This window comes from Glycine soja, chromosome 1, assembly GCF_004193775.1.
Source record: "Glycine soja cultivar W05 chromosome 1, ASM419377v2, whole genome shotgun sequence".
NCBI classification, from domain to species: Eukaryota; Viridiplantae; Streptophyta; class Magnoliopsida; order Fabales; family Fabaceae; genus Glycine; species Glycine soja.
This window is the reverse complement of record NC_041002.1, coordinates 41,896,794-41,968,346: the sequence shown is the minus strand read 5'-3', so window position 1 is coordinate 41,968,346 and position 71,553 is coordinate 41,896,794. Positions and strand designations below refer to the sequence as shown.

At 32.4% G+C, this 71,553-nt stretch overlaps 5 pseudogenes; 1 reads left to right on the top strand and 4 right to left on the bottom strand.

Moving 5' to 3' along the window:
- Nucleotides 1-185: 185 nt before the first annotated feature.
- On the bottom strand, nucleotides 186-1,841 carry LOC114378329 (annotated as a pseudogene).
- Nucleotides 1,842-11,672: 9,831 nt separating this feature from the next.
- LOC114405123 lies at nucleotides 11,673-13,568 on the bottom strand (annotated as a pseudogene).
- A 9,836-nt stretch (nucleotides 13,569-23,404) lies between these two features.
- LOC114405118 lies at nucleotides 23,405-25,077 on the bottom strand (annotated as a pseudogene).
- Nucleotides 25,078-37,043: 11,966 nt separating this feature from the next.
- LOC114378240 lies at nucleotides 37,044-38,541 on the bottom strand (annotated as a pseudogene).
- A 16,725-nt stretch (nucleotides 38,542-55,266) lies between these two features.
- Nucleotides 55,267-56,679, top strand: LOC114378149 (annotated as a pseudogene).
- The last annotated feature ends 14,874 nt before the right edge of the window (nucleotides 56,680-71,553 follow it).

Here is a 71,553-nt window from a genome sequence, read left to right as displayed (position 1 = left end):
GAACTCCATATTGAGATATGGACAAAAGGAGTGTTGATGTTTATGTTGTCATGAACCAACTATCACAAAATAAAATAAAGCACTAAGTGAAGGGACATGAATAATTTAAAATTACATTTTTAATATCATTGTGGTAGTTCCTCTGCCAAATAGATGTAGAAATGTCCCATAGCTCCAGTATGAACTCATTTTTTATATCTAGATTCTAGAGTCAAAATTTCACCATCATGAATCTGATTGAACCCCGGTTGTGGGATAACAAACAGACATTCCAATGAGATAACTTTCTCATTTCCAGCCTCTTTTCCTGTTCCATATTTTGGTGTTGATGTACATAAAGTCCTTCCATCCCTAAATGGTAGGAGAACATAAATTTTAGAGTTGAAGATGCATTGTTATATATGACCTTTTACAATGATATGGAATTAGAAAATTTATTGAATAAAAAGTCATTCACAAAAAGTTTCACAAGATTAATACGTAACTAATAACAAATGGTTTATAAGAATGGCGAAAAATATTGTTCATCACCTGTCCATATAAAGTTGCATTTACAACACCTGAATGCATATGAGCAGTGCCATAAATTAGATAACCTCCTTTTTCCATTGGGATGTTTGCTTTTTGGACATGAGGAGAATCACCACCACCACCAGTTGCTGGAATGGTATACTCTGCCTGCAAGGAATTAAGATTTACTTTTGTCACTCACTCTAATAAGATTGAAAAGTATATTGTTTTATCATAAAGTACTGTCTTGAAAAACTTATCTACCAGACAATCATGAAGTATTTTGGAACCATTTGACCTCACTTTGTCGGTGGAATCAAGTATGTAAACCTTAACTGGTATTTGGTATATGTTCCAATCAACCCAACTAATTTTGTATCTTAAGGAAACCATTCTCCTTGAACCTTGAAAACCCTCTATTTGCTTGCATTGTAAGTTGTCCTGACAACAAAATAGACCTCCTTTATAATTTGTAGTCAATTTTTGGTTATGTATATCCCTTGTGACATTATAAAAGTCCTTCGGGAGATTCATCTGGTCACATCTACATTGAGTGCAAGCTTTCTTATCTTGTGCACCACGTGTATCAATGACCATGATGTTGAGCAACCATTTCTCCTCATATCCATTTTTAATTTTTGTTGGGTTACCTTGTTCTATAGCAAAAGGATCAGGAATTTTTGAGGTTGTTCCTCGTGATTCTACTCCAAATCCCCAATAATGTGGAAGAATGCCACCATTACATGTGCCTTCGTTTCTTTGGAAAAAAGCATCCTCAGGACGACGAAGCTTAGGATTAGGTGACATTGTAATATTTTGGTGGTACTTTATTGCAAACCAATGATGAAGGTAAGTTTCATACGAAGGTATAGAGTTCCCTTCTTGGTCAACTAGTTCCGCATAAAAACTCTTAATTCCAACATGACCTTTTGGAAACTTTATATTCTCAAATGTTTTTGTTGCAATTGATCCGGGTCCCATTTCAAAACTCCCAGTTACAAAAATAGCTGTCTTAATATGATTTTTAGGCTTTTGATATAGTGAATATGATGCACTTGGTAGCAACAATAGTATTGAGAATGAAAGTATCATTGCATTAGAGATAAACTCCATGTTAACCTAAACATAAACAAGTAGTGTCACAAAATTAGTAATGAATTGTCTATGATGTTATTCTTTTAAGGTAAGCTCAATTAGATATAATTCAAACACATGATTAAAAGATTAGGTAGATTGATAAGTAAGTTTGAAAAAAAACTATATTGCTTACCATATGAGAAGAAGACAAAGGATTGATCATGATGAAGATTTGGTCTTTGTTGAAAATTAAAGCAATTGTTTAGATAAATTGGTGTACATACGATGGTCTTGTTTGGTGCTTTTATAATAGAAGATTTTGTAGCAATATAACTGGCATAACTAAATGTAGATTTAATACACACGTAAAATGTTTATTTCCATTTGTCGCTAAAGCATGTGTTTGCAATCTACAGGTAATGGTTTGAACAAAATTTATTAATAAATGTTAGTGACTTTTATGAAACTACAAATCATTAAGCAACTGTTTAGATCTATTTATGGGTACAATAATTGGTGTCAATTGATACTTTATGTAAGAATTAGTTTCTATAATAATTTCAATCCCTCTTCATGGTAAACTTTTGTTTTAGTTTTCTGTTTCGTTTAATTATAAATCCAAAGGGGGGGGGGGGGGAATGCGTATGCCTTACTTATTAACCAACAAATAAAACTCCTTTAAAGCACGTCATTAGTTATCTCAATATATTATGCAATGTCTTTTTAATGCCAAATAAAATTTAAAATACTTTTTGTTTTTATGATATGATTTACAAAATCAACATGTTAGGATTGTCTCTTTTAAAGAATGAAACAAAATAAATGTCCTTCTTCATATGCATACAAGTTTGCTTCCACGTTCAATCAAATATTATTGGTGATTACTTTTCTATTTATTTTTTCAAAAGAAATAGAAAATACACATCTAACATTGAAAAATATTTTATTCATTAAAATTTTCACTAACATATCTACTTGTAAGAATACATAATTTGGAAAATGAGATTCTCACTCTCCCCATTTTCTCTATTAGATATTTTCAATATTTCAACTCTTTTTCTTTTCAATATCTTTATCTCTAAATTGAATTTCAATATTAAATTTTCAATAATTACAAGTATTCTTATATTGCAATTTAAATCCCAAACTTAACCCATATAATTAAATATGTTTATTACAATTTTCTGATTACAATATAACTTATATTAGAAAATATTTACTTGTTTTAAATTTTAATTATACATAAATAAGCATTTATGTTATATAATATTGGAGCTAGATTCCTAATTTTGAATTAAACAATAACCCTAATTTAGTTAATTTGAAATTTCAAAATATGTTTATTAAATAACAATTAAAATTTACTAAAATAATTTATAATATATTTTTACCATGAGCACTTAGATTTTTGTGATAAAAAATTGTGACATCCTTTAACATGAAAATTTTTGTGTGTTATTATTGATATTATTATAATTAATCTCACCGTTTCAAAATAGTAGTCTTTTTAGGTTCATTTTTTCAAAATAGTAATTCTTTTGACTTTATAGAGCTATTTTTTTTATAATACTCTTATATCTAGTTAAGAAGATTAATAAATACTTGCCTTAAAAAAAACACATTTGTCATAAAAATATGTTGGTCGAGGCCTAAAGGATAGAATATATTTGTTATTGGTAGATAGTGAGACAATTAATGTCAATAGTAGTTGAAAAACTAAGGATATTTTTGTCTAAATTTTTATAATTGAATGTTTTCTAATATGTATGCATGAGTTGAAAAGACTATTATTTTAAAATAGAGGGAGTGTATATTATATTATATAAAGTATATTTCTCAAAAATAATTATGTATTTGATGATACAATTCCTAAACTTAATGAAAATATTTTTTCCAACGAATATTATAGTCCCTCCATCCCCTTTTTTAAGAGATTATTTAGATATTTCCTTATTCATTTTCATATGACTCTGTTCTAATTGGTCGTTGCATGAATTATATTTTATCAAAATAACCTTAATTATTTTAGTGCATGTATCATAAATGCTACCAGTTGTCTCTTTCTCTCTCTTATGATTGAAAAAAGAAAGAGTTTAATTTTAAGAATTAAAAGACCACTACTAATATTCTCTCTCCATATACATTAATTATTTAAGGGTTTCTTAAAAATAATGTTACAATTACAGACAAATTTATTGCTTAAAATTAAATTAACCAACTTTCTTAAAATACATAAAATAGTTAATGTTTTATAATTAGTATGATTACCGTGTAATGTAACATTGTGATTTTTCTAATTCATGATAAAGTGATTGAAAATAATTATAAGAGCAAGTTTACTTTAATTTTAAAAAATAATTAATAAATATGTGAAATTTTTGTGTGTAAGATTCAATAGAAAATTTTATTAGAAACAAAATTGAGTTATACACTACCAGTTTAAGAATACACAACAGTGAGAACCATTAAAAAGAAAAAAAAAATGATTAGCCCTTGTTTTACGGACAAAGAAAAAACACAGAAAATGTGGCATTTGCTACATTCAATTTCATTCACTTGATTTTATAATAAATGTGTTACAAGAGGTGTTCTATGCAAATAGATGTAATAAAAATATTATAACTTTATTGCTAAGAGACAAAAATTAGATGGTGCAATAAAAGAGATGCCACCATGCAACATGTGTACAATTGTTGGATGTCGTCATGATAGTCCATGTGCAATGTGGAGCAACTTGCAAGGGAGGTGCATGTATAAATGTTTTAAGCAATGATAGATTTCTTATGTAGAAGTAAACTATATACATACATATACATACATACATATATATATATATATATATATATATATATATATATATATGTATTTAGGCTAATAAATTACTGAAGCAGAACACATCTCCTTACTTATTCTTCTATTATTCTGTTATGTAGGGTGAAGTCCACAGTACCTCTTCTCCTTCATATTTATTCTTCTTTCACTTCTCAAAATACATACACTTCCAATTTCATAATTATAAGTTCAAGGAGTATTCAAAAGCTAAAAACATGTAATTCTTTTCTTCGCTTGATCTATACTATTGGCAAGTTATTCTTAATATTTCTCTTCCATTTCCCTTATCAAATCTGGACATTTTTCTTTCTCCTAACCATTTCTATTTTCTATGTTGTTCATGGGAATAATTTGTTGTTAAACTAATGATGATTTGTTCAAGACCCTGTCCAAAGTGATAAATTTCTTCACCTATCACTCATCTAAACCTCTATCTTTTAGCATCTCTTTGAGGTAAGGGAGCTGACTCTTTGTTTGTCTCCTTTACATTGGTTGCTTAGTATAAATAGGAAAATATTGAGTGTTGCTGTTTTGGTGATAGAAGATATGATCTTAATATGTTTTTGCAAGGAAAAAGAGAAAAAGAAAATGCATACTGGAGTTGGTGAGATCATTATGCGCATAGGGAAAAAAATTAGCGTGAAGTTTGGATCTTATGATACCCGAAATGGAAGCTAAGCTATATAAGTCTATACATGCTTATTGTTTTTACATGTTAAAGTAGAAAGATTATTATAGATATATATTATGCCTATTCTTGCAAACTTATAAAGTACCAACCATGAATCATTTGAGATTTTGATATCATTGTATGAGGAGTAGAATTGTGAGCCATATAGGGGCTGTTTAAGTCCCATTTAATGGGTTCAAAACAAATAATGAAGTTAGAAGGAATAAAATACTTAACTTTCCATAGGTAGATACAAAAAAAGAAATTAAACTAAGAACTCAAGTTTAGATATTATGATAAAGAAAAAGAATTTAAACTGAGAACTTAAGTTTAGATATTAAGGTAATTATTTGAATGAATTATAAACGGTATAAAAATAATAATAAATAAATTGTCTTAAAACCTATTCTTAAAGAGTGTGCAACCATTACACAACATCACTCTACCTTAGGCACTATAAGAAGAAAAAGTAAAAGAAAACTGAATTTTTTTCTCTCTAAATAGAATGATGATAATTACCATTAAATAATAAGTTTCACGATTGGAAAAATAGGAATCGTGCTCAAAATAGATTGGCATATTCTTTAAAGTTTAAAACATTTCCTTTTATGATAGCTCTTTTTTAGTGACTATATAGCAAAAAGGAGAACTTTGTAAGTAAGAATAGTCCTAATAAAATCTAGAGAAAGTGACTGCATATGTTATAGGAAAAAAAAGGAAAAGAAATTATTATTCACAAAGATGTGAATTATGTATTTAAAATATTCTAGAATAGTCTACAATAGGCTTTAAAAAATGGCGAAGTAAATTAATTTAATTATCATTTTTAAGTTTCCTTTTAATGGAATTTTCTAATATTTATTTAATAAATCCATTAGTAGATTATTTGACATTTTAAATTCTTAAGCAACGTAGATAATATAATAATTTTAGGATTTAATATCCTTGATGAATAAGATAATAATTAGTAGCTGTCTCTTAGACAAAAACATATTAGCATATATTGTTCAACATTATTAGTAGTGTCAAAAATGTGAGACAAATAGTTATTGAAAAATCCTAAAGGATTTTCGTTTTTCAAGGCCTTGAGAATAAGGTGATAATTTTGCTTAGTATTCCGTGGAGAGGCCCAACCCATGAGAGGTGGCTGGCATACCTTTGAATATGTCTAATCCACATAAGGGAAATCTAAGCAATGACATTAAATATATTATTGAGTAGCATGTGTGAGTTGTCGAGGAACGCCTACGAAGCATTGGGAAGGCTAGTGGTGGTACCATTGGTATCCTTGAGGATTTACAAATGTGTGAATCCACATCAAGCCGGAGCCGTTACAAACTCCATGTTGTGGTGGTGACCCCCACATACATATTTCCTAACGATGCCCCAATTGCTCTAAGATCATATCTAGTGTCACCCCAATGGTTTTTCTTTGACATGTTTCATTTTGAGGATTCGCCCTGTTGTTGCTGCTGCACCATGCTTAAGAGACACGTCAAACGGATTCGTCCACATGTTGGAGATCTCCATGGAGTTGAGTCTACTTATATGGCATAACTATTATTGTAGAAGTATATGCTTTATAAACTTGTCTATTGTCTTTATTGAATATTAAGCTTTCATATTTTAGATGTATGAATTATTATGTGTAGGTTTTCATAATTTTATGAGCTTACCCACTACTAGAAAATATTATTTTAACATCGATTATTAAGGACTTTGAACATCGGGTATCAACCGATGTTGAAAGTACCAATGTTGAAAGTAATATCGTTAACATCGGTTTTCCAAAACCGATGTTGAGATAAAAATGACAACATTGTTTTTTCATAAAATTGATGTTATATAGTAAGAATTATAAAAATAAAAGTCAAATATCTTCATATTAACATTGGTTTTTTACCAAAACTGGTGTTAACTTATACATATAATATCGGTTTTTGCAAAAATCAATGCTGTATTTGTATATTAACATCGGTTTTCGTAAAAACGATTTTGGTTGTCATCCAACAACATCGGTTTTTACTAAAAATCGATGTTGTTTTCTAATAACCAACATCGGCTTTTGGTAAAAATTGATGTTGTATGTTCAACAATAACATCGATTTTATAGAAACTGATGTTGTGAGTGCATGTTAACATCGGTTTTTGGGAAAACTGATGTTGTTTGTAAACATGAACGTCGATTTTTAGTAAAAATCGTTGTTGTTTTTTAGATTTTTCAATGTGTTTACTATTTTTTAAGTTACCTCAAATTAACCTGCAAATTAAAAAGCAGATCCACAGCAGATAATTTTTAGTCTGTTTTCAAACAATTTTTAGCAGAAATTCCTTAAAAGTTGAATATTTACTATGAATTAAAAAATATTTAATGTGCATATAACATGAATTGTAAAAAATGTAAATAAGTACACTACAATTGCAAAACCACTTACACACTAATTGTTTCATTTTTAACTTTCAAATAGTAGCTTGCCTGTTGGATGCGAAGCGCCTCCAATCTCTTTGGTTTCAATGGTGTAGCATCATTGAAATATTACATGATATAATAAAACATAAGTTAATAATATATAATACCAATTATAACAAAATGAAATACGTTTGAATTAAGCAATTATCGTTTTCCAATTATTCTTGAAACTTCCTAAGATTATAGTTGACATCCGATGCATGACGTAATACCCGCACGCAGCACTTCCTTTTTGTCTATTACACTAAATACATTATGAAATTTAGATATTCAATGTTAATTTCAAATTAGTCTAAACAGTATTAAAATATAACTAGATGCATTGTTTAAATGACTTACTTTAACAACAATCCACCTAGCAGTAGCCTTGGATTTACTTTGTGGAGTATCGTCAAAACCAGATGACAACATTTTCCTTTGTGCTGACATGAGTAGTTGAACGACCATCCTCAGGCTCAGGAGGTAGTGCAAGTACCTGTGATTGCATCTACGATTGAAACTGGGATTGCATCTGGCTAAAGGACAACATTACTTGTCGAGTCACTTTTTCTGTGATCCACTCCTCTAGCTGGTCCCTGATTTTTTGCCTCAACTACTCCATGTCTTTCGGAGACATGGACGAAGACGTGTGGGAGGTCCTTGGAGCCGGTCCAAAGTATTGTTTGATCGTGACATCGGCTCCAGCAGCACGCACACGACCAGGGTGTTCTGGTCGGCCAATGACAATAGTCAGTACATCTTAATGTCCATGGGCGACAATGGAATCCTGTGAAGCCTGCTCCTCCATGGAATCCTATAAGGAACACATTTATTTGTTTACTCAATCAAACAATAAACATAAATAATTGCAATTGACAATTGAAAGTGACTTACAATCTTGTTAGCAATTTCCTTTGCCGCCTCAAACATCATTTGATCAGTTTTCTTGGTGTAAGTCATTTTCCACTTCACATGTCGTCTGATGCAAAATGGCACATTGGTCACGTGTCGTCTGATGGAAGATGGCACATTGGTCACGTGTCGTCTGATGGAAGATGGCACATTTGTTAGCAATTATGTATTTACTAATTTTTATTTCCATATATCATGAAATTCTATTGACAATTGCCTTTATGAAATGCAAAAAATTTACATCTTTTTTCTGAATAAATTAATAAAGTATTTTTAAATCTTTCTATAAACATTGTTAAGTGGACATGCAGTGATAGTCAATTAATACAAATGGACACAAATTGAAAGGAGGGTTGCGGATTGGTGACAGAAAATTCAGCTAAAGAAGAAAATTGGCTAATAAACTTAATTAAGTGCTAATCAAAATATTGTTAACTTAATGACTCCCTGATATTAATTTATGACTTCTTGAAATAATTTAGTACAACTCAATATCTTTAAAACTCTAAAAAAGATTCCTTGATTGTGCATTTTGAAATTGAATTTAAATAATATTATTTTAATCAACGACGTTTAAACTAATTAAATTTTTTAAGGATCTTTGTTATAACTAATGACGACTAACTATCATTATTCTTGCTAATTTCTTGACTTTTATTTTTCACTTTTGTAGTATATTCTTATATTATCAAATCACAAGTCTAGATAAATTTTGATGGAATTTTCAATTGAAACTCCTAAAAAAATAACATTTATTTAATTATTTTTTACGAGAATAAATTTAATTTTCACTTGAAATATGTGTAAATATGTGTGTGTACGTACATAAAATCAACTCCTATTACTAAATTGATTGAGAGGACATGAATTTTCCTTATTATATCAAAATGTTTGTTTGTAGGAAAATTTGATATATTATGTGTTTCTAAATTCAAATATCCTTTTTAAAAATGTTTTGGGATTTTCTAAAGGATCTATTCCTTTTTCTTATCTTGGTGTGCCCCTCTTTTAAGCTCCTGGAAGGGTTCTTTACTCTTCTTTATGGGAAGAGTACGATTGATTAAAACAGTTGTGTAGAGTAGGTTGTTATATAGTTTTCACATTTACTCTTGGCCTATAGCTAGATTGAAGATGCTTGATATGTGGCTTCAAAATTTCATTTGTATTGGTGATATTGACGAGAGAAAATATTCACAGTATCCTAAAAAAAAAAGGTGATCTCCTTTAGAGATGGGTGGCCTTTGAATTAGATCACTAAAGTTAATCAATAAGGTTGCAATTATGAAGCTAATTTGGTCTTTAGCCACTTCAGATGAGCCTTGGGCATTTTGTGCTATTCTAGATTTCTTAAGGTTGGTACTCATGGGGAATACTATATCTTCTCTTCTATTTGGACAAGGATCAAGGATTTTTTTTGGATTGTTATGGAACATTCGGTTTGGTTAGTTGGAGATCTTATTAACATCTACTTCTGGCTAGATAATTGGCTTGATGAACCGACAACGATCACTCTAAATATCCTAGAGTTGACTCGAAACTCATTCCAGCCCATAGTGAAGGGTTTAAATAGGAATAAATGTTGGGTGCTTCCTCAAGAGTTCACACTATCTTTTCCTAGCTAGCGGAAGACATTAAATTTGTTATTATTCCTTTAGAGGAGATCATAGATAAACCCATTTGGATCCCCTCAAATTTAGGAAACATGACTTTTAAAGGAGTGTTTTCTTTCTTCCAAACTAACTTGTAGTCATTATCATGGCATAAGATCTTACGGAGAAAAGGAATCTCGCCATCAAAATCCTTTTTGTTTTGGAGATGGATTCATGATTGTTCACCTACAGATGATAATTTGAACGTAGGGTTTTTTTTCTTTTGCCTCTATTTGTTCTCATTGTGGAGCTAGTGTTGATAATGCAAAACAACTATTTCAGGAATGTCCCTTAGCAATGAAGCTTTAGAACTAGCTTAGTCACTTATTGCAATGTAGCAAGTCTTTTTCTTCCGCTATGGACCTGTATCATACTTGCTGCAATTCAATTAGCTCATAGGTCAAGGATGTGCACATTTCTTTAGTTGTACACATCATTTAGATTATTTGGTATAATAGGAACCAAGCTAGGTTTGAAAGTGGCCCTTTTCAGTATGAGCACATTGTCCATAAAGTTATGTCTACTGCCTTAATCTCAGGCAACTACTCAAATGGGATGGATTAAGTGCAACATTGATGGTGCAACAAATAGTTGTCTGGGGCCTTCAGCTAGTGGGGGAATTTTTCGTAATTCTAGGGGTGCTTTTTTGGGTTGTTTCTCTAACTCTTTGGATATTTCAATTGCCTTTCATGCTGAGTTGCAAGTTGGATTTTTAGCTATTGAAATAGCACAAGGCAAAGGTCCGGATCAATTATGGTTGAAAGGTGACTCATTGTCATTGGCACAAATTTTCAAATCTCATCTCCTGGTGCCGTGGAAGTTTCAAAATAAATGGATTAATTGTTTGTCATATACTAAGTGAATATCTTTCCATAGCTCCCATATTTGTGTGAACGAAATTATTGTACGGATAGATAGCGAATCATGGTTTACATGCACAAGGTATCATATGGTGGGATATAGTCCAAAGCTTTTATTGTCGATACTTCTGTTCGAGATAAGTTGAATATGCCTAATTACAGGTTTTGTTATTTTTTTTTATTTGCATGGATTTGGTTTTATGTCCTCCTATGTTTGTTGTTATTTCCTTTTTTGATGAACAAATTTGGTTTGCGGGCATATGATTGATTGCCCCTATGTTGCCGACATAATTGGAATGATAGGGTTTTATCATGATACTTTTGCAATCCTTTGCTTTAAAAAAATCCTCTTTTAAATTGATTTTTGAATATGATAATAAAATTATGTATTTATATTCTTTATATATTGTCATTGTCATCATCTTTATTATGCTCCTAATGACCTATAATGTTGAGCTTTTCTAGTTAAAAAGTAAGAGAAAATGTTCAAGCATATAACCAAATGTATGACAAAATTATAATTATAAGTATAAAAGGACAACTAATTAAAAAATATATGTTATTTAGAAATACCTAAAGAATTAGTTTGTGGGTTCAATTTGAAATGTGTTCATAAAAAAAGCATGTTTAGAGAAAAATGCATAATACTCCTTTAAACAATCGGGCATTTGAATATCAATTGAAAGGAAAAAAATTATGTCATCTCTATTGTCTTTTGTTCATTCCTCTTGTATGCACCATACGATGGAATATAAAAAGAAAAGAAAAAGAACTCCATATTGAGATATGGACAAAAGGAGTGTTGATGTTTATGTTGTCATGAACCAACTATCACAAAATAAAATAAAGCACTAAGTGAAGGGACATGAATAATTTAAAATTACATTTTTAATATCATTGTGGTAGTTCCTCTGCCAAATAGATGTAGAAATGTCCCATAGCTCCAGTACGAAACTCATTTTTATATCTAGATTCTAGAGTCAAAATTTCACCATCATGAATCTTGATTGAACCCGGTTGTGGATAACAAACAGACATTCCAATGAGATAACCTTTCTCATTTCCAGCCTCTTTTCCTGTTCCATATTTTGGTGTTGATGTACATAAAGTCCTTCCATCCTAAATGGTAGGAGAACATAAATTTTAGAGTTGAAGATGCATTGTTATATATGACCTTTTACAATGATATGGAATTAGAAAATTTATTGAATAAAAAGTCATTCACAAAAAGTTTCACAAGATTAATACGTAACTAATAACAAATGGTTTATAAGAATGGCGAAAAATATTGTTCATCACCTGTCCATATAAAGTTGCATTTACAACACCTGAATGCATATGAGCAGTGCCATAAATTAGATAACCTCCTTTTTCCATTGGGATGTTTGCTTTTTGGACATGAGGAGAATCACCACCACCACCAGTTGCTGGAATGGTATACTCTGCCTGCAAGGAATTAAGATTTACTTTTGTTCACTCACTCTAATAAGATTGAAAAGTATATTGTTTTATCATAAAGTACTGTCTTGAAAAACTTATCTACCAGACAATCATGAAGTATTTTGGAACCATTTGACCTCACTTTGTCGGTGGAATCAAGTATGTAAACCTTAACTGGTATTTGGTATATGTTCCAATCAACCCAACTAATTTTGTATCTTAAGGAAACCATTCTCCTTGAACCTTGAAAACCCTCTATTTGCTTGCATTGTAAGTTGTCCTGACAACAAAATAGACCTCCTTTATAATTTGTAGTCAATTTTTGGTTATGTATATCCCTTGTGACATTATAAAAGTCCTTCGGGAGATTCATCTGGTCACATCTACATTGAGTGCAAGCTTTCTTATCTTGTGCACCACGTGTATCAATGACCATGATGTTGAGCAACCATTTCTCCTCATATCCATTTTTAATTTTTGTTGGGTTACCTTGTTCTATAGCAAAAGGATCAGGAATTTTTGAGGTTGTTCCTCGTGATTCTACTCCAAATCCCCAATAATGTGGAAGAATGCCACCATTACATGTGCCTTCGTTTCTTTGGAAAAAAGCATCCTCAGGACGACGAAGCTTAGGATTAGGTGACATGGTAATATTTTGGTGGTACTTTATTGCAAACCAATGATGAAGGTAAGTTTCATACGAAGGTATAGAGTTCCCTTCTTGGTCAACTAGTTCCGCATCAAAACTCTTAATTCCAACATGACCTTTTGGAAACTTTATATTCTCAAATGTTTTTGTTGCAATTGATCCGGGTCCCATTTCAAAACTCCCAGTTACAAAAATAGCTGTCTTAATATGATTTTAGGCTTTTGATATAGTGAATATGATGCACTTGGTAGCAACAATAGTATTGAGAATGAAAGTATCATTGCATTAGAGATAAACTCCATGTTAACCTAAACATAAACAAGTAGTGTCACAAAATTAGTAATGAATTGTCTATGATGTTATTCTTTTAAGGTAAGCTCAATTAGATATAATTCAAACACATGATTAAAAGATTAGGTAGATTGATAAGTAAGTTTGAAAAAAAACTATATTGCTTACCATATGAGAAGAAGACAAAGGATTGATCATGATGAAGATTTGGTCTTTGTTGAAAATTAAAGCAATTGTTTAGATAAATTGGTGTACATACGATGGTCTTGTTTGGTGCTTTTATAATAGAAGATTTTGTAGCAATATAACTGGCATAACTAAATGTAGATTTAATACACACGTAAAATGTTTATTTCCATTTGTCGCTAAAGCATGTGTTTGCAATCTACAGGTAATGGTTTGAACAAAATTTATTAATAAATGTTGGTGACTTTTATGAAACTACAAATCATTAAGCAACTGTTTAGATCTATTTATGGGTACAATAATTGGTGTCAATTGATACTTTATGTAAGAATTAGTTTCTATAATAATTTCAATCCCTCTTCATGGTAAACTTTTGTTTTAGTTTTCTGTTTCGTTTAATTATAAATCCAAAGGGGGGGGGGGGGGAATGCGTATGCATTACTTATTAACCAACAAATAAAACTCCTTTAAAGCACGTCATTAGTTATCTCAATATATTATGCAATGTCTTTTTAATGCCAAATAAAATTTAAAATACTTTTTGTTTTTATGATATGATCTACAAAATCAACATGTTAGGATTGTCTCTTTTAAAGAATGAAACAAAATAAATGTGCTTCTTCATATGAATACAAGTTTGCTTCCACGTTCAATCAAATATTATTGGTGATTACTTTTCTTTTTTTTTTCTCAAAAGAAATAGAAAATACACATCTAACATTGAAAAATATTTTATTCATTAAAATTTTCACTAAATATCTACTTGTAAGAATACATAATTTGGAAAATGAGATTCTCACTCTCCCGATTTTCTCTATTAGATATTCTCAATATTTCAGCTCTTTTTCTTTTCAATATCTTTATCTCTAAATTGAATTTCAATATTAAATTTTCAATAATTACAAGTAATCTTATATTGCAATTTAAATCCCAAACTTAACCCATATAATTAAATATGTTTATTGCAATTTTCTGATTACAATATAACTTATATTAGAAAATATTTACTTGTTTTAAATTTTAATTATACATAAATAAGCATTTATGTTATATAATATTGGAGCTAGATTCCTAATTTTGAATTAAACAATAACCCTAATTTAGTTAATTTGAAATTTCAAAATATGTTTATTAAATAACAATAAAAATTTACTAAAATAATTTATAATATAGTTTTACCATGAGCACTTAGATTTTTGTGATAAAAAATTGTGACATCCTTTAACATGAAAATTTTTGTGTGTTATTATTGATATTATTATAATTAATCTCACCGTTTCAAAATAGTAGTCTTTTTAGGTTCATTTTTTCAAAATAGTAATTCTTTTGACTTTATAGAGCTATTTTTTTTATAATACTCTTATATCTAGTTAAGAAGATTAATAAATACTTGTCTTAAAAAAAACACATTTGTCATAAAAATATGTTGGTCGAGGCCTAAAGGATAGAATATATTTGTTATTGGTAGATAGTGAGACAATTAATGCCAATAGTAGTTGAAAAACTAAGGATATTTTTGTCTAAATTTTTATAATTGAATGTTTTCTAATATGTATGCATGAGTTGAAAAGACTATTATTTTAAAATAGAGGGAGTGTATATTATATTATATAAAGTATATTTCTAAAAAATAAATATGTATTTGATGATACAATTCCTAAACTTAATGAAAATATTTTTTCCAACGAATATTATAGTCCCTCCATCCCCTTTTTTAAGAGATTATTTATATATATCCTTATTCATTTTCATATGACTCTGTTCTAATTGGTCTTGCATGAATTATATTTTATCAAAATAACCTTAATTATTTTAGTGCATGTATCATAAATGCTACCAGTTGTCTCTTTCTCTCTTATGATTGAAAAAAGAAAGAGTTTAATTTTAAGAATTAAAAGACCACTACTAATATTCTCTCTCCATATACATTAATTATTTAAGGGTTTCTTAAAAATAATGTTACAATTACAGACAAATTTATTGCTTAAAATTAAATTAACCAACTTTCTTAAAATACATAAAATAGTTAATGTTTTATAATTAGTATGATTACCGTGTAATGTAACATTGTGATTTTTCTAATTCATGATAAAGTGATTGAAAATAATTATAAGAGCAAGTTTACTTTAATTTTAAAAAATAATTAATAAATATGTGAAATTTTTGTGTGTAAGATTCAATAGAAAATTTTATTAGAAACAAAATTGAGTTATACACTACCAGTTTAAGAATACACAACAGTGAGAACCATTAAAAAGAAAAAAAAAATGATTAGCCCTTGTTTTACGGACAAAGAAAAAACACAGAAAATGTGGCATTTGCTACATTCAATTTCATTCACTTGATTTTATAATAAATGTGTTACAAGAGGTGTTCTATGCAAATAGATGTAATAAAAATATTATAACTTTATTGCTAAGAGACAAAAATTAGATGGTGCAATAAAAGAGATGCCACCATGCAACATGTGTACAATTGTTGGATGTCGTCATGATAGTCCATGTGCAATGTGGAGCAACTTGCAAGGGAGGTGCATGTATAAATGTTTTAAGCAATGATAGATTTCTTATGTAGAAGTAAACTATATACATACATATACATACATACATATATATATATATATATATATATATATATATATATATATGTATGTATTTAGGCTTATAAATTACTGAAGCAGAACACATCTCCTTACTTATTCTTCTATTATTCTGTTATGTAGGGTGAAGTCCACAGTACCTCTTCTCCTTCATATTTATTCTTCTTTCACTTCTCAAAATACATACACTTCCAATTTCATAATTATAAGTTCAAGGAGTATTCAAAAGCTAAAAACATGTAATTCTTTTCTTCGCTTGATCTATACTATTGGCAAGTTATTCTTAATATTTCTCTTCCATTTCCCTTATCAAATCTGGACATTTTTCTTTCTCCTAACCATTTCTATTTTCTATGTTGTTCATGGGAATAATTTGTTGTTAAACTAATGATGATTTGTTCAAGACCCTGTCCAAAGTGATAAATTTCTTCACCTATCACTCATCTAAACCTCTATCTTTTAGCATCTCTTTGAGGTAAGGGAGCTGACTCTTTGTTTGTCTCCTTTACATTGGTTGCTTAGTATAAATAGGAAAATATTGAGTGTTGCTGTTTTGGTGATAGAAGATATGATCTTAATATGTTTTTGCAAGGAAAAAGAGAAAAAGAAAATGCATACTGGAGTTGGTGAGATCATTATGCGCATAGGGAAAAAAATTAGCGTGAAGTTTGGATCTTATGATACCCGAAATGGAAGCTAAGCTATATAAGTCAATACATGCTTATTGTTTTTACATGTTAAAGTAGAAAGATTATTATAGATATATATTATGCCTATTCTTGCAAACTTATAAAGTACCAACCATGAATCATTTGAGATTTTGATATCATTGTATGAGGAGTAGAATTGTGAGCCATATAGGGACTGTTTAAGTCCCATTTAATGGGTTCAAAACAAATAATGAAGTTAGAAGGAATAAAATACTTAACTTTCCATAGGTAGATACAAAAAAAGAAATTAAACTAAGAACTCAAGTTTAGATATTATGATAAAGAAAAAGAATTTAAACTGAGAACTTAAGTTTAGATATTAAGGTAATTATTTGAATGAATTATAAACGGTATAAAAATAATAATAAATAAATTGTCTTAAAACCTATTCTTAAAGAGTGTGCAACCGTTACACAACATCACTCTACCTTAGGCACTATAAGAAGAAAAAGTAAAAGAAAACTGAATTTTTTTCTCTCTAAATAGAATGATGATAATTACCATTAAATAATAAGTTTCACGATTGGAAAAATAGGAATCGTGCTCAAAATAGATTGGCATATTCTTTAAAGTTTAAAACATTTCCTTTTATGATAGCTCTTTTTTAGTGACTATATAGCAAAAAGGAGAACTTTGTAAGTAAGAATAGTCCTAATAAAATCTAGAGAAAGTGACTGCATATGTTATAGGAAAAAAAAGGAAAAGAAATTATTATTCACAAAGATGTGAATTATGTATTTAAAATATTCTAGAATAGTCTACAATAGGCTTTAAAAAAATGGCGAAGTAAATTAATTTAATTATCATTTTTAAGTTTCCTTTTAATGGAATTTTCTAATATTTATTTAATAAATCCATTAGTAGATTATTTGACATTTTAAATTCTTAAGCAACGTAGATAATATAATAATTTTAGGATTTAATATCCTTGATGAATAAGATAATAATTAGTAGCTGTCTCTTAGACAAAAACATATTAGCATATATTGTTCAACATTATTAGTAGTGTCAAAAATGTGAGACAAATAGTTATTGAAAAATCCTAAAGGATTTTCGTTTTTCAAGGCCTTGAGAATAAGGTGATAATTTTGCTTAGTATTCCGTGGAGAGGCCCAACCCATGAGAGGTGGCTGGCATACCTTTGAATATGTCTAATCCACATAAGGGAAATCTAAGCAATGACATTAAATATATTATTGAGTAGCATGTGTGAGTTGTCGAGGAACGCCTACGAAGCATTGGGAAGGCTAGTGGTGGTACCATTGGTATCCTTGAGGATTTACAAATGTGTGAATCCACATCAAGCCGGAGCCGTTACAAACTCCATGTTGTGGTGGTGACCCCCACATACATATTTCCTAACGATGCCCCAATTGCTCTAAGATCATATCTAGTGTCACCCCAATGGTTTTTCTTTGACATGTTTCATTTTGAGGATTCGCCCTGTTGTTGCTGCTGCACCATGCTTAAGAGACACGTCAAACGGATTCGTCCACATGTTGGAGATCTCCATGGAGTTGAGTCTACTTATATGGCATAACTATTATTGTAGAAGTATATGCTTTATAAACTTGTCTATTGTCTTTATTGAATATTAAGGATTCATATTTTAGATGTTTGAATTATTAAGTGTAGGTTTTCATAATTTTATGAGCTTACCCACTACTAGAAAATAGGATTTTAACATCGATTATTTAGGACTTTCAACATCGGGTATCAACCGATGTTGAAAGTACCAATGTTGAAAGTAATATCGTTAACATTGGTTTTCCAAAACCGATGTTGAGATAAAAATGACAACATTGTTTTTTCATATAATTGATGTTATATAGTAAGAATTATATAAAAAAAAAAAGTCAAATATCTTCATATTAACATTGGTTTTTTACCAAAACTGGTGTTAACTTATACATATAATATCGGTTTTTGCAAAAATCAATGTTGTATTTGTATATTAACATCGGTTTTCGTAAAAACGATTTTGGTTGTCATCCAACAACATCGGTTTTTACTAAAAATCGATGTTGTTTTCTAATAACCAACATCGGCTTTTGGTAAAAATTGATGTTGTATGTTCAACAATAACATCGATTTTATAGAAACTGATGTTGTGAGTGCATGTTAACATCGGTTTTTGGGAAAACTGATGTTGTTTGTAAACATGAACGTCGATTTTTAGTAAAAATCGTTGTTGTTTTTTAGATTTTTCAATGTGTTTACTATTTTTTAAGTTACCTCAAATTAACCTGCAAATTAAAAAGCAGATCCACAGCAGATAATTTTTAGTCTGTTTTCAAACAATTTTTAGCAGAAATTCCTTAAAAGTTGAATATTTACTATGAATTAAAAAATATTTAATGTGCATATAACATGAATTGTAAAAAATGTAAATAAGTACACTACAATTGCAAAACCACTTACACACTAATTGTTTCATTTTTAACTTTCAAATAGTAGCTTGCCTGTTGGATGCGAAGCGCCTCCAATCTCTTTGGTTTCAATGGTGTAGCATCATTGAAATATTACATGATATAATAAAACATAAGTTAATAATATATAATACCAATTATAACAAAATGAAATACGTTTGAATTAAGCAATTATCGTTTTCCAATTATTCTTGAAACTTCCTAAGATTATAGTTGACATCCGATGCATGACGTAATACCCGCACGCAGCACTTCCTTTTTGTCTATTACACTAAATACATTATGAAATTTAGATATTCAATGTTAATTTCAAATTAGTCTAAACAGTATTAAAATATAACTAGATGCATTGTTTAAATGACTTACTTTAACAACAATCCACCTAGCAGTAGCCTTGGATTTACTTTGTGGAGTATCGTCAAAACCAGATGACAACATTTTCCTTTGTGCTGACATGAGTAGTTGAACGACCATCCTCAGGCTCAGGAGGTAGTGCAAGTACCTGTGATTGCATCTACGATTGAAACTGGGATTGCATCTGGCTAAAGGACAACATTACTTGTCGAGTCACTTTTTCTGTGATCCACTCCTCTAGCTGGTCCCTGATTTTTTGCCTCAACTACTCCATGTCTTTCGGAGACATGGACGAAGACGTGTGGGAGGTCCTTGGAGCCGGTCCAAAGTATTGTTTGATCGTGACATCGGCTCCAGCAGCACGCACACGACCAGGGTGTTCTGGTCGGCCAATGACAATAGTCAGTACATCTTAATGTCCATGGGCGACAATGGAATCCTGTGAAGCCTGCTCCTCCATGGAATCCTATAAGGAACACATTTATTTGTTTACTCAATCAAACAATAAACATAAATAATTGCAATTGACAATTGAAAGTGACTTACAATCTTGTTAGCAATTTCCTTTGCCGCCTCAAACATCATTTGATCAGTTTTCTTGGTGTAAGTCATTTTCCACTTCACATGTCGTCTGATGCAAAATGGCACATTGGTCACGTGTCGTCTGATGGAAGATGGCACATTGGTCACGTGTCGTCTGATGGAAGATGGCACATTTGTTAGCAATTATGTATTTACTAATTTTTATTTCCATATATCATGAAATTCTATTGACAATTGCCTTTATGAAATGCAAAAAATTTACATCTTTTTTCTGAATAAATTAATAAAGTATTTTTAAATCTTTCTATAAACATTGTTAAGTGGACATGCAGTGATAGTCAATTAATACAAATGGACACAAATTGAAAGGAGGGTTGCGGATTGGTGACAGAAAATTCAGCTAAAGAAGAAAATTGGCTAATAAACTTAATTAAGTGCTAATCAAAATATTGTTAACTTAATGACTCCCTGATATTAATTTATGACTTCTTGAAATAATTTAGTACAACTCAATATCTTTAAAACTCTAAAAAAGATTCCTTGATTGTGCATTTTGAAATTGAATTTAAATAATATTATTTTAATCAACGACGTTTAAACTAATTAAATTTTTTAAGGATCTTTGTTATAACTAATGACGACTAACTATCATTATTCTTGCTAATTTCTTGACTTTTATTTTTCACTTTTGTAGTATATTCTTATATTATCAAATCACAAGTCTAGATAAATTTTGATGGAATTTTCAATTGAAACTCCTAAAAAAATAACATTTATTTAATTATTTTTTACGAGAATAAATTTAATTTTCACTTGAAATATGTGTAAATATGTGTGTGTACGTACATAAAATCAACTCCTATTACTAAATTGATTGAGAGGACATGAATTTTCCTTATTATATCAAAATGTTTGTTTGTAGGAAAATTTGATATATTATGTGTTTCTAAATTCAAATATCCTTTTTAAAAATGTTTTGGGATTTTCTAAAGGATCTATTCCTTTTTCTTATCTTGGTGTGCCCCTCTTTTAAGCTCCTGGAAGGGTTCTTTACTCTTCTTTATGGGAAGAGTACGATTGATTAAAACAGTTGTGTAGAGTAGGTTGTTATATAGTTTTCACATTTACTCTTGGCCTATAGCTAGATTGAAGATGCTTGATATGTGGCTTCAAAATTTCATTTGTATTGGTGATATTGACGAGAGAAAATTATTCACAGTATCCTAAAAAAAAAAGGTGATCTCCTTTAGAGATGGGTGGCCTTTGAATTAGATCACTAAAGTTAATCAATAAGGTTGCAATTATGAAGCTAATTTGGTCTTTAGCCACTTCAGATGAGCCTTGGGCATTTTGTGCTATTCTAGATTTCTTAAGGTTGGTACTCATGGGGAATACTATATCTTCTCTTCTATTTGGACAAGGATCAAGGATTTTTTTTGGATTGTTATGGAACATTCGGTTTGGTTAGTTGGAGATCTTATTAACATCTACTTCTGGCTAGATAATTGGCTTGATGAACCGACAACGATCACTCTAAATATCCTAGAGTTGACTCGAAACTCATTCCAGCCCATAGTGAAGGGTTTAAATAGGAATAAATGTTGGGTGCTTCCTCAAGAGTTCACACTATCTTTTCCTAGCTAGCGGAAGACATTAAATTTGTTATTATTCCTTTAGAGGAGATCATAGATAAACCCATTTGGATCCCCTCAAATTTAGGAAACATGACTTTTAAAGGAGTGTTTTCTTTCTTCCAAACTAACTTGTAGTCATTATCATGGCATAAGATCTTACGGAGAAAAGGAATCTCGCCATCAAAATCCTTTTTGTTTTGGAGATGGATTCATGATTGTTCACCTACAGATGATAATTTGAACGTAGGGTTTTTTTTCTTTTGCCTCTATTTGTTCTCATTGTGGAGCTAGTGTTGATAATGCAAAACAACTATTTCAGGAATGTCCCTTAGCAATGAAGCTTTAGAACTAGCTTAGTCACTTATTGCAATGTAGCAAGTCTTTTTCTTCCGCTATGGACCTGTATCATACTTGCTGCAATTCAATTAGCTCATAGGTCAAGGATGTGCACATTTCTTTAGTTGTACACATCATTTAGATTATTTGGTATAATAGGAACCAAGCTAGGTTTGAAAGTGGCCCTTTTCAGTATGAGCACATTGTCCATAAAGTTATGTCTACTGCCTTAATCTCAGGCAACTACTCAAATGGGATGGATTAAGTGCAACATTGATGGTGCAACAAATAGTTGTCTAGGGCCTTCAGCTAGTGGGGGAATTTTTCGTAATTCTAGGGGTGCTTTTTTGGGTTGTTTCTCTCACTCTTTGGATATTTCAATTGCCTTTCATGCTGAGTTGCAAGTTGGATTTTTAGCTATTGAAATAGCACAAGGCAAAGGTCCGGATCAATTATGGTTGAAAGGTGACTCATTGTCATTGGCACAAATTTTCAAATCTCATCTCCTGGTGCCGTGGAAGTTTCAAAATAAATGGATTAATTGTTTGTCATATACTAAGTGAATATCTTTCCATAGCTCCCATATTTGTGTGAACGAAATTATTGTACGGATAGATAGCGAATCGTGGTTTACATGCACAAGGTATCATATGGTGGGATATAGTCCAAAGCTTTTATTGTCGATACTTCTGTTCGAGATAAGTTGAATATGCCTAATTACAGGTTTTGTTATTTTTTTTTATTTGCATGGATTTGGTTTTATGTCCTCCTATGTTTGTTGTTATTTCCTTTTTTGATGAACAAATTTGGTTTGCGGGCATATGATTGATTGCCCCTATGTTGCCGACATAATTGGAATGATAGGGTTTTATCATGATACTTTTGCAATCCTTTGCTTTAAAAAAATCCTCTTTTAAATTGATTTTTGAATATGATAATAAAATTATGTATTTATATTCTTTATATATCGTCATTGTCATCATCTTTATTATGCTCCTAATGACCTATAATGTTGAGCTTTTCTAGTTAAAAAGTAAGAGAAAATGTTCAAGCATATAACCAAATGTATGACAAAATTATAATTATAAGTATAAAAGGACAACTAATTAAAAAATATATGTTATTTAGAAATACCTAAAGAATTAGTTTGTGGGTTCAATTTGAAATGTGTTCATAAAAAAAGCATGTTTAGAGCAAAATGCATAATACTCCTTTAAACAATCGGGCATTTGAATATCAATTGAAAGGAAAAAAATTATGTCATCTCTATTGTCTTTTGTTCATTCCTCTTGTATGCACCATACGATGGAATATAAAAAGAAAAGAAAAAGAACTCCATATTGAGATATGGACAAAAGGAGTGTTGATGTTTATGTTGTCATGAACCAACTATCACAAAATAAAATAAAGCACTAAGTGAAGGGACATGAATAATTTAAAATTACATTTTTAATATCATTGTGGTAGTTCCTCTGCCAAATAGATGTAGAAATGTCCCATAGCTCCAGTACGAAACTCATTTTTATATCTAGATTCTAGAGTCAAAATTTCACCATCATGAATCTTGATTGAACCCGGTTGTGGATAACAAACAGACATTCCAATGAGATAACCTTTCTCATTTCCAGCCTCTTTTCCTGTTCCATATTTTGGTGTTGATGTACATAAAGTCCTTCCATCCTAAATGGTAGGAGAACATAAATTTTAGAGTTGAAGATGCATTGTTATATATGACCTTTTACAATGATATGGAATTAGAAAATTTATTGAATAAAAAGTCATTCACAAAAAGTTTCACAAGATTAATACGTAACTAATAACAAATGGTTTATAAGAATGGCGAAAAATATTGTTCATCACCTGTCCATATAAAGTTGCATTTACAACACCTGAATGCATATGAGCAGTGCCATAAATTAGATAACCTCCTTTTTCCATTGGGATGTTTGCTTTTTGGACATGAGGAGAATCACCACCACCACCAGTTGCTGGAATGGTATACTCTGCCTGCAAGGAATTAAGATTTACTTTTGTTCACTCACTCTAATAAGATTGAAAAGTATATTGTTTTATCATAAAGTATTGTCTTGAAAAACTTATCTACCAGACAATCATGAAGTATTTTGGAACCATTTGACCTCACTTTGTCGGTGGAATCAAGTATGTAAACCTTAACTGGTATTTGGTATATGTTCCAATCAACCCAACTAATTTTGTATCTTAAGGAAACCATTCTCCTTGACCTTGAAAACCCTCTATTTGCTTGCATTGTAAGTTGTCCTGACAACAAAATAGACCTCCTTTATAATTTGTAGTCAATTTTTGGTTATGTATATCCCTTGTGACATTATAAAAGTCCTTCGGGAGATTCATATGGTCACATCTACATTGAGTGCAAGCTTTCTTATCTTGTGCACCACGTGTATCAATGACCATGATGTTGAGCAACCATTTCTCCTCATATCCATTTTTAATTTAGGTTGGGTTACCTTGTTCTATAGCAAAAGGATCAGGAATTTTTGAGGTTGTTCCTCGTGATTCTACTCCAAATCCCCAATAATGTGGAAGAATGCCACCATTACATGTCCTTGTTTCTTTGGAAAAAAGCATCTCAGGACGACGAAGCTTAGGATTAGGTGACATGGTAATATTTTGGTGGTACTTTATTGCAACCAATGATGAAGGTAAGTTTCATACGAAGGTATAGAGTTCCCTTCTTGGTCAACTAGTTCCGCATCAAAACTCTTAATTCCAACATGACCTTTGGAAACTTTATATTCTCAAATGTTTTTGTTGCAATTGATCCGGGTCCCATTTCAAAACTCCCAGTTACAAAAATAGCTGTCTTAATATGATTTTCAGGCTTTTGATATAGTGAATATGATGTACTTGGTAGCAACAATAGTATTGAGAATGAAAGTATCAATGCATTAGAGATAAACTCCATGTTAACCTGAACATAAACAAGTAGTGTCACAAAATTAGTAATGAATTGTCTATGATGTTATTCTTTTAAGGTAAGCTCAATTAGATATAATTCAAACACATGATTAAAAGATTAGGTAGATTGATAAGTAAGTTTGAAAAAAAGTATATTGCTTACCATATGAGAAGAAGACAAAGGATTGATCATGATGAAGATTTGGTCTTTGTTGAAAATTAAAGAAATTGTTTAGATAAATTGACGTACATACGATGGTCTTGTTTGGTGCTTTTATAATAGAAGATTTTGTAGCAATATAACTGGCATAACTAAATGTAGATTTAATACACACGTAAAATGTTTATTTCCATTTGTCGCTAAAGCATGTGTTTGCAATCTACAGGTAATGGTTTGAACAAAATTTATTAATAAATGTTAGTGACTTTTATGAAACTACAAATCATTAAGCAACTGTTTAGATCTATTAATGGGTACAATAATTGGTGTCAATTGATACTTTATGTAAGAATTAGTTTCTATAATAATTTCAATCCCTCTTCATGGTAAACTTTTGTTTTTCTGTTTCTTTTAATTATAAATCCAAAGGTGGGGGAATGTGTATACATTACTTATTAACCAACAAATTAAACTCCTTTAAAGGACGATATTATGCAATGTCTTTTTAATGCGAAATAAAATTTAAAATACTTTTTGTTTTTATGATATGATTTACAAAATCAACATGTTTGTTAGGCTTGTCTCTTTTAAAGAATGAAACAAAATAAATGTGCTTCTTCATATGAATACAAGTTTGCTTCCATGTTCAATCAAATATTATTGGTGATTACTTTTATGTTTGTTTTTTCAAAAGAAATAGAATATACACATCTAACATTGAAAAATATTTTATTCATTAAAATTTTCACTAACATATCTACTTGTAAGAATACATAATTTGGAAAATGAGATTCTCCCTCTCCCCATTTTCACTATTAGATATTCTCAATATTTCAGCTCCTTTTCTTTTCAATATTTTAATCTCTAAATTGAATTTCAATATTAAATTTTCAATAATTACAAGTAATCTTATATTGCAATTTAAATCCCAAACTTAACCCATATAATTAAATATGTTTATTGCAATTTTCTGATTACAATATAACTTATATTAGAAAATATTTACTTATTTTAAATTTTAATTATACATAAATAAGCATTTATGTTATATAATATTGGAGCTAGATTCCTAATTTTGAATTAAACAATAACCCTAATTTAGTTAATTTGAAATTCAAAATATGTTTATTAAGTAACAATAAAAATTTACTAAATTAATTTATAATATATTTTTACCATGAGCACTTAGATTTTTGTGATAAAAAATTGTGACATCCTTTAACATGAAAATTTTTGTGTGTTATTATTTATATTATTATATTTAATCTCACCGTTTCAAAATAGTAGTCTTTTTAGGTTCATTTTTTCGAAATAGTAATTCTTTTGACTTTATAGAGCTATTTTTTTTATAACTCTTATATCTAGTTAAGAAGATTAATAAATACTTGCCTTAATAAAAACACATTTGTCATAAAAATATGTTGGTCGAGGCCTAAAGGATAGAATATATTTATTATTCGTAGATAGTGAGACAATTAAGGCCAATAGTAGTTGAAAAACTATGGATACTTTTGTCTAAATTTTTATAATTGAATGTTTTCTAATATGTATGCATGACTTGAAAAGACTATTATTTTAAAATAGAGGGAGTGTATATTATATTATATAAAGTATATTTCTTAAAAATAATTATGTATTTGATGATACAATTTCTAAACTTAATGAAAATATTTTTTCCAACGAATATTATAGTCTCTCCATCCTCTTTTTTAAGAGATTATTTAGATATTTCCTTATTCATTTTCATATGACTCTGTTCTAATTGGTCGTTGCATGAATTATATTTTATCAAAATAACCTTAATTATTTTAATGCATGTATCATAAATGCTACCAATTGTCTCTTTCTCTTTCTTATGATTGAAAAAAGAAAGAGTTTAATTTTAAGAATTAAAAGACCAATACTAATATTCTCTCTCCATATACATTAATTATTGAAGGGTTTCTTAAAAATAATGTTACAATTACAGACAAATTTATTGCTTAAAATTAAATTAACCAACTTTCTTAAAATGCATAAAATAGTTAATGTATTATAATTAGTATGATTACCCGTCTAATTTAACATTGTGATTTTTCTAATTCATGATAAAGTGATTGAAAATAATTATAAGAGTTAGTTTAATTTAATTTTAAAAAATAATTAATAAATATGTGTAATATTTGTGTGTAAGATTCAATAGAAAATTTTATTAGGAACAAAATTGAGTTATACACTACCAGTTTAAGAATACACAGCAGTGACAACAATTAAAAAGAAAAAAAAATTGATTAGCACTTGTTTTACGGACAAAGAAAAAACACATAAAATGTGGCATTTGCTACACTCAATTTCATTCACTTGATTTTATAATAAATGTGTTACAAGAGGTGTTCTATGCAAACAGATGTAATAAAAATATTATAACTTTATTGCTAAGAGGAAAAAAATTAGATGGTGCAATAAAAGAGATGCCACCATGCAACATGTGTACAATTGTTGGATGCAGTCATGATAGTCCATGTGCAATGTGGAGCAACTTTCAAGGGAGGTACAGGTTTAAATGTTTTAGGCAATGATAGATTTCTTATGTAGAAGTAAACTATATAAAATTATATATATATATATATATATATATATATATATATATATATATATATATATATATATATATATATTTAGGCTTATAAATTACTGAAGCAAAACACATATTCTTAATTATTCTGTTATGTACGGTGAAGTCTGCAGTACCTCTTCTCCTTCGTATTTCTTCTTCTTTAGCTTTTCAAAATACATACACTTCCAATTTCATAATTATAAGTTCAAGGAGTATTCAAAAGCTAAAAAATGTAATTCTTTTCTTCCCTTGATCTATACTATTGGTAAGTTATTCTTAATCTTTCTCTTCCCTTTCCATTATCAAATCTGGACATTTTTCTTTCTTGTAACCATTTCTATTTTCTATGTTGTTCATGGGAATGGTTTGTTGTTAAATGAATGATGATTTATTCAAGACCGTGTCCAAAGTGATAAATTTCTTCACCTATCACTCATCTAAACCTCTATCTTTTAGCATCTCTTTGAGGTAAGGGAGCTGACTCTTTGTTTGTCTCCTTTACATTGGTTGCTTAGTGTAAATAGGAAAGTACTGAGTGTTGTTGTTTTGGTGATAGAAGATATATTCTTAATATGTTTTCGCAAGGAAAAAGAGAAAAAGAAAAGGCATACTGGAGTTGGTGAGATCATTATGCGCATAGGGAAAAAAATTAGCGTGAAGTTTGGATCTTATGATACCCGACATGAAAGCTAAGCTATATAAGTCGATACATGCTTATTGTTTTTACATGTTAAAGTAGAAAGATTATTATAGATATATATTATGCCTATTCTTGCAAACTTATAAAGTACCAACCATGAATCATTTGAGATTTTGATATCATTGTATGAGGAGTATAATTGTGAGCCATATAGGGACTGTTTGAGTCCCATTGAATGGGTTCAAAACAGATAATGAAGTTAGAAGGAATAAAATACTTAACTTTCCATAGGTAGATACAGAAAAAGAAATTAAACTAAGAAGTCAAGTTTAGATATTATGATAAAGAAAAAGAGTTTAAACTGAGAACTTAAGTTTAGATATTAAGGTTATTATTTGAATAAATTATAAACGGTATAAAAATAATAATAAATAAATAAATTGTCTAAAAACCTATTCTTAAAGAGTGTGCAACCGTTACACAACATCCCTCTGCCTTAGGCACCATAAGAAGAAAAAGTAAAAGAAAACTGAATTTTTTTTCTCTCTAAATAGAATGATGATAATTACCATTAAATAATAAGTTTAACGATTGGAAAAACAGGAATCATGCTCAAAATAGATAGGCATATTCTTTAAGGTTTAAAGCATTTCCTTTTATGATAGCTCTTTTTTAGTGACTTTATAGGAAAAAGGAGAACTTTGTAAGTAAGAATAGTCCTAATAAAATCTAGAGAAAGTGACTGGATATGTTCTTGGAAAATAAAGGAAAAGAAATTATTATTCACAAAGATGTGAATTATGTATTTAAAATATTCTAGAATAGTCTACAATAGGCTTTAAAAAAATGGCGAAGTAAATTAATTTAATTATCATTTTTAAGTTTCCTTTTAATGGAATTTTCTAATATTTATTTAATAAATCCATTAGTAGATTATTTGACATTTTAAATTCTTAAGCAACGTAGATAATACAATAATTTTAGGATTTAATATCCTTGATGAATAAGATAATAATTAGTAATTGTCTCATAGACAAAAACATATTAGCATATATTGTTCAACATTTTAAGTATTATCAAAAATGTGAGACAAATAGTTATTGAAAAATCCTAAAGGATTTTCGTTTTTCAAGGCCTTGAGAATAAGGTGATAATTTTGCTTAGTATTCCATGGAGAGGCCCAACCCATGAGAGGTGGCTGGCATACCTTTGAATATGTCTAATCCATATAAGGGAAATCTAAGCAATGGGGTTAAATATATGATTGAGTACCATGTGTGAGTTGACGAGGATCGCCTACGAAGCATTGGGAAGGCTAGTGGTGGTACCATTGGTATCCTTGAGGATATACGATGTGTGAATCCACATGAATCCGGAGCCGTTACAAACTCCATGTTGTGGTGGTGACCCCCACATACATATTTCCTAACGAAGTCCTAATTGCTCTGAGATCATATCTAGTGTCACCCCAATGGGTTTTCTTTGACATGTGTCATTTTGTGGATTCGCCCTGTTGTTGCTGCTACATTATGCTTAAGAGACACGCAAACGGATTCGTCCACATGTTGGAGATCTCCATGGAGTTGAGTCTACATATATGGCATAAGTATTATTGTAGAAGTATATGCTTTATAAACTTGTCTATTGTGTTTATTGAATATTAAGGTTTCATATTTTAGATGTATGTATTATTATGTGTAGGTTTTCATAATTTTGTGAGCTTACCCACTACTAGAAAATAGGATTTTAACATCGATTATTAAGGACTTTCAACATCGGTTATCAACCGTTGTTGAAAGTACCAATGTTGAAAGTAATATCGTTAACATCGGTTTTCCAAAACCGATGTTGAGATAAAAATGACAACATTTGTTTTTCAAAAAATTGATGTTATATAGTAAGAATTATAAAAAAAGTCAAATATCCTCATATTAACATCGGTTTTTACCAAAATTGGTGTTAACTTATACATATAATATTGGTTTTTGCAAAAACCAATGTTGTATTTCTATATTAACATCGGTTTTCGTAAAAACGATTTTGGTTGTCATCCAACAACATCGGTTTTTACTAAAAATCGATGTTGTTTTTTGATAACCAACATCGGCTTTTGGTAAAAATTGATGTTGTATGTTCAACAATAACATCGATTTTATAGAAACTGATGTTGTGAGTGCATGTTAACATCGGTTTTTGGGAAAACTGATGTTGTTTGTAAACATCAACGTCAGTTTTTAGTAAAAATTGTTGTTGTTTTTTAGATTTTTTCAATGTGTTTACTTTTTTTAAGTTACCCCAAATTAACCTGCAAATTTAAAAGCAAAACCACAACAGATAATTTTTAGTTTGTTTTCAAACAATTTTTAGCAGAAATTCCTTAAAAATTGAATATTTACTTTCATAACCTAATTTCGTCCGGTGACCATTGTTTGGTGGCATGCAACTTTTGTTTGACCACTTCGAGGTACTTGACACCCATCGTTAGGCAATTCGTGAAGTTCCGAGACATGCCGGAAATCAAAATGAAGCATTTTATGCAATCCTTGAAATTCCGTAACATGCCGAAAATCAAAAGGAAGTATTGTTACGCAATCCGTGAGTTTCCATAACATTCTGAAAGCTAAAAAAGGAGTAATTACATGGCCCGTAAGGTTCCGTAACCTTACGGAAATAAAACAAGTGTCGTTACAAAATTCGTAAAGTTTCGTAACGTTACGAAAAAAGAATCACCAAAAAAAGGCAAGGGGTGTACTTAGTAAAAATGGGGGTGCAAATAGAAATCAGGCCCACTTGGGCCTTCCAAGATGTTCCTCCAGAAGGCGGTTGCTTTTGGAGGAAGCAACCTAGCTCGCCTGGGCGAGCTGGGTGGCAAGCTCCTCCCCTATTTTCCTATAAATAGGGGGAGGAGTGAAGGAGAAAACTGTTCAGCCCTCCTGGTATTTCGAGATCACTTGAAATTAGTGAAAAAAATTGTTTTCATGAAGAAAATTCAAGCCGAGGCGCTTCCGTAACGTTTCTGTGGGTGATTTCGCGAAGATTTTCAACCATTCTTCGACGTTCTTCGTCCGTTCTTCGGTCTTCAACCGGTAAGTTCCCGAAACCAAACTTTTCAATTCATTCTATGTACTCTTAGTGGTCCTCATTTTTTTCGCGTACTTTTATTTTCGTTTCATTTACTTTCCGTACCCCCTTTTGACGTGCTTTAGTCATTTACTTAAGTCATTTTCTCGCCTAATCAAAAAATAAAATAAGTTTCCCCCGATCATTAGAATTGTAACATCCGTTAATTTCTGTTAAAATGAAATCTGACCGTTCGGTCATGCCGTAACCACGTTGGAAACCAAAAAGAGGTAAAATAATATTATAATAATCAAAAATATCTTTTAGTAAAATAAATATAAAAAAAAATCAATCGGACGTTTTTCTTTGGGATTTCTCATTCTTAATCGAATCGACTAATAACTAAAGTGAAACTTAGGCTAAAATCAATTCATAAACCAAACTTTTTGTCATCGCCTAAAAAAGCCTTTTTCAAAGGTCCAATGCCTTGAAATGGTCTTTTCTGCTTTTATTGGTTAAGTGTAGATTTCTAAAAAGCCTAAAATCAATATGTAACTTTGTTACCTCTTTCAAAAATAAAGAAATCATTAATGGTCCAATGCCTTAATGTTTTCTCACTTTTCAAAAGAATCGAAAGATTGTCTAATGGTCCAACGCCTTAAATGACCTTTCATTCAATAAAAACATATCTTGCAAAAAAGGATAAAAAATAACTTAACCAAAACGCTTTGTTCACAAAAGAACTACGTAAGTCTAATTTTCTCATCACAATTGAGGAATACGTAGGAGCAAAGGGAAACGCCCTTGTCGACCACAAAAAGATAAAAATATAAAAAGGCATAAAAAAGACATAAGAACGTAAAAAGAGAAAAGAATATAAATTGAAGTCATATTTGCACATTTGATTAAAGGTTGTCGTCTCTTGTGACGGACGTGTGGGGTGCTAATACCTTTCCCGTGCGTAAATACAACTTCCGAACCTTTCACTTAAAATTCATAGACCACGTCTTTTCCGGTTTTTCCGACGTTTTCCTCAAATAAACGTTGGTGGCGACTCCGTGCGTATTCTTTTCTTGGAAGACGCACCCGCGAGTCACGCGTCGCCCTCCCACCGAAGGGTAGGTTGCGACATTTACTATGAATTAAAAACATATTTAATGTTCATATAACATGAATTGTAAAAAATGTAAATAAGTACACTACAATTGCAAAACTACTTACACACTAATTGTTTCATTTTTAACTTTCAAATAGTAGCTTGCCTGTTGGATGCGAAGCACCTCCAATCTCTGTGGTTTCAATGGTCTAGCATCATTGAAATATGACATGATATAATAAAACATAAGTTAATAATATATAATACCAATTATAACAAAATGAAATACGTTTGAGTTAAACAATTATCGTTTTCCAATTATTCTTGAAACTTCCTAAGATTATAGTTGACATCCGATGCCTGACGTAATAAACGCACGCAGTACTTCCTTTTTGTCAATTACACTAAATACATTATGAAATTTAGATATTCAATGTTAATTTCAAATTAGTCTACACAGTATTAAAATATAACTAGAAGCATTGTTTAAATGACTTACTTTAGCAACAATCCACCTAGCAGTAGCCTTGGATTTACTTTGTGGAGTATCGTCAAAACCAGATGACAACATTTTCCTTTGTGCTAATACGAGTAGTTGAACAACCATCCTCAGGCTCAGGAGGTAGTGCGAGTACATGTGATTGCATCTACGATTGAAACCGGGATTGCATCTGGCTAAAGGACAACATTACTTGTCGAGTCACTTTTTCTGTGATTGACTCCTCCAGTTGGTCCCTGATTTTTTGCCTCAACTGCTCCATGTCTTTCGGAGTCATGGACGAAGACGTGTGGGAGGTCCTTGGAGCCGGTTCAAAGTATTGTTTGATCATGACATCGGCTCCAGCAGCACGCACACGACCAGGGTGTTCTGGTCGGCCAATGACAATAGTCAGTACATCTTAACGTCCATGAGCGACAATGGAATCCTCTGAAGCCTGCTCCTCCATGGAATCCTATAAGGAACACATTTATTTGTTTACTCAATCAAACAATAAACATAAATAATTGCAATTGACAATTGAAAGTGACTTACAATCTTGTTAGCAATTTTCTTTGCCGCCTCAAACATCATTTGATCAGTTTTCTTGGTGTAAGTCATTTTCCACTTCACGTGTCGTCTGATGGAAGATGGCACATTGGTTACTTCCTAACCTGTATTTTTATACTAAAACTTGCACTTAGTTTAAAATTTCATAAATTTCAGTAGTTATGTATTTACTAATTTTTATTTCCATATATCATGAAATTCTATTGACAATTGCCTTTATGAAATGCAGAAAATTTACATCTTTTTTCTATAAACAATGTTAAGTGGACTTGCAGTGATAGTCAATTAATACAAATGGACACAAATTGAAAGGACGGTTGCGGATTGGTGACAGAAAATTCAGCTAAAGATTAAAATTGGCTAATAAACTTAATTAAGTGCTAATCACAATATTGTTAACTTAATGACTCGCTGATATTAATTTATGACATCTAGAAATAATTTAGTACAACTCAATTTTTTTAAAACTCTAAAAACCCTTCCTTGATCATGCATTTTGAAATTGAATTTAAATAATATTATTTTAATCAACGATGTTTAAACTAATTAAATTTTTGAAGGATCTTTGTTATAACTAATGACGACTAACTATCATTATTCTTGCTAATTTCTTGACTTTTATTTTTCACTTTTGTAGTATATTCTTATATTATCAAATCATAAGTCTAGATAAATTTTGATGGAATTTTCAATTGAAACTCCTAAAAAAATAACATTTACTTAATTATGTTTTACGAGAATAAATTTAATTTTCACTTGAAATATGTGTAAATATGTGTGTACATACATAAAATCAACTCCTATTACTAAATTGATTGAGAGGACATGAATTTTCCTTATTATATCAAAATCTTTATTTGTAGGAAAATTTGATATATTATGTGTTTCTAAATTCAAATATCCTTTTTAAAATTTTTTTGGGATTTTCTAAAGGATCTATTCCTTTTTCTTATCTTGGTGTGCCCCTCTTTTAAGCTCCTGGAAGGGTTCTTTACTCTTCTTTATGGGAAGAGTACGATTGATTAAAACAGTTGTGTAGAGAAGGTTGTTATATAGTTTTCACATTTACTCATGGCCTATAGCTACATTGAAGATGCTTGATATGTGGCTTCAAAATTTCATTTGTATTAGTGATATTGACGAGAGAAAATTATTCACAGTATCCTGAAAAAAAAAAAAAGGTGATCTCCTTTAGAGATGGGTGGCCTTTGAATTAGATCACTAAAGTTAATCAATAAGGTTGCAATTATGAAGCTAATTTGGTCTTTAGCCACTTCAGATGAGCCTTGGGCTTTTTGTGCTATTCTAGATTTCTAGAGGTTGGTACTCATGGGGAATCCTATATCTTCTCTTCTATTTGGACAGGGATCAAGGATTTTTTTTTTGGATTGTTATGGAACATTCGGTTTGATTAGTTGGAGATCTTATTAACATCTCCTTCTGGCTAGATAATTGGCTTGATGAACCGACAACAATCACTCTAAATATTCTAGAATTGACTCGAAACTCATTCCAGCCCATGGTGAAGGGTTTAAATAGGAATAAATGTTGGGTGCTTCCTCAAGAGTTCACACTATCTTTTCCTAGCTAGCAGAAGACATTAAATTTGTTATTATTTCTTTAGAGGAGATCATAGATAAACCCATTTGGATCCCCTCAAATTTAGGAAACATGACTTTTAAAGGAGTGTTTTCTTTCTTCTAAACTAACTTGTAGTCATTATCTTGGCATAAGATTTTATGGAGAAAAGGATTCTCGCCATCAAAATCCTTTTTGTTTTGGAGATGGATTCCAGATTGTTCACCTACGGATGATAATTTGAACGTAGAGTTTTTTTTCTTTTGCCTCTATTTGTTCTCATTATGGAGCTAGTGTTGATAATGCAAAACAACTATTTCAGGAATGTCCCTTAGCAATGAAGCTTTGGAACTAGCTTAGTCACTTATTGCAATGTAGCAAGTCTTTTTCTTATACTATGGACCTGTTTCATACTTGCTCCAATTCAATTAGCTCATAGGTCAAGGATGTGCACGTTTCTTTAGTTGTACACATCATTTAGCTTATTTGGTATGATAGGAACCAAGCTAGGTTTGAAACGGGCCCTTTTCAGTATGAGCACATTGTCCTCAAAGTTATGTCTGCTGCCTTAATCTCAGGCAACTACACAAATGGGATTGATTAAGTGCAACATTGATGGTGCAACAAATAGTTGTTTGGGGCCTTCAGCTAGTGGGGGAATTTTTTGTAATTCTAGTGGTGCTTTTTTGGGTTGTTTCTCTCACTCTTTGGATATTTCAATTGCTTTTCATGCTGAGTTGCAAGTTGCATTTTTAGCTATTGAAATAGCGCAAGGCAAAGGTCCGGATCAATTATGGTTGAAAGGTGACTCATTGTCATTGGCACAAGTTTTCAAATCTCATCTCCTGGTGCCGTGGAGGTTTCAAAATAGATGGATTAATTGTTTGTCATATACTAAGTGAATATCTTTCCATAACTCCCATATTTGTGTGAACGAAATTATTGTTCGGATTGATAGCGAATCTTGGTTTACATGCACAAGGTATCATATGGTGGGATATAGTCCAAAGCTTTTATTGCTGATACTTCTGTTCAAGATAAGTTGAATATGCCTAATTATAGGTTTTGTTATTTTTTTTATTTGAATGGATTTGGTTTTATGTCCTCCTATGTTTGTTGTTATTTCCTTTTTTGATGAACAAATTTGGTTTGCGGGCATATGATTGATTGCCCCTATGGTGCCGACATAATTAGAATGATAGGGTTTTATCATGATGCTTTTGCAATCCTTTGCTTAATAAAATATCGTCTTTTAAATTGATTTTTGAATATGATGATAAAAATATGTATCTATATTCTTTTAATATATCCTCATTGTCATCATCTTTATTATGCTCCTAATGACCTATAATGTTGAGCTTTTCTTGTTAAAAAGTAAGAGAAAATGTTCAAGCATATAACCAAATGTATGACAAAATTATAATTATAAGTATAAAAGGACAACTAATTAAAAAATATGTTATTTAGAAATACCTAAAGAATTAGTTTGTGGGTTCAATTTGAAATGTGTTCATAAAAAAGAGCATGTTTAGAGCAAAATGCATAATACTCCTTTAAACAATCAGACATTTGAATATCAATTGAAAGGAAAAAAATTATGTCATCTCTATTGTCTTTTGTTCATTCCTCTTGTATGCACCATACGATGGAATATAAAAAGAAAAGAAAAAGGACTCCGTATTGAGATATGGACAAAAGGAGTGTTGATGTTTATGTTGTCATGAACCAACTATCACAAAATAAAATAAAGCACTAAGTGAAGGGACATGAATAATTTAAAATTACATTTTTAATATCATTGTGGTAGTTCCTCTGCCAAATAGATGTAGAAATGTTCCATAGCTCCAGTACGAAACTCATTTTTATATCTAGATTCTAGAGTCAAAATTTCACCATCATGAATCTTGATTGAACCCGGTTGTGGATAACAAACAGACATTCCAATGAGATAACCTTTCTCATTTCCAGCCTCTTTTCCTATTCCATATTTTGGTGTTGATGTACATAAAGTCCTTCCATCCTAAATGGTAGGAGAACATAAATTTTAGAGTTGAAGATGCATTGTTATATATGACCTTTTACAATGATATGAAATTAGAAAATTTATTGAATAAAAAGTCATTCCCAAAAAGTTTCACAAAATTAATACGTAACTAATAACAAATGGTTTACAAGAATGGCGAAAAATATTGTTCATCACCTGTCCATATAAAGTTGCATTTACAACACCTGAATGCATATGAGCAGTGCCATAAATTAGATAACCTCCTTTTTCCATTGGGATGTTTGCTTTTTGGACATGAGGAGAATCACCACCACCACCAGTTGCTGGAATGGTATACTCTGCCTGCAAGGAATTAAGATTTACTTTTGTTCACTCACTCTAATAAGATTGAAAAGTATATTGTTTTATCCTAAAGTATTGTCTTGAAAAACTTATCTACCAGACAATCATGAAGTATTTTGGAATCATTTGACCTCACTTTGTCGGTGGAATCAAGTATGTAAACCTTAACTGGTATTTGGTATATGTTCCAATCAACCCAACTAATTTTGTATCTTAAGGAAACCATTCTCCTTGGACCTTGAAAACCCTCTATTTGCTTGCATTGTAAGTTGTCCTAACAACAAAAGAGACCTCCTTTATAATTTGTAGTCAATTTTTGGTTATGTATATCCCTTGTGACATTATAAAAGTCCTTCGGGAGATTCATATGGTCACATCTACATTGAGTGCAAGCTTTCTTATCTTGTGCACCACGTGTATCAATGACCATGATGTTGAGCAACCATTTCTCCTCATATCCATTTTTAATTTAGGTTGGGTTACCTTGTTCTATAGCAAAAGGATCAGGAATTTTTGAGGTTGTTCCTCGTGATTCTACTCCAAATCCCCAATAATGTGGAAGAATGCCACCATTACATGTACCTTTGTTTCTTTGGAAAAAAGCATTCTCAGGACGACGAAGCTTAGGATTAGGTGACATGGTAATATTTTGGTGGTACTTTATTGCAAGCCAATGATGAAGGTAAGTTTCATACGAAGGTATAGAGTTCCCTTCTTGGTCAACTAGTTCCGCATCAAAACTCTTAATTCCAACATGACCTTTAGGAAACTTTATATTCTCAAATGTTTTTGTTGCAATTGATCCTGGTCCCATTTCAAAACTCCCAGTTACAAAAATATCTGTCTTGATATGATTTTCAGGCTTTTGATATAGTGAATATGATGTACTTGGTAGCAACAATAGTATTGAGAATGAAAGTATCATTGCATTAGAGATAATCTCCATGTTAACCTGAACATAAACAAGTAGTGTCACAAAATTAGTAATGAATTGTCTATGATGTTATTCTTTTAAGGTAAGCTCAATTAGATATAATTCAAACACATGCTTAAAAGATTAGGTAGATTGATAAGTAAGTTTGAAAAAAAGTATATTGCTTACCATATGAGAAGAAGACAAAGGATTGATCATGATGAAGATTTGGTCTTTGTTGAAAATTAAAGCAATTGTTTAGATAAATTGGTGTACATACGATGGTCTTGTTTGGTGCTTTTATAATAGAAGATTTTGTAGCAATATAACTGGCATAACTAAATGTAGATTTAATACACACGTAAAATGTTTATTTCCATTTGTCGCTAAAGCATGTGTTTGCAATCTTCAGGTAATGGTTTGAACAAAATTTATTAATAAATGTTAGTGACTTTTATGAAACTACAAATCATTAAGCAACTTTTTAAGATCTATTCATGGGTACAATAATTGGTGTCAATTGATACTTTATGTAAGAATTAGTTTCTATAATAATTCCATTCCCTCTTCATGGTAAACTTTTGTTTTAGTTTTCTGTTTCTTTTAATTATAAATCCAAAGGTGGGGGAATGTGTATACATTACTTATTAACCAACAAATTAAACTCCTTTAAAGCACGTAATTAGTTATCTCACAATATTATGCAATGTCATTTTAATGCCAAATAAAATTTAAAATACTTTTTGTTTTTATGATATGATTTACAAAATCAACATGTTTGTTAGGCTTGTCTCTTTTAAAGAATGAAACAAAATAAATGTGATTCTTCATATGAATACAAGTTTGCATCCACATTCAATCAAATATTATTGGTGATTACTTTTATGTTTGTTTTTTCAAAAGAAATAGAAAATACACATCTAACATTGAAAATATTTTAGTCATTAAAATTTTCACTAACATATCTACTTGTAAGAATACATAATTTGGAAAATGAGATTCTCCCTCTCCCCATTTTCTCTATTAGATATTCTCAATATTTCAGCTCCTTTTCTTTTCAATATCTTAATCTCTAAATTGAATTTCAATATTAAATTTTCAATAATTACAAGTAATCTTATATTGCAATTTAAATCCCAAACTTAACCCATATAATTAAATATGTTTATTGCAATTTTCTGATTACAATATAACTTATATTAGAAATTATTTACTTATTTTAAATTTTAATTATACATAAATAAGCATTTATGTTATATTATATTGGAGCCATATTCCTAATTTTGAATTAAACAATAACCCTAATTTAGTTAATTTGAAATTTCAAAATATGTTTATTAAATAACAATAAAAATTTACTAAAATAATTTATAATATATTTTTACCATGAGCACTTAGATTTTTGTGATAAAAAATTGTGACATCCTTTAACATGAAAATTTTTGTGTGTTATTTTGGATATTATTATAATTAATCTCACCGCTTCAAAATAGTAGTCTTTTTAGGTTCATTTTTTAAAAATAGTAATTCTTTTGACTTTATAGAGCTATTTTTTTTATAATACTCTTATATCTAGTTAAGAAGATTAATAAATACTTGCCTTAAAAAAAACACATTTGTCATAAAAATATGTTGGTCGAGGCCTAAAGGATAGAATATATTTATTATTGGTAGATAGTGAGACAATTAAGGCCAATAGTAGTTGAAAAACTAAAGATATTTTTGTCTAAATTTTTATAATTGAATGTTTTCTAATATGTATGCAAGACTTGAAAAGACTATTATTTTAAAATAGAGGGAGTGTATATTATATTATATAAAGTATATTTCTCAAAAATAATTATGTATTTGATGATACAATTTCTAAACTTAATGAAAATATTTTTTCCAACGAATATTATACTCCCTCCTTCCCCTTTTTTAAGAGATTATTTAGATATTTCCTTATTCATTTTCATATGACTCTGTTCTAATTGGTCGTTGCATGAATTATATTTTATCAAAGTAACCTTAATTATTTTAGTGCATGTATCATAAATGCTACCCGTTGTCTCTTTCTCTCTCTTATGATTGAAAAAAGAAAGAGTTTAATTTTAAGAATTAAAAGACCACTACTAATATTCTCTCTCCATATACATTAATTTTTTAAGGGTTTCTTAAAAATAATATTACAATTACAGACAAATTTATTGCTTAAAATTAAATTAACCAACTTTCTTAAAATGCATAAAATAGTTAATATTTTATAATTAGTATGATTACCCGTGTAATGTAACATTGTGAATTTTCTAATTCATGATAAAGTGATTGAAAATAATTATAAGACTGAGTTTAATTTAATTTTAAAAAATAATTAATAAATATGTGAAATTTTTCTGTGTAAGATTCAATAGAAAATTTTATTAGAAACAAAATTGAGTTATACACTACCAGTCTAAGAATACACAACAGTGAGAACCATTAAAAAGAAAAAAAAATGATTAGCACTTGTTTTACGGACAAAGAAAAAACACAGAAAAAGTGGCATTTGCTACATTCAATTTCATTCACTTGATTTTATAATAAATGTGTTACAAGAGGTGTTCTATCCAAATAGATGTAATAATAATATTATAACTTTATTGCTAAGAGACAAAAAATTAGATGGTGCAATAAAAGAGATGCCACCATGCAACATGTGTACAATTGTTGGATGTCGTCATGATAGTCCATGTGCAATGTGGAGCAACTTGCAAGGGAGGCGCAGGTGTAAATGTTTTAGGCAATGATCGGTTTCTTATGTAGAAGTAAACTATATATATATATATATATATATATAGGCTTATAAATTACTGAAGCAAAACACATCTTCTTACTTATTCTTCTATTATTCTGTTATGTACGGTGAAGTTCGCAGTACCTCTTCTCCTTCATATTTCTTCTTCTTTCACTTCTCAAAATACATACACTTCCAATTTCATAATTATAAGGTCAAGGAGTATTCAAAAGCTAAAAACATGTAATTCTTTTCTTCGCTTGATCTATACTATTGGTAAGTTATTCTTAATCTTTCTCTTCCCTTTCCCTTATCAAATCTGTATATTTTTCTTTCTCCTAACCATTTCTATTTTCTATGTTGTTCATGGGAATGGTTTGTTGTTAAATTAATGATGATTTATTCAAGACCCTGTCCAAAGTGATAAATTTCTTCACCTGTCACTCATCTAAACCTCTATCTTTTAGCATCTCTTTGAGGTAAGGGAGCTGACTCTTTGTTTGTCTCCTTTACATTGGTTGCTTAGTATAAATAGGAAAATATTGAGTGTTGTTGTTTTGGTGATAGAAGATATGATCTTAATATGTTTTCGCAAGGAAAAAGAGAAAAAGAAAATGCATACTGGAGTTGGTGAGATCATTATGCGCATAGGGAAAAAAATTAGCGTGAAGTTTGGATCTTATGATACCCGAAATGAAAGCTAAGCTATATAAGTCGATACATGCTTATTGTTTTTACATGTTAAAGTAGAAAGATTATTATAGATATATATTATGCCTATTCTTGCAAACTTATAAAGTACCAACCATGAATCATTTCAGATTTCGATATCATTGTATGAGGAGTAAAATTGTGAGCCGTATAGGTACTGTTTGAGTCCCATTGAATGGGTTCAAAACAGATGATGAAGTTAGAAGGAATAAAATACTTAACTTTCCATAGGTAGATACAGAAAAAGAAATTAAACTAAGAACTCAAGTTTAGATATTATGATAAAGAAAAAGAATTTAAACTGCGAACTTAAGTTTAGATATTAAGGTAATTATTTGAATGAATTATAAACGGTATAAAAATAATAATAAATAAATAAATTGTCTAAAAACCTATTCTTAATGAGTGTACAACCGTTACACAACATCACTCTGCCTTAGGCACTATAAGAAGAAAAATTAAAAGAAAACTGAATTTTTTTCTCTCTAAATAGAATGATGATAATTACCATTAAATAATAAGTTTAACGATTGGAAAAACGGGAATCGTGCTCAAAATAGATAGGCATATTCTTTAAAGTTTAAAGGGTTTCCTTTTATGATAGCTCTTTTTTAGTGACTATATAGGAAAAAAGAGAACTTTGTAAGTAAGAATAGTCCTAATAAAATCTAGAGAAAGTGACTGGATATGTTCTAGGAAAAAAAAGGAAAAGAAATTATTATTCACAAAGATGTGAATTATGTATTTAAAATATTCTAGAATAGTCTACAATAGGCTTTAAAAAAATGGCGAAGTAAATTAATTTAATTATCATTTTTAAGTTTCCTTTTAATTGAATTTTCTAATATTTATTTAATAAATCCATTAGTAGATTATTTGACATTTTAAATTCTTAAGCAACGTAGATAATATAATAATTTTAGGATTTAATATCCTTGATGAATAAGATAATAATTAGTAGTTGTCTCTTAGGCAAAAACATATTAGCATATATTGTTCAACATTTTTAGTAGTGTAAAAAATGTGAGACAAATAGTTATTGAAAAATCCTAAAGGATTTTCGTTTTTCAAGGCCTTGAGAATAAGGTGATAATTTTGCTTGGTATTCCGTGGAGAGGCCCAACCCATGAGAGGTGGCTGGCATACCTTTGAATATGTCTAATCCACATAAGGGAAATTTAAGCAATGGCATTAAATATATTATTGATTAGCATGTGTGAGTTGTCGAGGAACGCCTACGAAGCATTGGGAAGGCTAGTGGTGGTACCATTGGTATCCTTGAGGATATACTGATGTGTGAATCCACATGAAGCCGGAGCCGTTACAAACTCCATGTTGTGGTGGTGACCCCCACATACATATTTCCTAACAAAGCCCCAATTGCTCTGAGATCATATCTTGTGTAACCCCAATGGTTTTTCTTTTACATGTGTCATTTTGTGGATTCGCCTTGTTCTTGCTGCTGCACCATGCTTAAGAGACACGTCAAACGGATTCGTCCACATGTTGGAGATCTCCATGGAGTTGAGTCTACATATATGGCATAACTATTATTGTAGAAGTATATGCTTTATATGTAAAAATTCTTGAGGGTTTCCTAGACTATCAATTATAGAAAACCAACAGGATCTTGAAATTTATGGTTCTCATAAACAATCAATAAAGAATAATAGATAATGATGTGTACCTTTCTCCATAGGAACTTCTCTCTGGTGCACTTTGATTTCCTTGAAAATGAGAGAAATAGGATTTCACTTCCTTTGGCCTTTCTTTTCTGTCTCTCTCTGTTCGTGATGACTATGGGTGAGAAAAGAGCACTTTCTGGTCAGGAAGGGGACCTTATTTCACGTTAGTGGGTATTAAGCCCCTTTTATAACCACTACTCCCATCAAGTAGCACTTAACCTAGAAACTTCTCCTATTAAGCCCAATTACAGTTTAGCCCTTAATAGTTAATTATTTATTTATTAGTCCCTACTAAGTCATATGTCTCTCACATGAGACATTAATTCTAACATTCTCCCACTTGGCTCATGTGACATTAATAAACATTATGGACTAAATAAATAAATAGATTAACTAACATAATGCGCATTAAAAATTGACTAAATTGTTTTATACATTGGGTACATCATAATTTCATGATTAAGAATAGGAACCAATTCGAGTCATGGCGGTTGTACATCATCTAATCGACATAGTCCCTTCCATGTACTACAAATTAGTCTTCTCCTTAATATGACCATTAGTTAGGAGTACATAATTGGTCCAACATAATGTCTTCATTCAAGACAAAACCTGTTAACATTACTTTAACACAAACATGCATGCAAACATAGAGAACATGTAATCAGAAACATATCATAATTGAGCTCAGAGTGTCAGCAAAATTATATAAGGTAAATTACACTTAATGATCATCAATAACAATAATGCCCATACTTTCAACATGTTCTATAAATGTCTTGGGCGGTAATCCCTTTGTCAAAGGGTCAGCTATCATAAGCTTTGTGCTAATATGTTCTATTGACACTCTTTGTTTCTGAACTTCTTCTTTCACGGCAAAGTACTTCAATTCCATATGCTTAGCACCCGTAGAGTACTTGTCGTTCTTAGAAAAGAATACTGCTGCGGAGTTATCACAATACATTTTCAGCGGCCTAGCAATACTGTCGACAATTCCAAGCCCTGAAATAAAGTTCCGCAGCCAATTAGCCTAAATTGTAGCCTCAAAACATGCTACAAATTCAGCTTCCATGGTGGATGCAGCAACAACTGATTGTTTTGCACTCTTCCATGATATTGCTCCTCCGGCTAAGAGAAATACAAAGCCAAGAGTGGATTTTCTTGTAACCACACATCCAGCAAAGTCTGAGTCTGAATATCCAATCACCTCTAGGTGATCAGACCTCTTATATGTAAGCATGTGGTCTTTTGTTCCCTGTAAGTATCTCAGAACTTTCTTTGCAGCTTTCCAATGTTCCATTCCTGGATTACTTTGATATCTTCCCAACATTCCGGTTGCAAAGCTTATATCTGGTCGAGTGCAGGTCTGAGCATACATAATACTCCCAACAACTGATGCATACGAAATTGCTTCCATTTGTTTCCGTTCCAGATCATTTTTACGACATTGTGCGAGACTAAATTTGTCTCCTTTCTGAATTGGAACGGGAGATGCTGAGCACTTTTCCATTCTAAATCTCTCTAGTACTTTATTGATATATGCTTTTTGAGACAAGCCTAACAATCCTTGTGATCTATTTCAGAATATTTCTATCCCTATCACATAGCTTGCCTCACCCATATCCTTCATTTCAAAGTTACTAGAAAGAAACTTCTTAGTCTCATGAAGAAGACCAAGATCATTAGTTGCAAGCAATATATCATCAACATACAGGACTAGAAACATAACCTTACTCCCACTGACCTTCAGATATACACACCGATGAATAGTGTTTTCCTTAAATCCAAAGGAAACAATGGTATCATTAAATTTCAAATACTATTGGCGGGAAGCTTGCTTAAGACCGTATATTGATTTCTTTAATTTGCACACCATGTGTTCCTTCCCTTCAACTGAGAATCCCATTGGTTGGTCCATATAAACATCCTCCTCTAAATCTCCATTCAAAAAAGCAGTTTTCACATCCATCTGATGTAGCTCCAAGTCATAATGGGCTACTAATGCCATGATAATCCTGAAAGAATCCTTTCGTGAGACTGGTGAAAACGTCTCTTTATAATCAATGCCATCTTTCTGAGTAAATCCCTTAGCAACAAGTCTAGCCTTGTAACGTTCAAGGTTTCCATGAGAGTCACGTTTAGTCTTGAAGACCCACTTACAACCAACTCTCTTACAACCCTTTGGTAATTCTACAAGGTCCCAAACACCATTAAGTTCCATGGAATCTATCTCTTCTTTCATGGCATTTAACCACTTCTCAGAATTATCACAACTTACAGCTTGTGAAAATGAAACTGGATCATTATCATTAATGCTTAAGTTTGTTTCTGTTTCATGTAAGTATACCACATAATCATTCGAAATAGCTGGTCTTCTTCCTCTTTGAGACTTCCTTAATGCTACTTCCTGTGGTTCTTCCATAATGGGTTCATTATGTATCATGGGCTCATCATTGTGTTGTACTTCTTCATTACTGTTTGTAGCAATAACTGAAGTAGTAATCACCTTACTGCTAGAAGCAAAAGCTAAAGGGACTTGCACTCTAACTTCTTTAATTTCCACTTCTCGTGGAACTGTACTCCCACTGATTTCACCGTTTTCAATGAACCTTGCATTTCCAGTTTCGACAATTCTCATACTATGATTAGGACAATAAAACATATACCCCTTTGACTTTTCTGGATAACCAATGAAATATCCACTGATTGTTCTTACATCCAATTTTCTTTCTTGCGGATTGTAAATTCTTATTTCTGCCTGGCAACCCCAAACGTGCAGGTGCCTCATACTAGGTGTCCTATTTGTCCACAGTTCAAAAGGTGTCTTTGGAACTGCCTTACTAGGAACCCTATTTAACAAATACATGGCAGTTTTCAAAGCATACATCCACAAAGATACGGGCAAGGTTGAATTGATTAACATACTCCTAACTATATCCATTAAAGTTTTGTTACGCCTTTCTGATACACCATTTTGTTGTGGCGTACCAGGCATTGTGTATTGCGCACAAATGCCTCGTTTCTGAAGGAGCTTAGCAAATGGACCTGGGTGTTGCCCAGTTTCATCATATCTTCCGTAATACTCACCACCTCTATCAGATCTAATAATTTTCACCTTTCTGTCTAATTGTCTTTCTACTTCATTCAAGTAAATTTCCAAAGCATTCACTGCCTGAGATTTCTCATGCAGTAAGTAGACAAAACCATAACGTGAATAATCATCAATAAAGGTGATAAAGTATTTTTCCCTTCTGAAAGAACTAACATCAAAAGGTCCACAAATATCTGTATGCACAATTTCAAGAAGCTGAGTGCTTCTTGTGGCTCCTTTCTTTGTGTGTTTTGTTTGTTTTCCCTTGATACAATTTACACAAATATTTAGATCCGTAAAATCTAGATCAGGAAGAATTTCATTCTTTATTAATCTTTCTATCCTCTCTCTAGAAATGTGACCTAAACGTTTATGCCACAAGAAAGCAGATCGTTCATTCACTAAACTACGTTTAGTGCCAACATTATGATGCAGAGTTAAAACGGTTTCAACATACAAACCATCCAATTTCAATTTATATAAACCATCACAAAGAACACCAGTACTAATGAGATGATTATACTTAAATAAACTGAAACATCCATTACCAAAATTAAAAGAGTATCCAGTAATATCAAGTTTAGATAATGAAACCAAATTCCTAGATAAACTAGGTACATAAAGAGTTTCCAGTAAATCTAAATGATGTCCAGTGTCGAGTTTTAAACGATAAGTCCCAACCGCTTCCACTGGAGCTTTCACTCTATTCCCCATGAAAACAAACTTCTCATTTGGGCTTATGGTCTGGATTGTAAGGAATCCCTGCATAGTATTAGAAACATGAGTTGTACATCCAGAATCAATCCACCATGTATTATGGGGAACTTCAGTTAAGTTTGATTCAAAACATACAAGAACATTGAGCTCACCTTTCTTTTCGAACCAAGACTTACGCTTTGGGCAATCTTTCTGGAAGTGTCCAGATTTTCCACAAAAATGACAATTATTGTTCTTTGATGCTTTCTTCTGGATTTGCACAGGACCATCCTTGATCTTTAATGGTCCTTTGCCTTTATCATGTTTCTTTACAAATTTTTTTCCAGCTCCTTGATTCCCTCGGTGGCTTACGTAATGGATTGAGTGACTTCCTTGATTCTTAAGCCTCGTTTCTTCCTGAACTAAAATACTGTGCAATTCATGCACATTCCATTTATCTTTCATGGTATTATAGCTCATTTGAAACGGGCCATACTCAGACGGTAATGAGTTTAGAATAAACTGAACAAGGAAGTTCTCATTCACAGCCATTCCCAAGGTCTTAAGTCTTGCTGCAATGTTTGTCATCTCAATGACATGTTCATGCATAGTACGCGAACCATCAAACTTCATGGTGGTTAGTGTACTCATTAATGTCCCAGCAAGAGACTTATCAGCTGTTTGAGAGCGCTCTCCCACTAACCCCATAAACTCTTTAGCACTATTGGTTTTAGGGAGAGCTGTCTTAATACTGTCTGCAACAGTCATTCTCATGAACATTAGGCTGAGTCTATTAGATCTTTCCCAAGCTTTATAATGAGCTTTCTGTTCATTGCTACTAGCATCAGTAATAGTAGCAGGCTTCTCTTCCAATATAGCAAGGTCAAGATCCAAAACACCGAGATGAAATTGGACTTGCTCATTCCAATCAGAGAAGTTAAGCCCATTAAAAATTGGTACAGATGATACATGAGAATTCAATGAGTTGGGAACAGGTACTGCATAATAAAACTTCACATAAGCATTTTGGTACTTGAAACACAAGTCATACATATAATTTACTCAGATAAAAATCAATGTATATTGATGTTCTCCTTTGGGTGACACACCAACACACAACATACAAACATGATGATGCTGATAAAATTTTAACATTATTTGACAATTAAATATGCACCAATTAGTAGTATCTATTTCCTTTGGGTATATAAATAAAACTAATGATACACACAAATCGCCTACAATAATATTCATTAATTATAAGAACAACTAATCAACCTTTGGGCGATCCATAAATGCCTTATAACAATGACTTTCAATTACCCATAAGCCAACAATCATATAATTTAGCATCCATTATTCTATGAGTAATTGAAATAATTATTAATTTGGAATTAAATAACCTTACAAATTTGGCCACTTTGGTGACTAACAAATTTAACATACATTTAATTCCAACCAAATATATATGGCCTGCACATACTTATTGCTATTAACAATTCATAGTCATTCCATTAATTCCATTCTAGGCCATAAAATAATATTTGCATTTATTTGTGTTTTTACATTCTAACACGTTCAAGCAAATATGTAGTATATACATATATTTATTGCTACCAATAATTGCAAAACATTCACATTAATTTAATTATAGAACATAAACTTTCAATACTTTAATCATGTTTAATGATCATTTTCCAAAAATTCTACCGCTTTCATGGCTTTCCTTCTCATGAAATTTTATATATCTAGAATTTCATACTTTGCAGCGGAAAATATAATTAACATGAAAGGCACGTTATCAAAACATGTAATTGAAAATACATGTAACATAAATTAAAAATCCCTAAATTTCATAATTAGGGTTTGTGCATAATTGGGAGAAATTAAATCATTCTTGGAGAATCATAAATTTCATAACACATGCTCTGATACCACATGTATAAATTCTTGAGGGTTTCCTAGACTATCAATTATAGAAAACCAACAGGATCTTGAAATTTATGGTTCTCACAAACAATCAATAAAGAATAATAGATAATGATGTGTACCTTTCTCCATAGGAACTTCTCTCTGGTGCACTTTGATTTCCTTGAAAATGAGAGAAATATGATTTCACTTCCTTTGACCTTTCTTTTCTGTCTCTCTCCGTTCGTGATGGCTATGGGTGATAAAAGAGCACTTTCTGGTCAGGAAGGGGACCTTATTTCACGTTAGTGAGTATTAAGCCCCTTTTATAACCACTACTCCCATCAAGTAGCAGTTAACCTAGAAACTTCTCCTATTAAGCCCAATTACAGTTTAGCCCTTAATCGTTAATTATTTATTTATTAGTCCCTACTAAGTCATATGCCTCTCACATGAGACATTAATTCTAACATTATAAACTTGTCTATTGTGTTTATTGAATATTAAGGTTTCATATTTTAGATGTATAAATTATTAAGTGTAGGTTTTCATAATTTAATGAACTTACCCACAACAAGAAAATAAGATTTTAACATCGATTATTAAGGACTTTCAACATCGGTTATCAACCGATGTTGAAAGTACCAATGTTGAAAGTAATATCGTTAATATCGGTTTTCTAAAATCAATGTTGAGATAAAAATGACAACATTGTTTTTCATAAAATTGATGTTATATAGTAAGAATTATAAGAAAAAGTCAAATATCTTCATATTAACATCGGTATTTACCAAAACTGGTGTTAACTTATACATATAATATCGGGTTTTGCAAAAATCAATGTTGTATTTGTATACTAACATTGGTTTTCTTAAAAACGTTTTTGGTTGTCATCCAACCACATCGGTTTGTACTAAAAATCGATGTTGTTTTCTGATAACCAACATCGGCTTTTGGTAAAAATTGATGTTGTATGTTCAACAATAACATCAATTTTATAGAAACTGATGTTGTGAATGCATGTTAACATCGGTTTTTGGGAAAACTGATGTTGTTTGTAAACATCAACGTCGGTTTTTAGTAAAAATCGTTGTTGTTTTTTAGATTTTTTTCAATGTGTTTACTGTCTTTTTAGTTATCCCAAATTAACCTGCAAATTTAAAAGTCGAACCACAGCAGATAATTTTTAGTCTGTTTTCAAACAATTTTTAGCAGAAATTCCTTAAAAATTGAATATTTACTATGAATTAAAAAATATTTAATGTGCATATAACATGAATTGTAAAAAATGTAAATAAGTACACTACAATTGCAAAACTACTTACACACTAATTGTTTCATTTTTAACTTTCAAATAGTAGCTTGCCTGTTGGATGCGAAGCGCCTCCAATCTCTTTGGTTTCAATGGTCTAGCATCATTGAAATATGACATGATATAATAAAACATAAGTTAATAATATATAATACCAATTATAACAAAATGAAATACGTTTGAGTTAAACAATTATCGTTTTCCAATTATTCTTGAAACTTCCTAAGATTATAGTTGACATCCAAAGCACGACGTAATACCCGCACGCAGTACTTCCTTTTTGTCTATTACACTAAATACATTATGAAATTTAGATATTCAATGTTAATTTAAAATTAGTCTACACAGTATTAAAATATAACTAGAAGCATTGTTTAAATGACTTACTTTAACAACAATCCACCTAGCAGTAGCCTTGGATTTACTTTGTGGAGTATCGTCAAAACCAGATGACAACATTTTCCTTTATGCTGATATGACTAGTTGAACGACCATCCTCAGGCTCAGGAGGTAGTGCGAGTACCTGTGATTGCATCTACGATTGAAACTGGGATTGCATCTGGCTAAAGGACAACATTACTTGTCGAGTCACTTTTTCTGTGATCGACTCCTCCAGCTGGTCCCTGATTTTTTGCCTCAACTGCTCCATGTCTTTCGGAGCAATGGACGAAGACGTGTGGGAGGTCCTTGTAGCCAGTCCAAAGTATTGTTTGATCGTGACATCGGCTCCAGCAGCACGCACACGACCAAGGTGTTTTGGTCGGCCAATGACAATAGTCAGCACATCTTAACGTCCATGGGCGACAATGGAATCCTATGAAGCCTGCTCCTCCATGGAATCCTATAAGGAACACATTTATTTGTTTACTCAATCAAATAATAAACATAAATAATTGAAATTGACAATTGAAAGTGACTTACAATCTTATTAGCAATTTCCTTTGCCGCCTCAAACATCATTTGATCAGTTTTCTTGGTTTAAGTCATTTTCTACTTCACGTGTCGTCTGATGGAAGATGGCACATTGGTTACTTCCTAACCTGTATTTTTTATACTAAAACTTGCACTTAGTTTAAAATTTTATAAATTTCAGTAGTTATGTATTTACTAATTTTTATTTCCATATATCATGAAATTCTATTGACAATTGCCTTTATGAAATGCAGAAAATTTACATCTTTTTTTTGAATAAATTAATAAAGTATTTTTGAATCTTTCTATAGACATTGTTAAGTGGACTTGCAGTGATAGTCAATTAATACAAATGGACACAAATTGAAAGGAGTGTTGTGGATTGGTGACAGAAAATTCAGCTAAAGATGAAAATTGGCTAATAAACTTAATTAAGTGCTAATCAAAATATTGTTAACTTAATGACTCTCTGATATTAATTTATGACATCTTGAAATAATTTTGTACAACTCAATTTTTTTAAAACTCTCAAAAAGCTTCCTTGATTGTGCATTTTGAAATTGAATTTAAATAATATTAATTTAATCAACGACGTTTAAACTAATTAAATTTTTGAAGGATCTTTGTTATAACTAATGACGACTAACTATCATTATTCTTGCTAATTTCTTGACTTTTATTTTTCACTTTTGTAGTATATTCTTATATTATCAAATCATAAGTCTAGATAAATTTCGATGGAATTTTCAATTGAAACTCCTAAAAAAATAACATTTATTTAATTATGTTTTACTAGAATAAATTTAATTTTCACTTGAAATATGTGTAAACATGTGTGTGTACATACATAAAATCAACTCCTATTACTAAATTGATTGTGAGGACATGAATTTTCCTTATTATATCAAAATGATTTTTTGTAGGAAAATTTCATATATTATGTGTTTCTAAATTCAAATATCCTTTTTAAAAATGTTTTGGGATTTTCTAAAGGATCTATTCCTTTTTCTTATCTTGGTGTGCCCTTCTTTTAAGCTCCTGGAAGGGTTCTTTACTCTTCTTTATGGGAAGAGTACGATTGATTAAAACAGTTGTGTAGAGTAGGTTGTTATATAGTTTTCACATTTACTCTTGGCCTATAGCTACATTGAAGATGCTTGATATGTGGCTTCAAAATTTCATTTGTATTGGTGATATTGACGAGAGAAAATTATTCACAGTATCCTGAAGAAAAAAAAGGTGATCTCCTTTAGAGATGGGTGGCCTTTGAATTAGATCACTAAAGCTAATCAATAAGGTTGCAATTATGAAGCTAATTTGGCTTTAGCCACTTCAGATGAGCCTTGGGCTTTATGTGCTATTCTAGATTTCTTAAGGTTGGTACTCATGGGGAATCCTATATCTTCTCTTCTATTTGGACAGGGATCAAGGATTTTTTTTGAATTGTTATGGAACATTCGGTTTGGTTAGTTGGAGATCTTATTAACATCTCCTTCTGGCTAGATAATTGGCTTGATGAACCGACAACAATCACTCTAAATATCCTAGAGTTGACTCGAAACTCATTCCAGCCCATGGTGAAGGGTTTAAATAGGAATAAATGTTGGGTGCTTCCTCAAGAGTTCACACTATCTTTTCCTAGCTAGCGGAAGACATTAAATTTGTTATTATTCCTTTACAGGATATCATAGATAAACCCATTTGGATCCCCTCAAATTTAGGAAACATGACTTTTAAAGGAGTGTTTTCTTTCTTCCAAACTAACTTGCAGTCATTATCTTGGCATAAGATCTTACGGAGAAAAGGAATCTTGCCATCAAAATCCTTTTTGTTTTGGAGATGGATTCATGATTGTTCACCTACGGATGATAATTTGAACGTAGGGTTTTTTTTTCTTTTGCCTCTATTTGTTCTCATTGTGGAGCTGATGTTGATAATGCAAAACAACTATTTCAGGAATGTCCTTTAGTAATGAAGGGACTATAATATTCATTGGAAAAAATATTTTCATTAAGTTTAGAAATTGTATCATCAAATGCATAATTATTTTTGAGAAATATACTTTATATAATATAATATACACTCACTCTATATTAAAATAATAGTCTTTTCAAGTCATGCATACATATTAGAAAACATTCAATTATAAAAATTTAGACAAAAATATCCTTAGTTTTTCAACTACTATTGGCATTAATTGTCCCACTATCTACCAATAACAAATATATTCTATCCTTTAGGCCTCAACCAACATATTTTTATAATAATATCAATAATAACACACACAAATTTTCATGTTAAAGGATGTCACAATTTTTTATCACAAAAATATAAGTGCTCATGGTAAAAATATATTATAAATTATTTTAGTAAATTTTTATTGTTATTTAATAAACATATTTTGAAATTTCAAATTAACTAATTTAGGGTTATTGTTTAATTCAAAATTAGGAATCTAGCTTAACTATTATATAACATAAATGCTTATTTATCTATAATTAAAATTTAAAAAGTAAATATTTTCAAATATAAGTTATATTGTAATCAGAAAATTGCAATAAACATATTTAATTATATGGGTTATGTTTGGGATTTAAATTGAAATATAAGATTACTTTTAATTATTGAAAACTTAATATTGAAATTCAATTTAGAGATAAAGATATTGAAAAGAAAAAGAGCTGAAATATTGAGAATATCTAATAGAGAAAATGGGGAGAGTGAGAATCTCATTTTCCAAATTATGTATTCTTACAAGTAGATATGTTAGTGAAAATTTTAATGAATAAAATATTTTCAATGTTAGATGTGTATTTTCTATTTCTTTTGAAAAAAAAACAGAAAAGTAATCACCAATAATATTTGATTGAACGTGGAAGCAAACTTGCGTTCATATGAAGATGCACATTTATTTTGTTTCATTCTTTAAAAGAGACAAGCCTAACATATTGATTTTGTAAATCATATCATAAAAACAAAAAATATTTTAAATTTTATTTGGCATTAAAAAGACATTGCATAATATTGTGAGATAACTAATTACGTGCTTTAAAGGAGTTTAATTTGTTGGTTAATAAGTAATGTATACACATTCCCCCACCTTTGGATTTATAATTAAAAGAAACAAAAAACTAAAACAAAAGTTTACCATGAAGAGGGATTGAAATTATTGTAGAAACTAATTCTTACATAAAGTATCAATTGACACCAATTATTGTACCCATAAATAGATCTAAACAGTTGCTTAATGATTTGTAGTTTCAGAAAAGTCACTAACATTTATTAATAAATTTTGTTCAAACCATTACCTGTAGATTGCAAACACATGCTTTAGCGACAAATGGAAATAAACAGTTTACGTGTGTATTAAATCTACATTTAGTTATGCCAGTTATATTGCTACAAAATCTTCTATTATAAAAGCACCAAACAAGATCATCGTATGTACACCAATTTATCTAAACAATTGCTTTAATTTTCAACAAAGACCAAATCTTCATCATGATCAATCCTTTGTCTTCTTCTCATATGGTAAGCAATATACTTTTTTTTCAAACTTACTTATCAATCTACCTAATCTTTTAATCACGTGTTTGAATTATATCTAATTGAGCTTACCTTAAAAGAATAACATCATAGACAATTCATTACTAATTTTGTGACACTACTTGTTTATGTTCAGGTTAACATGGAGTTTATCTCTAATGCAATGATACTTTCATTCTCAATACTATTGTTGTTACCAAGTACATCATATTCACTATATCAAAAGCCTGAAAATCATATCAAGAAAACTATTTTTGTAACTGGGAGTTTTGAAATGGCACCCGGATAAATTGCAACAAAAACATTTGAGAATATAAAGTTTCCAAAAGGTCATGTTGGAATTAAGAGTTTTGATGCGGAACTAGTTGACCAAGAAGGGAACTCTATACCTTCGTATGAAACTTACCTTCATCATTGGTTTGCACATGTAATGGTGGCATTTTTCCACATTATTGGGGATTTGGAGTAGAATCACGAGGAACAACCTCAAAAATTCCTGATCCTTTTGCTATAGAACAAGGTAACCCAACAAAAATTAAAAATGGATATGAGGAGAAATGGTTGCTCAACATCATGGTCATTGATACACGTGGTGCACAAGATAAGAAAGCTTGCACTCAATTTAGATGTGACCATATGAATCTCCCGAAGGACTTTTATAATGTCACAAGGGATATACATAACCAAAAATTGACTACAAATTATAAAGGAGGTCTCTTTTGTTGTCAGGACAACTTACAATGCAAGCAAATAGAGGGTTTTCAAGGTCCAAGGAGAATGGTTTCCTTAAGATACAAAATTAGTTGGGTTGATTGGAACATATACCAAATACCAATTAAGGTTTACATACTTGATTCGACCGACAAAGTGAGGTCAAATGGTTCCAAAATACTTCATGATTGTCTAGTAGATAAGTTTTTCAAGACAGTACTTTATGATAAAACAATATACTTTTCAATCTTATTAGAGTGAGTGAACAAAAGTAAATCTTAATTCCTTGCAGGCAGAGTATACCATTCCAGCAACTGGTGGTGGTGGTGATTCTCCTCATGTCCAAAAAGAAAACATCCCAATGGAAAAAGGAGGTTATCTAATTTATGGCACTGCTCATATGCATTCAGGTGTTGTAAATGCAACTTTATATGGACAGGTGATGAACAATATTTTTCGCCATTCTTATAAACCATTTGTTATTAGCTACGTATTAATCTTGTGAAACTTTTTGTGAATGAATTTTTGTTCAATAAATTTTCTAATTCCATATCATTGTAAAAGGTCATATATAACAATGCATCTTCAACTCTAAAATTTATGTTCTCCTACCATTTAGGATGGAAGGACTTTATGTACATCAACACCAAAATATGGGACAGGAAAAGAGGCTGGAAATGAGAAAGCTTATCTCATTGGAATGTCTATTTGTTATCCACAACCGGGTCCAATCAAGATTCATGATGGTGAAATTTTGACTCTAGAATCTAGATATAAAAATGAGTTTCGTACTGGAGCTATGGGACATTTCTACATCTATTTAGCAGAGGAACTACCACAATGATATTAAAAAAGTAATTATAAATTTTTCATGTCCCTTCACTTAGTGCTTTATTTTATTTTGTGATAGTTGGTTCATGACAACATAAACATCAACACTAATTTTGTCCATATCTCAATACGGAGTTCTTTTTCTTTTCTTTTTATATTCCATCATATGGTGCAGCAAGTATGAAACAGGTCCATAGCAGAAGAAAAAGACTTGCTACATTGCAATAAGTGACTAAGCTAGTTCCAAAGCTTCATTGCTAAGGGACATTCCTGAAATAGTTGTTTTGCATTATCAACACTAGCTCCACAATGAGAACAAATAGAGGCAAAAAAAAAAAACCCTACGTTCAAATTATCATTTGTAGGTGAACAATCATGAATCCATCTCCAAAAAAAAAAGGATTTTGATGGCGAGATTCCTTTTCTCCATAAGATCTTATGCCAAGATAATGACTGCAAGTTAGTTTGGAAGAAAGAAAACACTGCTTTAAAAGTCATGTTTCCTAAATTTGAGGGGATCCAAATGGGTTTATCTATGATCTCCTCTAAAGGAATAATAACAAATTTAATGCCTTCCACTAGCTAGGAAAAGATAGTGTGAACTCTTGAGGAAGCACCCAACATTTATTCCTATTTAAACCCTTCACCATGGGCTGGAATGAGTTTCGAGCCAACTCTAGAATATTTAGAGTGATCGTTGTCAGTTCATCAAGCCAATTATCTAGCCAGAAGGAGATGTTAATAAGATCTCCAACTAACCAAACCGAATGTTCCATAACAATCCAAAAAAAAATCCTTGATCCATGTCCAAATAGAAGAGAAGATATAGGATTCCCCAGGAGTACCAACCTTAAGAAATCTAGAATAGCACAAAAAGCCCAAGGCTCATCTGAAGTGGCTAAAGACCAAATTAGCTTCATAATTGCAACCTTATTGATTAACTTTAGTGATCTAATTCAAAGGCCACCCATCTCTAAAGGAGATCACCTGTTTTTTTTCAGGATACTGTGAATAATTTTCTCTCGTCAATATCACCAATACAAATGAAATTTTGAAGCCACATATCAAGCATCTTCAATGTAGCTATAGGCCAAGAGTAAATGTGTAAACTATATAACAACCTACTCTACACAACTGTTTTAATCAATCGTACTCTTCCCATAAAGAAGAGTAAAGAACCCTTCTAGGAGCTTAAAAGAGGGACACACCAAGATAAGAAAAAAAATAGATCCTTTAGAAAATCCCAAAGCATTTTTAAAAAGGATATTTGAATTTAGAAATAAATAATATATCAAATTTTCCTCCAAACAAACATTTAGATATAATAAGGAAAATTCATGTCCTCTCAATCAATTTAGTAATAGGAGTTTTAGTAATAGGAGTTGATTTTATGTATGTACACACACATATTTACACATATTTCAAGTGAAAATTAAATTTATTCTCGTAAAACATAATTAAATAAATGTTATTTTTTTAGGAGTTTCAATTGAAAATTCCATCGAAATTTATCTAGACTTATGATTTGATAATAGAAGAATATACTACAAAAGTGAAAAATAAAATTCAAGAAATTAGCAAGAATAATGATAGTTAGTCGTCATTAGTTATAACAAAGATCCTTCAAAAATTTAATTAGCTTAAACGTCGTTGATTAAAATAATATTATTTAAATTCAATTTCAAAATGCACAATCAAGGATGCTTTTTTAGAGTTTTAAAAAAATTGAGTTGTACTAAATTATTTCTAGATGTCATAAATTAATATCAGTAAGTCATTAAGTTAACAATATTGTGATTAGCACTTAATTATGTTTATTAGCCAATTTTCATCTTTAGCTGAATTTTCTGTCACCAATCGTAACCCTCCTTTCAATTTGTGTCCATTTGTATTAATTGACTATCACTGCAAGTCCACTTAACAATGTTTATATAAAGATTCGACCAGAACACCCTGGTCGTGTGCGTGCTGCTGGAGCCGATGTCACGATCAAACAATACTTTGGACCGGCTCCAAGGACCTCCCACACGTCTTCGTCCATGGCTCCGAAAGACATGGAGCAGTTGACGCAAAATATCAGGGACCAGCTGGAGGAGTCGATCACATAAAAAGTGACTCGACAAGTAATGTTGTCCTTTAGCCAGATGCAATCCCAGTTTCAATCGTAGATGCAATCACAGGTACTCGCACTACCTCTTGAGCCTGAGGATGGTCGTTCAGCTACTCGTGTCAGCACAAAGGAAAATGTTGTCATCTGGTTTTGTTCGTTGCATAATAGGCTAGACAACTACCTGAAAGGAATTATTATCAGGTTAATTATATTTTTCAATACATTTACATTAGCATTAGTTGGTAACATCAATATTTTAATTGTGCAATACACATCCATGTTTGTATTGAACAATGCCTTGAAAGGATTTGACGATACTCCACAAAGTAAATCCAAGGCTACTGTTAGGTGGATTGTTGTTAAAGTAAGTCATTTAAATAATGCTTCTAGTTATATTTTAATACTTTGTAGACTAATTTGAAAGTAACATTGAATATCTAAATTTCATAATGTATTTAGTGTAATAGACAAAAAGGAAGTACTGCATGCGAGTATTATGTCATGCACCAGATGTCAACTATAATCTTAGGAAGTTTCAAGAATAATTGGAAAACGGTAACTGTTTAATTCAAACGTATTTCATTTTGTTATAATTGGTATTATATATTATTAACTTATGTTTTATTATATCATGCCATATTTCAATGATGCTAGACCATTGAAACCAAAGAGATTGGAGGCGCTTCGCATCCAACAGGCAAGCTACTATTTGAAAGTTAAAAATGAAACAATTAGTGTTTAAGTAGTTTTGCAATTGTAGTGTACTTATTTACATTTTTTATAATTCATGTTATATGCACACTAAATATTTTTTAATGCAAAGAAAATATTGAATTTTTAAGGAATTTCTGCTAAAAATTGTTTGAAAATAGACTAAAAATTATATGCTGTGGTTCTGCTTTTAAATTTGCAGGTCAATTTGGGGTAACTAAAAAAACAGTAAACACATTGAAAAAATCTAAAAAACAACAATGATTTTTACTAAAAACCGACATTGATGTTTACAAACAACATCAGTTTTCCCAAAAACCGATGTTAACATGCACTCACAACATCAGTTTCTATAAAATTGATGTTATTGTTGAACATACAACATCAATTTTTACCAAAAGCCGATGTTGGTTATCAGAAAAAAACATTGATTTTTAGTAAAAACCGATGTTGTTGGATGACAACGAAAATCGTTTTTACGAAAACCAATGTTAATATACAAATACAACATTGATTTTTGCAAAAACCGATATTATATGTATAAGTTAACACTAGTTTTGGTAAAAACCGATGTTAATATGAAGATATTTGAATTCTTTTTTATAATTCTTACTATATAACATCAATTTTTTGAAAAAACAATGTTATCATTTTTATCTCAACATCAGTTTTGGAAAACCGATGTTAACGATATTACTTTCAACATTGGTACTTTCAACATCGATTGATAATCGATGTTGAAAGTCCTTAATAATCGATGTTAAAATCCTATTTTCTTGTAGTGGGTAAGCTCATAAAATTATGAAAACCTACACTTAATAATTCATACATCTAAAATATGAAACCTTAATATTCAATGAAGACAATAGACAAGTTTATAAAGCATATACTTCTACAATAATAGTTATGCCATATATGTAGACTCAACTCCATGGAGATCTCCAACATGTGGACGAATCCGTTTGACGTGTCTCTTAAGCATGGTGCAACAGCAGCAACAGGACGAATCCGCAAAATGACACATGTCAAAGAAAAACCATTGGGGTGACACAAGATATGATCTCAGAGCAATTGGGGCTTCGTTAGGAAATATGTATGTGGGGGTCACCACCACAACATGGAGTTTGTAACGGCTCTGGCTTCATGTGGATTCACACATCTGTATATCCTCAAGGATACCAATGGTACCACCACTAGCCTTCCCAACGCTTCGTAGGCGTTCCTCGACAACTCACACATACTACTCAATAATATATTTAACGCCATTGCTTAGATTTCCCTTATGTGGATTAGACATATTCAAAGGTATGCCAGCCACCTCTCATGGGTTGGGCCTCTGCACCGAATACTAAGCAAAATTATCACCTTATTCTCAAGGCCTTGAATAACGAAAATCCTTTAGGATTTTTCAATAACTATTTGTCTCACATTTTTGACACTACTAAAAATGTTGAACAATATATGCTAATATGTTTTTGTCTAAGAGACAACTACTAATTATTATCTTATTCATCAAGGATATTAAATCCTAAAATTATTATATTATCTACGTTGCTTAAGAATTTAAAATGTCAGATAATCTACTAATGGATAATTAAAAATGATAATTAAATTAATTTACTATGCCATTTTTTAAAGCCTTTTGTAGACTATTCTAGAATATTTTAAATACATAATTCACATCTTTGTGAATAATAATTTCTTTTCTTTTTTTTTCCTAGAACATATCCAGTCACTTTCTCTAGATTTTATTCGGACTATTCTTACTTACAAAGTTCTCCTTTTTCCTATATAGTCACTAATAAAGATCTATCATAAAAGGAATCGTTTTAAACTTTAAAGAATATGCCTATCTATTTTGAGCACGAATCCTGTTTTTCCAATCGTTAAACTTATTATTTAATGGTAATTATCATCATTCTATTTAGAGAGAAAAAAAAATTCAGTTTTCTTATAATTTTTCTTCTTATAGTGCCTAAGGCAGAGTGATGTTGTGTAACGGTTGCACACTCTTTAAGAATAGGTTTTTAGACAATTTATTTATTTATTATTATTTTTATACCTTTTATAATTCATTCAAATAATTACCTTAATATCTAAACTTGAGTTCTTAGTTTAATTTCTTTTTCTTTATCTACCTATGGAAAGTTAAGTATTTTATTCCTTCTAACTTCATTATCTGTTTTGAACCCATTCAATAGGACTCAAACAGTTCCTATATGGCTCACAATTCTACTCCTCATACAATGATATCAAAATCTCAAATGATTCATGATTGGTACTTTATAACTTTGCAAGAATAGGCATAATATATATCTATAATAATCTTTCTACTTTAACATGTAAAAACAATAAGCATGTATAGACTTATATAGCTTAGCTTCCATTTCACGTATCATAAGATCCAAACTTCACGCTAAATTTTTTCCCTATGCGCATAATGATCTCACCAACTCTAGTATGCATTTTCTTTTTCTCTTTTTCCTTGCGAAAACATATTAAGATCATATCTTCTATCACCAAAACAACAACACTCAATATTTTCCTATTTACACTAAGCAACCAATGTAAAGGAGACAAACAAAGAGTCAGTTCCCTTACCTCAAAGAGATGCTAAAAGATAGAGGTTTAGATGAGTGATAGGTGAAGAAATTTATCACTTTGGACAGGGTCTTGAATAAATCATCATTAATTTAACAACAAACCATTCCCATGAACAACATAGAAAATAGAAATGGTTAGGAGAAAGAAAAATGCCCAGATTTGATAAGGGAAAGGGAAGAGAAAGATTAATAATAACTTACCAATAGTATAGATCAAGTGAAGAAAAGAATTACCTGTTTTTAGCTTTTGAATACTCCTTGAACTTATAATTATGAAATTGGAAGTGTATGTATTTTGAGAAGTGAAAGAAGAAGAAATTTGAAGGAGAAGAGGTACTGTGGACTTCACCGTACATAACAGAATAATAGAAGAATAAGTAAGAAGATGTGTTTTGCTTCAGTAATTTATAAGCCTATATAATATATATATATATATATATATATATATATATATATATATATATATATATATATATATATAAAATATATATATATAGTTTACTTCTACATAAGAAATCTATCATTGCCTAAAAAATTTACACCTGCACCTCCCTTGCAAGTTGCTCCACATTGCACATGGACTATCATGACTGCATCCAACATATGGACTATGTTTGTTGTTATTTCCTTTTTTGATGAACAAATTTTGTTTGCGGGCATATGATTGATTGCCCCTATGGTGCCGACATAATTGGAATGATAGGGTTTTATCATGATGCTTTTGCAATCCTTTGCTTAAAAAAATATCCTCTTTTAAATTGATTTTTGAATATGATAATAAAAATGTGTATCTATATTCTTTTAATATATCGTCATTGTCATCATCTTTATTATGCTCCTAATGACCTATAATGTTGAGCTTTTCTTGTTAAAAAGTAAGAGAAAATGTTCAAGCATATAACCAAATGCATGACAAAATTATAATTATAAGTATAAAAGGACAACTAATTAAAAAATATATGTTATTTAGAAATACCTAAAGAATTTGTTTGTGGGTTCAATTTGAAATGTGTTCATAAAAAACATGTTTAGAGCAAAATGCATAATACTCCTTTAAACAATCGGACATTTGAATATATTGAAAGGAAAAAAATTATGTCATTTCTATTGTCTTTTGTTCATTCCTCTTGTATGCACCATACGATGGAATATAAAAAGAAAAGAAAAAGAACTTCGTATTGAGATATGGACAACATGAGTGTTGATGTTTATGTTGTCATGAACCAACTATCACAAAATAAAATAAAGCACTAAGTGAAGGGACATGAATAATTTAAAATTACATTTTTAATATCATTGTGGTAGTTCCTCTGCCAAATAGATGTAGAAATGTCCCATAGCTCCAGTACGAAACTCATTTTTATATCTAGATTCTAGAGTAAAAAATTCACCATCATGAATCATGATTGAACCCGGGTTTGGATAACAAACAGACATTCCAATGAGATAACCTTTCTCATTTCCAGCCTCTTTTCTTGTTCCATATTTTGGTGTTGATGTACATAAAGTTCTTCCATCCTAAATGGTAGGAGAACATAAATTTTAGAGTTGAAGATGCATTGTTAAGGACGTGTAGTTCTCTGATGGTGAGGACATGTAGTCCTCTGATGGCGAGGACGTGTAGTCCTCTGAAGGTGAGGAGGTGTAGTCCTCTGAAGGCGAGGGCATGTAGCCCTCTGAAGGCGAGGACGAGTAGTCCTCTAAAGGCGAGGCCGTGTAGCCCTCTGTAGGCGAGGACATGTAGTCCTCTGAAGGCATGGGCGTGTAGCCCTCTGAAGGTGAGGACGTGTAATCCCCAAAAGGATAGGGCGTGTAGCCCTCTGAAGGTGAGGACGTGTAGTCCTCTGAAGGCGAGGGCGTGTAGTCCTCTGAAGGCGAGGACGTGTAGTCCTCGCAAGGCGAGGGCGTGTAGCCCTCTAAAGGCGAGGACAAGTAGTCCTCTTAAGGCGAGGGCGTGTAGCCCTCTGATGGCGAGGACATGTAGTCCTCTGAAGGCGACGGTGTGTAGCCATCTAAAGGGGAGGACGTGTAGTCCTCTTAAGGCGAGGGCATGTAGCCCACTGAAGGCAAGGACGTGTAGTCCTCTAAAGGCGAGGGCGTGTAGCCCTCTGAAGGCGAGGACAAGTAGTCCTCTGAAGGCGAGGGCGTGTAGCCTTTAGAAGGTGAGGACGTGTAGTCCTGTCAAGGGGAGGACATGTAGCCCTCTCAAGGTGAGGACGAGTAGTCCACGGAAGGGGAGGGTGTGCTGCCCTTTGAGGGTGAGGACGTGTAGTCCTCTAAAGGCGAGGGCATGTAGCCCTCTAAAGGCGAAGACACGTAGTCCTCTGTTGGCGACGGCGTGTTGCCCTCCGAAGGCGAGGACGTGTAGTCCTCTGAAGGTGAGAGCATGTAGCCCTCTGAAGGTGAGGGCATGTAGCCCTCTAAAGATGAGGAAGTGCAGCCCTCTGAAGCCGAGGACTTGTAGTCCTCTAAAGGTGAGGACGTGTAGTCCTCTGAAGGTGAGGGCGTGTACTCCTCTGAAGTTGAGGACTTATAGTCCTCTGAAGGCGAGGACCTGCAGTCCTCTAAAGGTGAGGACGTGTAGTCCTCTGAAGGCGAAGGCATGTAGCCATCTCAAGGTGAGGACGTGTTGCCCTCTGAAGGTGCGGGCGTGTAGCCCTCTCAAGGTGAGAACATGTAGTCCACTAAAGGCGAGGGCGTGCAGCCCTCTAAAGATAAGGACGTATAGTCCTCTGATGGCGAGGACATGTAGTCCTCTGATGGCGAGGATGTGTAGTCCTCTGAAGGTGAGGAGGTGAAGTCCTCTAAAGGAGAGGGCGTGTAGCCCTCTGAAGGCGAGGACGAGTAATCCTCTGAATGCGAGGGCGTCAAGCCCTCTGAAGGCTAGGACATGTAGTCCTCTGAAGGCGAGGGCGGGTAGCCCCCTAAAGTTGAGGACGTGTAGTCCTTTAAAGGCGAGGGCGTGCAGCCCTCTAATGGTGAGGACGTGTAGTCCTCTAAAGGCGAGGGCGTGTAGGTCTCTCAAGGTGAGGACGTGTAGGCCACTGAAGGCGAGAGTGTGCTGCCCTCTGAAGGTGAGGATGTTTAATCCTCTGAAGGCTAGGGCATGTAGCCCTCTGAAGGCGAGGACTTGTAGTCCTCTGAAGGCAAGGGCGTGTAGCCCTCTGAAGGCGAGGACGTGTAGTCCTCTGAAGGTGAGGGCATGTAGCCCTCTGAAGGTGAGGGCCTGTAGCCTTCTGAAGGTTAGGGCGTGCAGCCCTCTGAAGCCGAGGACTTGTAGTCCTCCAAAGGTCAGGGCGCGTAACCCTGTGAAGGTTAGGATGTGTAGTCCTCTGAAGGCGAGGACGTGTAGTCCTCTGAAGGTGAGGACGTGTAGTCTTCTGAAGGCGAGGGCGTGTAGCCCTCTCAAGGTGGGGACGTGTAGCCCTCTGATGGAGAGGACGAGTAGTCCTCTGAAGGCGAGGGCATGTAGCTCTCTAAAGGCGAGGACGTGTAGCCCTCTGAAGGCGAGGACGAGTAATCCACTGAAGGCAAGCGCGAGCAGCCCTCTGAAGGGGAGGATGTGTAGTCCTCTGAAGGCGAGGGCGTGTTGTCCTCTGAAGGCGAGGACGTGCAGTTCTCTAAAGGCGAGGGCGGGTAGCCCTCTGAAGGAGAGGACGAATAGTCCTCTGATGGCGAGGGCGTGTAGCCCTCTGATGGCGAGGACGTGTAGTCCTCTGAAGGCGAGGGCGTGCAGCCCTCTAAAGGTAAGGACGTGTAGTCCTTTGATGGCGAGGACGTGTAGTCCTTTGATGGCGAGGACGAGTAGTCCTCTAAAGGCGAGTGTACTAGTACCCAAGGGTCCACCCTTATGAGAAAGCAAGAGATTGACGGATTGAGAGAGCCAGTCATTCGAAATTCAAAAGATTGGGCATTAAATGTAGGAAATCTTTGCAGTTAGCATGATTTTTACGGATGCAGATGCATGCAACCTTTGTTGTGAAATTTGGTAAATGCGGACTTCATATGAAACAATGTAGTGTAATGGAAAGTTGTACAATGTTCATGACATTCTTTCCCTATTTTGTGATTTTGATTTAAATTTTTTGGAAAACACAGATTGACTGTCCTATTGAAAGTGGTGATAATTCATGCAACCTCATCCAATCTTTTGCAAATCTCTCCTGTTTTAGTCACTTGACCATTTTGGAGTGATGCCAATAGATTCGTTTGATGCTTAATCAATCCATTGAAATTCCAGGGTTTGTCCCCCCTTTTTTTGTTTAAAAAACATCGACGGGTGAGAACTTTAGATCTGCCCCTATGTTCACTTGAGGCTCATGCACGATGCCCCTCATTGCCCCAGTGTAAGGCTTTGAGGTACCCATCGTTGTCTTTCGTCATGATCTTGTAGCAGGGAACCTATTGGGTGAGAACTTCTAATCTGCCCGTAGGTTCGCTTGAGGTTTATGCATGGTGCCTTTCATTGCCCCAGTGTAGGGCTTTGAGGTATCCATCGTTGTTTTGTTTTCACAACCTTGTAGCAAGGAAGAATGAAAGAAGCGGTTGATTCTCGCAAAAAGAATTTTTCAAGGACAAGAAATAGTTGAAGGATTTTTTCAGTTGATGGGTTAAGTCAAATGACTCCTATTCTTGATAACTCACTCCTCTCTAAAAAAAGACAAACTTTCCAGAATGATAAAATGAGGTCACATGAACGTCTATATTTTTACTTGAAAACATAATCAATCAAAAGCTTTTTTCCTTTTTCTTTTTGAACTTTTCTACTTTACTCATTGTTTACGGCATCCTCACCAAATGTATAGCATGAGTAATTTCTGATTGAACGGTCTTGGAAGTCAACACTCAGGAGCGCAGGTCGCTTGAGCAAACAAACCAATGGCTTACACTCACATTCTGGTGGAAGTTGAATAAGCAAAGATGTGTTTGTGAGAGGATGAGAGAAACAAGGATGTCAAATTTATCCATTTTATTTAGCATTGTAACTATGGTTTACAATAATGGCATAAACTTGAAAATCCTGATGAGTCATTAGAGACATCTAACAACAGCTTTCAAAATTGCCCCATGTGTGGTGTCGCTTGTCAATGTTAGGATTCAACAAGCGATTCTCCTCAAATTTCAGCCAGCCCGCATCAATTAGACCTTGCACTTTATGCTTCAGGGCCTTACAATGCTCAATGGAATGCCCCGGGGCTCCTCCATGATAAGCACAAATTGCGTTCGAGTCGTATCCTCGGAGAAATGGAGGTTGATGAACCTTGGCTGGGGTTATGGCTACCATTGAATTATCAAGTAGATATGGGAGCAAGTCAACATAGGACACTGGAATTGGGGTGAATTCTACAGGCTTTTTCTCTGCAAAATTCATTTCTTGGTTGGTGTTTTGGTTTGTGCTAAAGGTGGTGTTCGTCATTGGAAGTGCGGTAGACAGGCTTTGTGGTTGATTTAGGGATGGCTTTTGTGGATGACTGGGTGGTGGGTAATGAGAAGGGCCGATATTGGCTGAGTAATGATGTTGTTGAGCTGGTGGGGGATTTTCCATGTAGGAACGACAGTCGCAGCATGGGTTTCTCCTTCATTCTCACCCTCTTTATTTGCCCCAGTTTTCTCATTCGTCCAAGCAGGATGATTAAATTTTCCTCTTTTCAGACCCACATCGATCCTTTCGTCAGCGAAAACTAAATCAGCAAAGCTTGAAGGTGTGTAGATCACCATCTTTTCATAGTAGAACACTGGTAATGTGTCTACTATCACAATTATCATCTCCCTTTTCGTCATTGGGGGTGCCACCCGGGTTGCCAGGTCTCTCCACCTTTGGGCGTATTCTTTGTAAGATTCATGCCCCTTTTTGCACATATTCTATAGTTGCATCTTATCCGAAGCCATATCAGAATTGTACTGACACTGCCTAACGAAGGCAACCATTAGGTCCTTCCAAGAATGGACTCGGGAAGGTTCAAAGTTAGTATACCAGGTAACAGCTACCCCAATAAGACTTTCTTGGAAGAAATGTATCAGCAGTTCCTCATCTTTTGCGTATGCCCCCATCTTCCGACAATACATCTTTAGATGGTTCTTGGGGCAAGTAGTCCCTTTGTACTTGTCAATGTCCGGCACATTGAACTTGGGAGGCGTGATGATATTGGGTACTAGGAACAATTCCTCTAGGTTAGCAAAGGCATAATCTTCACCTCCTTCAATGGCCCTGAGCCTTTCCTCTAGATGATCAACTTTCCCATTTCTGCCATAGCATGAGGGTTTTTACCCACTGTGGAATGCAAGGGGTGTGGTCGTGGGTGATACTGAGGGCCCTCCAATGTGTTTTGTAGGGGTATATCACCAACTGCTTGCCCTTCAGTGGCATATCCGAGGCAAGGCTCGAAGTCGGCTAGATTATGGTAGGGCATTTCATGTGTCTCCCCAATGGGTCGAGAGACATGTGCATGATCAGATTGAGGTTTTTGGCTCTCCATGAGTATAGGAGTGGAGTTATTGACATTCTCATTGGGAGTGTACGCCACATTGGGTGGCGTATAGTTAGGAGGCAAGCCATATGGTGGGAAGGCATGCTTGTTTTTCGCACTAAATAAGGGTCGCCTGCACCTCCCAACTCTTTGCCTTCCAGACCTACCATATCTGAGGTTGGATGATTTATTTGGTTGAGGCCATATGGGGGGGTCAGGTCCACCTCAACAACAGTGTTGGTAGTGGCTATTGCAACCGCATTGACCTCCATTATCCCCTTTATACTCATCATGGCCTCCATCATTGTGGCCATTTGCTCTTTCATGGCCTCCATGTCGGTCTTCATCTGCTCTTGCACCTCCTCTACTTCACCCATTACTCTAGCTCTAGCACGGGTTCAGTAAGGGCGTCGTAAAGTGTGTTCTTTTCTTTTTGATAACAATGATTAAGTTCATTTTTTATCAAAGAAAGAATGCAATGAGTAATGTAACCAATGAAAAGCATGGATGTATGCGAATGATGCACAGTTGAAGTATTGCGAATTTTTACGCAAGACATGGGGTTTAATCAATTTAGATTTTCAACATGGTCCATGACATCTTTGTCAAGGTGAAACTAGAAGTAACAAGGACATCAACAGTCCTAAATGTGTTTGGCAGTAGGCGTAGCAGCGATGTAACCCGATCCATCTTTTGCCCCAATTTCGCAAGATGGTTACTTCCATACTTCAACTTGACTTGATGAACCTTTTTCGTAAAAGCATGAGCTTGGTTCAACCCCATAACCCAAGGAATGGCAATTTCGATCGCCAATACTTCGACAACATTTCATAGAGATGAATGACTCAGGCATACTTATGCTATGCATGGCAAATGTAATTATGAGATTGAGATGCCCAAAGAAACCTCATTTCCTAGTTAGCCATGCATTAGGTACCATGTTCAATCATTTTTGTTTTTTTTAAGAGGCACAGGTTTATGATCCCAACATGGTTAGCTCATGGTACCTAACACATGCAACTAAGAATGCAGTGTGAACTTTCATGCTTCCTTTTTTTGTTTTTGTTTTGTAGAGGAAAACGCAGGATCATGCATGAGTAAACATGAAAATAAAAGGTATCCAAAAAGCATGTAAGATGCAGATGCATGGTGATGAAATGACTTATGCAAAATGAAATGCATGAAATGATAAGTGACAAATGTAGGAACGATATGTCCATTACGATGCCATGAAGAGATGCTTATGCGATGCATGATATGAATGCATTTACAGACACGAGAGCCCGAAAAATCATCTCTTCTTACTTGCACATTTGGGGTTGCAGTGCCCCCATGTGTGCAGTTAAGAAGGTGATATGGATCTTCTAGCTTCCCGTGACAAAAGATGAGACCAACATACAATGCGTGCGTGACGACATGATGCAGACGCACAAAAGCACAACACGGGGATGTACACAGCATGGCAATATCCACAAATAACACGGGGATGTACACAGCATGGCAATATCCACAAATAATCATACAGCAAAGGCGTACATGACATTTAGGTTATATGCATGGCAGTGTTTAAAAGGCACGCAACGTGTTCGCTTCGTGCCCTTATTTTAGGGACCTAAACAAGATGAACTAAAAGGATTTTAGTGATAATTCCCAAGGTGGTCATATCTCTCTTGATGGTTTCTAGAGGTATCATCCCCTTCAAATAAACATATTGCGGCAGTAGGGACTACCAGCAACAACATGCTATCAAAGAGAAAAACTCTAGATGAGGGTTCACTGTTATCAAGCAAGTCGGAGACCCAGCATGACCACAGATTCACCTCCACTCCTTATGTTCCCATGGACCCGGGTATAGGGCCCCTTTTCAACTCACCGTGTGTACAAATAGTGTTGGTGTTTGTGTGCATCAAATGAATAAATATCTATCTCATGCTTACATTTCAAAAAAACACACTAAAAGCGTCAAAGAGTTATATACAAGAAAGTAAGAGAAATAAAAGGAAACCGACAAAAGAGGAAGTCATGATATTGCACGAGATTAGAAGGCCTAACTCTCTAAAAACAGTCCCCAGTGGAGTCGCCAACTGTCGCAACCTACCTTTCGGCGGGAGGGCGACGTAGGGGCTCACGGGTGCATCTTCTAAGAAAGGAAAATGCGTGGAGTCGCCACCAACATTTATTTGAGAAAAACATCAGAAAAACCGGAAAGGTGTGGTCTACGAACTTTAATCATGAAAGGTTTGGGAGTTTTTTACGCACGGGGAAGGTATTAGCACCCCACGTGTCCATCACAAAGGACGATAGCCTTTTAATCAAATGTGCAGTATCATGTCTTCAATTTGTTTTATTTTCCTTTTTTATGTTTTTATGTCTTTTTATGCCTTTTGTATTTTTTATGTTTTTGTGTTCGACAAGGGTGTTTTCCTCGCTTCTACGTATTCCTCAATTGCGATGAGGAAATCAAACATACGTAGTTCTTTTGAGAACTAAACGTTGGTTAAGTGGTTTTTATCTTTTTTTGTAATTATATTTTAACCGAACAAAAGTAATTTAAGGCATTTAAACAATCTTTTGATTCTTTTGAAAGGAGAGAAACGTTAAGGCGTTGGACCATTAACGATCTCTTTGTTTTGAAAGGAGAGAAACGTTAATGCATTGGACCATTAACAATCTTTTGTTTTTGAAAGGAGAGAAACGTTAAGGCGTTGGACCATTAATGATCTCTTGGTTTTTGAAAGGAGAGAAACGTTAAGGCGTTGGACCATTAACGATCTCTTGGTTTTTTGAAAGGAGAGAAACGTTAAGGCATTGGACCATTAACGATCTCTTGGGGTGGTCGACAAAAGCGGGGCTTTTGCTTCTACGTATCCTCAATTGCGATTAGGAAATCAAACCTACGTAGTTCTTGCAAAAGTGGTAAAGTTACATGTTGATTTTATGCTTTTGAACGGTCCATGTTAACCGATAAAAGCAAAGATGACCGTTTAAGGCGTTGG